A 72,089-nucleotide genomic window follows, 5' to 3' on the forward strand; every position below is an offset into this window, starting at 1 on the left:
AGGCAAAGGCTAAGTAAATAAAACATGATGAAACTACAGGCCTCAATAATCTGCAGCAGACATGTTAAACTGAAATGATGGCTTGCCTAAGACTTGAAGTCAATAAAGAATCAGTTTTGTAAGTTGCTTATCTCCTGTTTGTACATAGTGACACGCAATGCCTTTGTGTAAGATAATTTGTGTTTTTTCCCGGAAGGACCTCTCGGCTGTTGAGTTGGAATGTGCCAAATATTTATCAAAAATGTGTCTCTGAAGTCAGAGTAATGTGACACTTTAAATGTTTCACACTCTTGCCGCACATCCTGACTGGACACATTTGGAATGTTGAACCTAAGATAGGAACACAAAATAGAGAAATTGTTGAGAAATGGACATGGACACTGAGTGTCTTCATATACTGCATATAGGACATTCCTCAGTGAAAACTTCTATATGTGCAGGCTTGACAATTTACCTTTCGTGATATCGCCAACAGGTCATTTGAAGCATTGTGAAGCTTCTTTCCAATTGATAATAAGAAAGACATGTCCTTGGGGGAATTGTGACGTACCACTCTGGGTCTTACATGCTAATTATACACTTTGAATCACTAGAAGCCAAACAATATAATCACTATGCTTTCCTATTTGTCTATCATGTCAATACAAATTTATAAAAATAGTTACCATTTCTTCCTTTTCTGCCAATGCGAAAGAGGCCACTTGTTGAGTTGCTGTCTTGTGCTTTGTTACGCCAATGACAATTAAATATACGTGTATTACCACTCATGTATCTGTGACAAATTCTTGTTTTCCATTCAGTGACCTAGGAATAAGTGTTATTGTAGAGAATGATTTGCTCTGTTGACATTTTACCAAATTATTTATGGCATTATATACTCGCTGTCATATTCTGAACCACCCCTGGTCTCTGCAAGTGTTTTAGCACCAGCAATGCCTCTAAGTAGTGCATGATCTCAAATCTGATGCGATCCTCTGTCTCGACTTTTTTAGCAGCATCAAAAAGGTGTCTTTTGTTGAGTACAATAGTTTGCGGCAATCTTCTAGTTTTAGCATTGTACGGGTTATGGAAGTGTACCTGTAAATAAGCAAAGAAAAAGTTACTTGCTTCTAAAAAAGCAGAGGGCTAAAAGGAAATGTCAAGATAGCTCACCTAAGAATACTTTTTCTCAACAACTTCCTGGGCTATTCCCATATTCAGTCTTTTTTTGGATGTCACCAGTGGCATTGACAATGTGATTGCAGACAGAGTGGTGGGACAGATCAGTTGAAGCCAAGTTTGTGCTGTTTATCTGCAGTACATGCTTCAAATAAACATTGTATGCTGCGTGACAATGTCTTCCAGTCTTGTGAAAAACTCTCTGGTCCTTTGGGGGTCTTTCACAAATGCCAAGTTAACATCTTGTGGATTCATGAAATAGAGGGACCTCCCTACCACATCTTACACCTAAAAAGAACACAAGGAAATCAAATCAGATCTTTCAAAAAAGACATTTGGAGATAACATTTGGTGGGGATGTATAAAGGGCACATAATACAACATTGGGGTATTAACACCATTCTCGGACGCCTCTCCCCAGAGCTACCCCATAAAGGCAAAGGCTAAGTAAATAAAACATGATAAAACTACAGGCCTCAATAATCTGCAGCAGACATGTTAAACTGAAATAAAAATGATGGCTTGTAGATGACTTGAAATCAATAAAGAATCCATTTTGTAAGTTGCTTACCTTCTGTTTGTACCTAGTGGCTTGCAATGCCTTTGTGTAAGGTAATATGTGAAGTCTCTCAGTGGGAAGTTCAACTGATGTCGATTTTACAATCCAGCCTCCTTCATTCAGCCTTCTTCATGAGTCCCACTTGATCTTTGTAGCCCTTTATTATTTTCAAAGGAATGATTGACACATTGTAATGTATAATATATATATATATATATATATATATATATATATATATATATATATATATATATATATATATTGCCAGCTATTTAAAAAAACAAAAAAACATTAAGTTTAGATCTTTGCTTTTAGCAGTTTCAAATAAGTTACCTGAAACATGTTTCTGGTTATGGTCAGATGTGGCTGGCCTGTTACTGCCAGCAATGTTCAACCAATTATTATGGGAGTTGTATCTGAACTTAATCTGGGGATTTAGGGACTGCTGTAAGTAGAAGCCTCACCTGCCTACCAGAAAGTGGGGTAGATGGATGTTTTTGAATTCAGGGTGGGGGGGGTGGATCTATCAAAGTGCATGGCTGAACCCAGGCATGGACTTATATATAAGAACAAGTGTAAACGAGCATAAAAATACAAGTAAATACATTACCTCCCTAAGTCTTGATCTTGCTCTGTGTTGTCAACAATGTCCATATTTTCTGCTTCTCCTCTTTCCGTTTCAAAACAAATTGATGTTTCTGGTGACAATGATGCAGTTGGTACAGCATGGGAATGGTCGGTTTCTGATGGGAATCGCAGTTAAATGTAGTCTAAGGGAGGTTCATGTGGCACCAATTCTGTAGTCACCAAGCTGTAAAATAATGTTCCAGTTCAGGTATGAAAGAAGCACTTTAGCATGATAGATTCCTCCACAGGTTGTCGCATGCACCATTTTATTTGATTGTTTATTTGATTGATTGATGTGTCTGGTTATGTTTGGCACACCATATCTGACTTCACTACACTTGTGTGAAAATCAAATATTTAAAGGCACCACAAACATTTTCGTACTGCCCAACGTAGGTCTATTTTTAGATAGTTTGTGCTTATTGTCTGGTTTCCTGTTCTTGACCCTTGCCTGAGCCTGACTTCTGCTAATTTGCTGCCTGTACCAACCTTTACTTTACTAAACATTTTGTTTGGATCCTGACTTTGTACTACGTTACAGATTGATTTCGACCCCGACTTGTGTCCTCGACTACTCTTCTGGTACCTGATTCTGTACTGCATTGACCCTGGCTTGTCCCATGACTACACATACTTTTTCCTCATCCTTCCTGTCACATATTATGGTTCCCTTGTCTGCCCAGAACTTTTACCTTGGTTCTCTCACTTTAAGACCTGGTGGCATCCAAGAGGGCTCCTCCCGAAGAGAAAGGTGATGTTATAGGCAGAGGTGTGACCAGACCTTTGGAATTTGTTCTGGGTTTTGGGATACCAAAAATGACATCCACTGAATCCAACACTGAATCCCATCTGCCTCTCATTGCCAATGTATGTCTAGAATGTTTGTGTTAGAAACTTTTACAAATAAAGGTGCTAATGCTGTATGAAAGATTATAGAGAAATGTAAATCAAGTGTATTATCATTCAAATAAGTCTAAAACTGAAAAGAGATCAATTGTCTTAAACCAAATAAACAATAGGCATAATTTGATATTATTAGGACATTTTATTGGTTTAACTGACAGTTTGATAGTTTTAATACATATAAGTATTGAAACACCATAGGAATAATAATTGTGTCTGCTTGCCCAAACCAAAGAAATATATCCCTGTATGAATTTGGTAAAATCTTTTTAACCTTTAGAATCTGAAGAGATTTTAAAATCACGCTGGAAGAAATAACGTTCAGTAGGAAAGTCTCAAGTCAGTACACAAAACTCTGGAATAAGTTTGTTAGTTACGAACTCTCACATTCCGGAAAATTATCTGATAGGCAATGAAAGAAAGAAAAAGTACCTGACAGTTATATAGAATAGCTTGAAATATTATTGTGAGTTGGCAGCGCTCATTTTAGATTTGTAGGTCATTTAATAAGGAGCAGAGATTGTATGCTTGCCAAAACTTTCTTCAGGGGATTGTTAAGTGTTGTGCTCAGGCAAAATAAATTGTGCAATACTATATATCTATCACAGAGTCAGAATAAATTTATTGTTAAAATGAATCGATATGAATGAGAGAGGACAAATTGTGGTGCCATGCAATCATCATTTTTCAGTATACATGATGAAAGAGGATGTAAGAAATGCCAAATACTGCTTAAATAAAATGCATTTAGTGAAATGAAGATTATCACATATAAAAATGCTTCTGGTACCTGATATTTATTTGTTTTGCAACTGTCATGGACTGACGTTAAAATCACCATGAAACCATTATATAAATAACACTATAATCCCATGACATATTGCCTAAATGTATTTATTGCCAAACATCAATTATCTCGGAGTTCAAGTACATGTAATGTACTGTAAGCACCACAGTCTTTAAAGAGAGTGAATGATAATCACAATGAGTTCCACATTTTCACTCATGTACAATTTTATTTTAGGTAGTTAGGAGTTTAGCAATTCTTCCTTATTACATTGATAAGTAATGTTACCTATACACAATACTAGGTCTTTCTGTACAACATACCACCTATTGCTTAAGGAGCAAACAGAATAATCCATCTAGAACCCCCAGTGGGGGGAAAAAACACTGTCAGGAAATTATTCAGGCCACACTAATATCACAATTACAAAACATGAAAGCACCAGGGATGGTCTGTGGGGCCGATTTGTTAAACTGCAACAATTTTTGTGTCCAGCCTTTTGACATCAAGCTAAAACCTGTCGAAAACAAGCAAAAGTCAATGGGAGATGTCCCTTTAATAACTGGAAGATATTTCTTTGATTCGTGGTTTTAGAGGTTTTTGGGTGTTTTTGACACTGGCTTTTATGTGGCAATACAAAAAAGTTGTAGTTATTGTAAAAGTCAACGAAATTGTGGGTTTTTATAACTTTCCTGTGGCTTTTCCCACTCCTGCTTTTTCATTTTGGATTTTTAAACAAATTTCATGGCATTCCTGGTTTTACAGAAAGTTTAGAGAGTTTAGTTGTGGTTGAGACTTGATAAATAGGCCGCCCCATGTGCAAGGTGAGCAAGTCAAGTTACATGTGCCCTCTTGGAGGCATCTGAACAAGCTTGAAGGGTGCGGTCATGTTAAATGATGTTCATTTTCTCATGACTGTACTGCAATTACTGTTCCTTTTTTACCCCAGACTTATTGTTAAAGGAATAGTAACACCAAAAGATTAAAGTGTGTTAAAGTAATATAACGTACTGTGTACAAGTATAATGTGTGTTTGTTTCAGAAACTCTACTATAGTTTGTATAAACAAGCTGATGTATAGCTATAGGGGCAGTCATTCAAGCACAGGATACACAGTAGATAACCGATACGCTGGGATACAATTGGATTCTGCAGAACTTCTCTGTTATCTCCGGTCTATTCTGTGTTTGAATAGCTGCCCCCATGGCTACACAGTAGCTTGTTTATATAAACTATAGTAGAGTTTCTGAAGCAAACACAACAGTTTTACGAGTGTAGGGCTACAGTACATTATCTTGACATTTCTTTAAAACACTTTTATTTTTTGGTTTTGCTGTTCCCTGTCCCTCAGATATCACTCACAGTAAACAACACTATCTTTCATTCCACCACACAGGCACACTGCCTAGGAGTTATACTAGACTCGCATCTGTCTTTTTCACCAAACATCCAAACACTTGGATGTTGTTGTATCCAGCTGCACAACACTGCCCGAATATGACAATATCTCAGTTCATAATCAACCAAAACACTTCTTCAGTCTCCCGCCTTGATTACTGCAACCTACTCCTTGCAGGTATTCCAACAAGTCACCTCTCATAACTCCAATGTGTTCTAAATGTTCATCTTACTGTTCAATATCAGCTGCTCCCATATGCATGTCCCTTCACTGGCTCCCAATCTCCTCTAGAATCAAATTCAAATCACTAATACTCACATCCAAGGCCCTTAACAATGAAGCCCCTCCCTATTTTTCATCTCTGATCTCCAAATATTCTCCTTCATGCAACCTTCGCTCTGCTTCTGACCTTCGCCTCACTTCTCCTCTCATTACTTCTGCCCATTCTCGTCTACAAGACTTCTCTCTGGCTTCTGCTTTTCTCTGGAACTCTCTGCCTCGAGCTGTCCAAACTTTCAAGACCCACCTGTTTAAAGGGGACCCGTCACCCAAAAAAAAAATTCCAAATCGTATTTTATCACATTAGTCAAGCAAAATGAACTTAAATTACACTATATAAATTGTTTAAATATTGTTTCTTTCAGTCTGGGGATTCATAATTATAGCAAGCAGGAAGCAGCCATTTTGTGGACAGTGTTATTAAGGCAAGCCTTGCATCATCTCAGAATCTTGTTTGTGCACCAGAATGGGGGACCTGATGTCCATTCCCATGTCCTGGCTACACAATTACACTGTAAAGAGAACGGGGGAATGTGTGGAGAGCAGTGACATCTAGGAAGTGCTGAATGGAAAGTGAAAGGAATTGTCTGCCCCGCCTCTATGCCACTGGCATAGAGGAGGGGCAGACAATATTTGATTGACAGGTGAGATTTTTAAATGAGTTTACAACAGCTATGAATGCTTTAATAAAAAATAGAAATTGGATTTCATGTTTAATTTGAAAAGGACTTTTATTATACAGATTTTTGTGTCTGGATGACAGGTCCACTTTAAAGAACTTTATTCAATGTACCTTAATCATTGCTGTATCATAAATCACAAAATCGTTTCTAAAATACTAATGTCTCAATTGTACCCTAACCTTTATTTTGTAAACTCTAATTTGTAGGATCCTCTGATCCTATTGTACTCTGTAACCCTTGTTTATCCTCCATTTATTCCCTGTGGGCTGGAAGGTGTTTTGCTGAGGAGCAGTATTAAACCAAGAAGTGCTAATCACAGATGCAGGATGATTAGTAACTGAATATGATCACTTAACTAATAAGTAAATAAACTATTATTGAAAATTACCACTTTCGTTGGTGTCTGCTTGGAGGAGGTAAGTTCATAACTACCTCCTCTGAATTACCCATTGGGTTTTTAAGTGCTTTTAGCTATTTTTATCCTTTTGGCTCCTCTGTTTTGTCTTACTACTATATCGAGTCCACCCCGAGTGGAGGGGTATCATCCCCTTTTTCTTCTTCTACAGAGAGCGATGTTTTATTCCTGAGTGGGGTCAGGATAATCTCCCCACCTGCCTATACAGTGGTTGCCTATCGGCAACCCTGGTTTGTGAGTATTAACTTGTTTACTCTACCATTACTCCCTGTAAAAACATATTACACTATTGGGGCTCTTGGAGTTCCTTTTTGTCTCCATGATCACTTAACTAATCACCTTGCAGCTTTCATAAAGGAGTGGTAAATATATGCACAGGAATGAGAAAGAATACATCATTTATTGCAGCTGCAAAGTACAAGGTGAAGTACTGCAATTGCAATAAAGATACAAAATAAATAGAAGCAAAGAAGAGACTGCACACAATGGGAACATTTTGCAGGTTATGGTCAGGTGTGGGTTAGGTTTTGTGGGTTAGGGTTGTGTGCTGGTTGAGTTTTTCCTGACCCGCACATCACTAACAGACAGATATATGCTCCCCAAGTAAGACTTGTGGTTATCTAAAAAAATTTGCTCGTTTCAGAGTCACTGCTTTGCTCCTGGATAAATTGTTATTGGCAGTGTTATCGGTGCTGAAGAAAAAAAAAAGTCACTGATTTTGAATTTTAGGGATACTGCCTTAAATATTTTAAAGATGGCATTCAATTAGCTCCTTAATTTATATCTCATAATTCATAAACGTCAGAAGATTGCTCTTTGATTTAGAACAATAAGTACTGATTCTGATCAGTGTAGAAGCTCCCAGGGCAGAACAATTAGGGCTGTCATTTTAAATGGCCGGTTGAAACGATAGGTTATACTGTACTTTATAAATGTTCAGTGACCTTCTACTTGAAAATCTCCCTTAGGAATTATAATCAAAATTGTTGGCAAAGGTGAACCAGGCAAAATTACAGTGTTGGTGTGAAATGAATCTTAGAAATATGTAGGAAAATACAGATTACAAATGAACCAGATGAAATTCAAGTGAGTGAGAACACAGCTGCTTTAACTATTTTAATACCAAAGAAACATTTTTTAAATTGGAAATTAAAATGTGTGCTTTTTTTACCAAATTAAGAGCAGATTTCAACTTTAATTGAATGTCACAGTGTAGATGAAGTGCTGAAAATAATACAATGCAGAGAGAGCACTGTAAATTCAATTGTGTTATGGGGTTGTTTGCAATAAGGTTCAAAGCAGTGTAGGACCTCGCACACCCTGCAGAACGAAAGAGACGCCTGGTGCACAAGCGTAGAGGCTCGGCCATTGACAAAGGGGTTTTATTCCCCAAACGTTGCATTTGCATTCCGTTTTAAAATAAAATTTGGTAGAATTCCTTCAGTCCTGTGTGCCATCGGATTTTGTTGAGTTGTTTGCAATAACCCAGTGTCTATGAGTAGCTTTCTGGCAAAGGAATTGTCTTTGTAGGTACACATGACAGAACAACCAAAACTGATTTAGGTAACAGCTGAAATTCCACGGTGGAATTCCAATTCCACTTCCACGCCTTCTGCCTGAAATCATTGTGCATTGGTCTGCTTTTGTGCTCCCTGTTATACTGTAACTGTTTAGCCCCTTCTGCCTTTGTCCGTCACCAAAACCCTGGTAACCCTTTATTACAAGTGGTAGTTTTTCATTACCCACTTGCTTTATATGTTATCTTTAAAAGTCCACAATTTACAAATACAGGTATCCAAAACCCTGTTTTCCAGAAAGCTCAGAATAATGGGAAGGCCATCCTATAATAATTAAACAGTACCTTATATTTGATCCCAACATTTAGGGGGTTATTTATTAAAGTTCGAATTTATCTCAATATTTTCTGCTACAAACTCCGATCAAACCCGCTTGGGTTTTTTCTGCTTATTTATTATTACATTTTGCCAAAATTTGCTTTGCGGGAAGAAATCAGATTTTCACCTTTTTTTCAGATATTTTAACCGATTTGCAAAGAAATTTCAGATTTTTCATCCGATTTTCACAAATTTTTGGGATTTTTCATCGAAAACACTGAAAACTTCGGGGTATTGCACTAAACCAAGCGCACATCAAAAAATCATTGGGACTTCACTCATTGACTTATATGCAACCTCGACAGGTCTGAGATTTTCAGATTCGGATTTTTCTATCCTCAGGGTTTAATAAATTCAGAAAAATTCATGATTTTTTAGAAGTCAGATTTTTTCCCGATTTTTTCGTGATTTTTGTATTCGGAGTTTAGTAAATAACCCCCTAATCATCATTTATTGTTTAAATTACTTTTTAGTAGAAGTAAGATATGGATACCGAAATTAAGGAAAGACCCTTAATCTGTAAAACCCCAGGTCCAGAGCATTCTACAGTACCAGGTCCAATCGTCCTTTCTTTGTTGCCAAAGTTGGGGGAAGCTCCAGGGGCACTAGGTCAAGCAGCAAGCCACCTCAGGCAGCAGAGGGGCCAGGATCTCCCCTGGGAAGCCCCTTTCTTGTTTCAGAACCAAAAAAGCATAAAATGAGGTCTGCGCAGAATTGATTTACAGAGACGGAAATTGAAGAATCTAATTGTGCATATTACTTTTTGCATGCATATTACTGTAACCTCAGCCCACCTGAACACCTATAAGATGAACCAGAATGCCAACTGCTAGCGTGCCCATCCTCACTAATCATCTTGTGGCTGAAGAACATTAGATGGAAAGTTTTTCAGAAGTGTAAAGGCCACTATAGCAATAAAAGAAGGATACATTATTAATCTGCCCTGTAGCATCAGTTTCTATGACAGGTGAGCCTAATGTTCTGCTTGATGATTTACAACAACCCCAAAGTTTAGCTTCTCAACAGCTGCCCAGACTGCAGCAAGCATGTGTGGTGCCCCTCACACGTCTTATTCAAGATGGTGACCCCTGTGCACAAATTTGAAGGCCTAAATGATAACTGTTACAGAGATTTGAAACTTTATGCTGGTGCAGTAACATTGATATTTACTGCATTTTTACCCATTTTGTTTTTATTGGTTTAGTTCTTTAAGGATTGACACATCAGTCTTTTGAGAATACTGTCAAATAGTCATAAATTAAAGGGAGTGTGTTACTCTAGAATGCACCATAAACAAACTGAAATCCATTTGTATATAAAAGGAGGATACCTGATGAATCATGGGAAGGGGGAAAACCAGTGTTAGTTTGTGACTTTGAGTGTGATTTATCAAACAAAGTGACCAGTCACAGCTCAATACAATTTACAATTTTGTGCAATTTAATTAAAATGATTAAAAATTCCCACAATTGTTTCAATGACTTGGAATCTTTCATAAATATGTGGGAAAAATGTGGGAAAAGTTATAATGGAGATTAGTCACAATTGTGCTAATTTTTTAATAAACATGCTCCATACTGGCCATTTTCCTTTGCTATCTCATTTTTCAACTTTCTTACGTAACATACTCTACTCTGCTTCTATTTTTCTATTTTTCCCCAATGCACTGCTTATTTCTCTTACTTTCTTTATATAAACTCCTTCAAAGAAAGATATAACAAAAATAAAAAAGCACAATGCATATTTAAACCTGTAGAATAATTTAGACCTGCATGTTTATGTTCAGATAGGAAAATATTTCAGACCAAGATTACCATTTGGAAACCTCATCTTTTTTTTTTGCTTAAAGAATGCCTATTTTATTTTGCCAATATACTATTTGAAAAAAGTTTTTTTAATGTGAAAACTATTATTCAGGATTTTACTACTTTTGTATCCTCTGTCATTCTATTCTATTAGACCTTTTCTGTCTTCTTCCAGTGCCTCTGGGCACCTGAGACATTGTTGGCCTCACCTCTGTATGAAAGTGATAATGCAATGAAATGCAAAATGTCAAGAAATATCAGGCTGTGCTACTGGGCAGAAAACTTCCATGCTGCTCTATCTAATAAATAAAGCAATATCATAAATAATTGGATTTAAAGGTACCAGGTGTGTTATGGGGGCAAATTCAGGGCGAGAAAAAAAGATTTAAATATACATCTCAATTAATAATTCAACAGAGCATGTCATCATACCAGCAATGGATAATAATGTAGCAGTACTCATCAGAATGCTAAAATCTGGACACATGGAACAATTATTTTATATTTTGATTCACAAGGACACGTAGCATTAAATAGTTGTCAAAGTCCACTTTAGTTTTACATTTTAAGGTTGGAATAAACTACTGACTGTACTGTGGGGTTATTTAATAAAAGGTAAAAAGCTTGAAAGATATATTGTATTGTAACCCATAGGAACCAGCCATGCCAGCATTGGACAAATATCTCATTGGTTTCCAAGAGTTACTAGACCTGGGTACACTTCATAATTTTTACAACATAACCTAAACATAATCTGTAACCCAACATTTCAGGGATAATAACAAGCATATAAGGATGTTTTTGTTTTCATAAGAAGTTTTGTAACAATCAGTATACTCTGCCTGCCCTGGCCTGATCTGTTGCCGAGGGCTCCTCCCAAGGTGAAAGGCGGCTGTTAAAGGCGGAAGCAAGAGCCGAGAATAGGGTGCTTAGCATTGGTTCTGAATTTAGGGTGCCGAGCGTGACAAATTTCTAGACTACTACCCAACTTCCTATAATTTATTTATGGAATCTTAGGTGCAAACAATAGTTATAACTTCTCATGCATAAAAAGTCTAAACACTGGTGAGCAAGGCTGCAGTAAACTTGCTGCTTATATTGGCATGTTTATGATTGTGTGCCTCTGGGGCATGCAACACATAAGGTTACAGAGATGGTGTCATAAATAGATTGTGGGTTCCTTGAGTGCCCATTGACATTTTTGTCTTTTTTAAAAGCTTTATGCCATCCTACATACAGTTAGGCCCATAACTCTTTGCACAGAGACAACTGTGGTTCTGTACCACAATGAATTTTTAAATGAAACAACTCGGATGCATTTGAACTGCAGACTTTTAGATTTAATTTAGTGGATTGAACATAGATTGCACAAAAATGTGAGGAACTAAAGCCTTCTTTTAACACAATCACTTCATTTCAGGGGCTCAAAAGTACAACTAGACAAATTAAAAAACTGAAAATAAAATGTTAATTTCTAATACTTGGTTGAAAACCCTTTTGCTGACAATGACAGCCTGAAATCTTGGACACCACCAGATTCTGTTGTTTGTGGGCCTTTCTGTCCAAAGTTTAGTTTTCAACAAGTGTTCAGATCAGGTGACTGACTTGGCCATTCAAGAATATTTCACTTCTTTGCTTAAATAAACTCCTGGGTTGCTTTGGCTGTATGTTTTGGGTCATTATGAAAATCAATTTGACTGCATTTAGCTGGATTTGAGCAGACCATATCTCTGAACACGTCAAAATTCATTCAGCTGCTTCATTCCTGTGTCACATCATCGATAAACACTAGTGTCCCAGTGCCAATGGCAGTCATGCACTCCCCAAGCCATCACACTGCCTCCCAAATGTTTTACAGATTATGTTGTATGCTTTGAGTTGCTTGCACCTTGCAGTGCACCCTCTGTATTTACTTTCATGCAGTCTTCTCTTTATGGTAGACTTGGAAATCAATACACCTACGCCTCCATGGAGAGTGTTGTTCTCTTGTTTGACTGTTGTGAAGGGGTTTCTCTTCACCATGGAAATGATTCTGTGATCATCCACCAGTGTTCACCAGTGCTTTCTTTCTTTCTCAGGATGTACCAAACTGTAGATTTTGCCACTCCTAATATTGTAGCAATTTTCTCAGATGTGTTTTTTCAGTTTTTGCAGCTTAAGAATGGCTTGTTTTTTGACGCGCATCATACAATTCTATGGCCGTCATTTCCGCGGCGAAACAAGGTGAAAAAATTTGCCCATTCCTATTACTCTTGTGTTTAGCAAGTCTAACAAATACTGAATAATTATCAGTTAGAGATACTTGGCTCTTTTGCTAAATATTTCGAGATGTCAAAGCTACAGGAGTGCTTGACTCCATTAGACTTCTAGTTGCTTGAGGAATGGCTGAACTAGGTATGAGCTGGGAAGGTAATGCCAGAGCCTGATTTGGATCGCGGGTTCCCCCAGGGGCCCAACCGTGTGGCTCTATCGCCCGCACCCCCCTGCGAGCATACACTCGGGAGCAGTGAGGAGCTGCGCATCCCCAGTGCTCTTCAGCAAGTGGCTGGGCGGTATGCAGCCCCTAATAATTTGCCTCCTGTGCCCGGGCCTTTGTGGCCACGCCACAAATCCGGGCCTGCGTGTTGGGAGAATGAGATTGGGTCATTAGAGGAAAGGGTTGATAAGAATTGAAAGTAAAGAAGTGGGGAAATATTGGGAGGTGATGGGAGGATGGTATTTGGTCATTAGAGGAGAGGGTTCATAAGAAATGACAATAAAGAAGGGGGAAATATTTACTGTGTGGGTCTTAGGAAGAGAATGAACCTGACTTTCTAAACCAATGTTATTAAACAACTAAATTGATTAATTGAGTATGCTGAGGTTATCTGACCCTTAAGTGTTACCAAATTATATTCCCATATATGTGTTTTCAACAATGTCTTTAAAGTAAAATATACTTGTCATTTCCAGGTAATCTGTTCTTGATCTTCATTTAAAAAGGGCTAAAATTATAGATTTTACTATTATATTGTCAGATACAAAAGAGAATATAAGCTTTAAAAAAGAATTACCACTTTCAAATCCAAATAAGATATGGATTTTTCTCACTGGGGTATTTATTTACTTTAACCTACAAAGTAGCAAAAGTGATTCTCGAATTAAAAACTATTGCCAATTTAAGTGGGTTTTTGTGGTTTTCATTCAAAATTGAAAATCACAAAGACAAAATTACACTGCCATGCAATATAAGAATGGGTATGATTACATTTATATTTCACAATATATGATTATTTTTTAAATTATTTAATACTAGTTGATAAACTGTATTTTACTTTAACTTTACAATTTTTACAATGAACAATATTGTCTATTAGCACCTTTCAACATCTGGCCAATTTCTTAAAAAAACCTAATTTAGAAACATCGAAAATAAATAGATAAGAAACATTTAAACTCCCTTACAATACACAGAATAGAGCCACTAAAAAGGGCATGTATTTAAACTATAAAAAAATCAGGAAGGGAGGGAGACGTAATTGTAAATTGACAAATCTGGGTAACTGTGATATGTTCATAAATTAAGGATATAGAGGAGCAGCAGACAGATATACCATAGTAACATAGTTAAATCGGGCAAAAAAATGACAAAGTCCATCAAGTTCAACCCCTCCAAATGAAAACCCAGCATTCATAAACACACCCCTCCATACCCTCACATACATTATATATACCCATATCTATACTAACTATAGAGTTTAGGATCACAATAGCCTTATTATGTCTGTCCAAGAAATCATTCTTAAAGACATTACCAGAATCAGCCATCAGTGGTAGCATAGTTCTTATTGAAAGGGCCCAAGCAGAGGGAATGGTACTCTCTCTAATTTTAGGGCATCTGCATGTGATTCAGGCACAGCAGATATTGTAGTGTCTATGTTCCCCTTCTCTAAGGGAGTTCCATGTGACTTTCCAAAATAACCATGTTGTTCCACTTTTTCTCTTGATAATGTATGTAATTTGTGAATGGTATATTATTACTGATAAAATGCAGTAGCATATTGGAAGGCTTTGTAGTGAAGAATTATTTGCAGATAACATTTAAAATTCTAATTTAAATGTTCCCAGACGAGAAAGTTCCATTATGAAATGCTCTTGGTAAAAACAGTGGGTCTAGTCAACTATAGAAACCAAATAGCAGGTAGCATTTACTGGTCATCTGTAAATGCAAACATCTTATGGGTTGATATGGTAAATGCACCTGGGCAAATTTGTGCCTTTGGTTACATATAGAGTTGATTCTAATTTGCTATTCTGGCTACCTATAGAGCATTATAATACAGTGAGTGTTAAGATGATATTTTAAATAAGGAGGAGAAAGTTGGACTATAACGATTTACTGAAGCACCTCTGCTCTGTTGCATTAAAGCACATGGCAAGCTGGGATAACCCAGACTGAGATTCATAGAAGCAATGATTATCTTGACCACCACCCCTTTAGAGTGACTGTCCTCTCTCGGTATGTCCCCTAAACAATGTGACCATTTCTAAGCAATGTCTAATATAATTTTCAAATAATATATATAATATATTAATGTGCTCTTCCAAAGTGGCCAACTCCCATCAGGATTGCTTTGTAGACTGTGCTAAATCATACTGTTTACTTCATTGGTCTCTGCGATCCACCACTCTTCTTACAGCTTGCTTGTAACCAACTATAACAGAAATAAGATTGACACATATAGCATGCAAATCATTCATCTCAGAGCCGTAAGCCAAGAGACATCTTTTTTTTTAAGATACATTTTGCATTGCATACATGTCATATTTAGGGGGGAAATTATCATTTGCACTAATAAACTAAGAATATTAATGCTGGTTTCTTTAATTCCCTGTTGGAGAAGTTTTAGCAGAGTTTAATTGCAATCCTTGCTTGGCTCGGAGATGTTCAACATTTATTGAGTTAGGTTGAAAGTTGTTAAATGAAACCCCAATTATAGACCAGATTGATTGTTCTATTCGTGGCAGAATCATTAAAAATGACACACTACCTTTCAAAATATTATTTTCCCTGTTACAATATGGTCTATAGGGGCCTCATTTATTCTAAATGAAAGTAACAGTTCTGCAGTGTGGCTCAAAACATCAAGTGCACAAGAAGTTCAGCAGAGTAATCCTTGATCCATGGCTTTTTCTTATAATTGTTGCAGTTTGTCACTCACCTAAGTTTAGATGATCTTCTGGGAAGATAGGAAAAAACTCTCCCATGATAATATCTAATATTAGTGATTATACAACATATACATGGTGGAAAAAAAGATTTTTTTTGTGGTTAGTTGCATCTAATAACGTTTTTAATAGGTATCTAATAAATATAATCGGGATATTTTGAGAGTTCTATATGTCTCATATTACTGACTTTAATAAAATTACAGCATATCAATTTAATAAGATGACTGTACTGGTAAAGGACACTTGTATGTTTAACTTTATGTATAAAGGGCTACTAGGATACACAGTGGGCTACTAGGATACACAGTCATATATCCAATTTCTGCCAGTATATTGCACATTTCATGTTTACATATTTATTGTGTATTTTTAAGTGCCTTTTTGTGATATGTACTGGCTGGAGCCACGTCGTCTCGTCTCACTGTATATTCGTATACTGCTGAGATGACAATAAAGTTTACTTTGACTTTGATGTGCTGTTTTACAGTATAGACAGGAGGCACAAGTCTAGTTTGTATTTTTCCAGTGAAAATGATGACATCCAAAACATTAATAAATGCATAAATTAAAACAAGTACAAGTGTATGGCAGCGATTTATACTCCAGTAATTCACTGCCTGTGGAAACAACTGGAGAGTCTGATCTTGTCTTCACCTTGGTAATGTTAGTGTATATATTGTCATTGTGTATATTGTGTATGATCTTTTTTCTTACACTAATCAATAACACAAGCCATTATGGGTTTTTTTCTTTTCAGATTTGTTACAACATTTTAATTTAACAGTCATTTTTTGCCCATGCTTAGGTGCATTGCCTTCCTGTCTGCTACATGTCTAAAATTACTTCTAATATAAAATTTTCCTGGGTTTACAACAGAAGGATGGCAAAGAATCCAGTGAAGAGGAAACATAACCAGACCTGAAAGTGAGGTTAATCAGTGAAATAAGCAGTATCTCATTGTAATTCCAAGTCCCATGCTCTGTTTGTAATTATCATTATCCTTTATCATTGTAAATTTGCTTCAGCTCGTTATTTTATGTCAGCTCTGCCAGAGGGAGGCTTCAAGCTAAATATGGCAGCAGAAAATGACCCACAAGCACACGCATAATTACAATTTTCAGATATATGTGCCTAATACCCTTAAAATGGCAGATCAACACTGTACAGTTTAACCTATGCCATCAATTACAATAAAGATGCTTTCAACAAACTAGTTTGTTCAATTTTGTTCAATGATTCATAAATAAGACGCAGATTCATTATACAAACAGAAGTGAAGCAAGTGTACACAAGTTTTTACTGCTTATTTTTGTGTTTTCAGAGCTGCTCTGGGTAGTTGGAAATAATTCTAGCAACTAACAGACTTCCTGTGTGAGCATGAAGAGCACAAAAGAAGGACATAGGATTAGGATTGGCGTGCAGTGGGGCTTTGCTATAATAAAAATGGTTCATTTTCCTGAGATAGGTTTGATCTATTTAAATTGAGGCTAGCTGGCTTTTAATAAAGCAGATTGTTATATTAGTAGAGATTAATGAAACTGCGGAAAGGTCCACAAAATGGCAACATTTTGCGAAATGCATTGAAGTCAATGGGCATTTTTTTTCCCAAGTTTTTTCTCATGCCTTTTTTCTTACTTCACTTCCAATGCCAAAAACTCAAAAAATTCAAGCTTTTTTCACTATAAAATCTGAATTTTTGTGTGGAAAAAAAACTCAAATTTTTCATGATTTATGTTACCTGAGGCTGCTAAAATTATGAATCCAAAAATACTCCATCTCCAAGCTGTCGGGTCCTGTAATCAATGGCAAAGGTCCCATTTCAAATTTGAAGATATCATGCTCTGCACTGAGTTTCAGCCAAGAATTCAAGAAAAAAATCAGAGGTTTCAAGCAAAAAAAAAAGTATTTCGGGCAAAAACACAAATTTTTCAAGTTTTTTTTTCGAACCAATTTCATTGAGTTTTTTCAATGATAAATAAGGTCAAATCATGGATTCTAGTTTGGTCAGACTTTTTTTTGCTTAAATTTTTTTTTTACTTTCCAGAAATTTGCAGCTTCTAGGTCTAGGTATTGAGAAAAGTGGGGGTCCAAATCTTTTTCTATACAGTGTAATTTTTGTCTCTTAGTTATTGAGAAGAATATTAATAGTGTAGCTATATTCTTAGTTAGCATTTGTGTGAATACACAAAATTGTATATATACGATATGTATAATATGTATTTATTGCAAGGTTGGTAGTTCAGAGGCAGTGGTAGATTACTGGTCACTGGTAGATCAAATGTTTTTTGCTTATGGTAGAAGTTTTGGGGGACAAAGGTGGTGTATTTTTGAAATCATTCATTCTTTCTATTTTATAAGATTTTAATTTCCTGTAAGGAAGTCATGGTTATGGAGGAAGAAGTCAAAGTATTTTTTTGTACATTTTTTTGAAATGTGTTTTTTATTTTTGAATGTGTTGACTTTGCACTTATCTGTTCAGTTAGTTAAATTGTGTTTAATTTTATCTTTTTTTGGGAACCAAAGTCTGTCTGTCTGTTATTGGTTATTTCTATTCCTAAATTATGACATTATTGCTAGTATTTTTAGTATTTTAGTGGAACTCCCTAATATTTATTCCTTGACATGGTGGAGGTGCTGCCACATGTCAATGCCTCTTCAAGTAATACTGTAGTATGCACCTCGGTTTGCCTGACCACCAAAAATATTGGTGTGTGATCTTATATCACCAGGAAAGGGTTACTCTTAATTTAGTACAACATATAGACTGCATTACTAATTTAATGAGAAGCTTTCAAAGAGCAATAATATATAAAACTTGCCTTACATGGGTAACATACAAGTTTAATCAAATATATTTTTTTCAGAATTTCCTTTGAAAATATTAGCACTTTTATTAATAATGGATGTGCGAATTAAAATTTAAGACAAGTTGCAAGATCAAACATGCTTCATTACTCATAGCAAGGAAAATAATGAGTCTTTTTAATGGCCTAATGTCATGTTTTAGTCTTTTGAATAAAGATATTCTTTAGTATTTTTGAATAAATATATATATATATATATAACTAATTAAGTCCGCACACATTCCTCCTTCCTCGATGAAACACGAGTCGATATGGGTGCTGTGCTTAAATTGGAATGTATAAAAGATTTTGGGATAAAACACACACTCCAAAATGATTAAGTATTTATTAGATAAAAAACATCAACGTTTCGGTTCCTGGTCTAGAACCTTTGTCAAGGTTTTACATCTACACAAATACACACACACACACACGCGCGCGTGCACACGCGCACACACACACACGTGCTGTCATATATAGTGCAGCTAGTCGTGTTCCAAGGAATGACGCACTCCAGGACTTCATGAGATCAAGGAAAGTGAAGTTTATTTGTCAACGTTTCGGTCCAGTCTGGACCTTTCTCAAGACATGTCATGCGGGCCGAAACATTGGATGCACGGTGATAAATAAAAACACGATTATTTATTTGAACTGGAGTGCTGGTCCATCCTTCGATATGTATATGTGTATACATATATATATATATATATATATATATATATATATATATATATATATATATATATATATATACATACACACATATATATACATACACACATACAGGTATAGGATCAGTTATCAGGAAACCCATATTCCAGAAAGGTCCATATTACGGAAAGGCCATCTATCATAGACTCCATTTTATCCAAATAATCCAAATTTTTAAGAGATTTCCTTTTTCTCTGTAATAATAAAACAGTAGCTTGTATTTGATCCTAACTAAAATATAATTAATCCTTATTGAAGGCAAAACCGGCCTATTGATGACTATCATAGTAGACTTAACAAATGAAGATCAAAGTTATGGAAAGATCCATTATCCAGAAGACCCCAGGCCCCGAGCATTCTGGATAATAGGTCCCATAATAGGTCCCATACCTGTATATATATAAACATACATAAGAAGAATCGGTTCTTCCTGAGGACGGCTAAAGTTGTAGCCAAAACGTCGGAGAAATAAATCACAGCCTTTTGCGGCTTTTTTTGAAGACCTGTGAGTGCGTTTTTTTGTTACAATATAATACTATCTGTTTACCAGCACCTAGGCAGTTACGCTCAGGGAAGGTGTGCACCTCTTTGGACTCTTTATATCTATATATATATATATAAAATATAAAACAAGTTAGGGACCGCCATTCGGGGTTTACCTTGAAGTGGTACGGTGGCTTATCAATTTTATGATCATAACTTTGTAACAAAATAACCCCTATTTGGGTACATATGCAATAGCATTTATTATACTTATATATATATATATATATATATATATATATACTTTAAAGCCTTTAGAGTGCTCCCACAACCCCCCTGTTTTGATATTGTATATTTAGCCAGGAGCTGTGGCATAGCTTCAGTGGTTGTAGCACCCCATACCCGCCCTTTAAACTAGTGGTGATCCTATGCTTTTAAAATTGGGCGTTTGTTTTGGGAATATCTCTCCTTTAAAAGCCTGATTGCTGGCTGGGGAGGATTTAGCCCTCAGTGAAAAAACAGCGTTCAATGGACATTGATTACAGGTAATGCTAAAATGCACATAAAATATAAAACAAGTTAGGGACCGCCATTCAGGGTTTACCTTGACGTGGTATGGTGGCTTATCAATTTTATGATCATAACTTTGTAACAAAATAACCCCTATTTGGGTACATATGCAATAGCATTTATTATACTTATATATATATATATATATATATATATATATATATATATATATATATATAGCATTCAAAAAGTCCACCAGCACTGGGAGTTTTGGTGAAACAAGTCAAAAGTCTGTATATGCACGTTGACTGTGCATATACAGTCAACGTTACATTTTGGTCCCCTCTGGGACCTTTCTCAAGGCAACCACAATCATACTGCAACAAAGTTAAATAGCCAGTGGTGATTAATCAATTAAGGAAATTACATAACCTAATTAAAGTGACTTGTGCACCAAACATTATAACCAAGTACATACATATGTCTCGAAGTGCATGTGCATTATCACTAATAATTTAAAGATGAATTAGATACCATGTACATTTGTATTAAAATTCATCTGCTACTTACTAAGATAAAACTGAACTGTGCAATAAATATAATAAGATGAATAGATAAAACCATTGTTACATTCATATCTCGTCATTCTAGCAAAACAGTTCAAGGGCCATCCCTGAGACTGTTGTTACTAAGTATTTCAATCAAATTCAATATGACCCATGCCCAAAGCATAATAATCGTACCAACATAGTAACTGAATACATATCATACACCTCCATCTAATGCATAAAAAAGTTGCCATGGATGACTGCAGATGCTGGTTTTTACACTGGAATTTTTATGCAGAAAAAGGTTGGGCCAAAAATAAATACCTATCCTAATAAATTTAAAAAAAACTTTTTTTTAAAAAAAAAAATGTTTGCACTGCTTGGTATACAGGCCCTAAACATGAATCCTGTGTTATGGTATTAACTTGCCAAAATTGCCTTGATTGCTTACTATACTAATTAGTATCTTGAACTTTGATCTTGTCCACCCCATTTTTGCCTTGTTCTTAATTCTTGCTAGTAGGTACTTTGCCTGCCTTTCCTTTTCCAGCACCTTTAGCTGCATTGCATGTTCTAGTACCTTCTTGACTGCCTTGTTAACCTGCCTGTGTGTTTTTGTTTGTAAGTACTTCTTCTGTCTGTGCATCAGTTGCTACTTCATGCTTGAAAGATGTTGGAAGATAGTGACCTGAAGCTCTGCTGCGCTTCTCTGCATTTAAGGGTCCAATTTTTAAAAAGTTTTTATTTAACAAATGCACATCGCAGGGAGGGAGAGGGTGGCAATGCCAGAAAGTTTAGGGTGGGCTTTAGGTAGGGGGGTTAGATCTCCTTTAAGAAGGTGAAGCCTAGGATCAACCTCTTGCTAAAAACAGCCTATCCATGAACAAATAATGCTGATACTTAGCATACAGGAAATAAATTGCAAGTCTCCTCATATTAATTAATGACCAAACAAAAATAGCAGCCTATTAGACTCACCCCTTGCTCCTCTATTGAATTTCATGTGAAGGACTCCATAGATATAAGTGTTCATCTGTTTGTGTATAGCTCCTTAAATTGCAACACCATGCGACAAGGAAAAAAGAAAAAAGAACAATAGATTAAATGGGTTCAAATCAAATATTAATCAAGAAAAATGACTGGTATAATGAAACCTCAAAGAATACTGTGTTAACCGCTTTAGTATTTTATTGTACAAGGGTAAAGCACAACTGCATCTGAATAGCATCAAAATGCAAGCATGCATCAGAAATGTACTTGCATGAGTCTTGGCTCATTACCCCTAATTGTATCGGACACCACTATTATGGGGAAAACACTTCATTCTAGGTAAAAAAAGAACATGGAAAATTGCATCCTAATTTCCACAATGGACTTGTAGTTGTAAATGTTGTAACCAAAATGTTGCTAAAGTTGTGAATAGAATTTTCAACAAGTTTGCAGCGACAGGGAGGCTGAAAGATCAGAAGTTGGTACAGGAAAAAAATATGAATCAATAATTTCTTACTCTGCCACTTCTTCTCACCCACAACCTGCAGTTGTGTGTTGATTAAAGGTATGGACACACAGGCTGTTGTCAGCCTGCGTTATTGGGCTAACTTCAGCATATGTGTGACCACACACAGGTTGATCAGATTCAAATCAATGGAGAACTGAGCAGATCTGCTTCTCTCTGCCTCCAGCCTCTGACAACAACCTGTGTGCCCATAGCCTTACAGTTCAATATTTATTTCTAAAATGGAATTCCATTTATTTAATCATTGCCTTACAATCATAATTTGTTTGATATACATCTTATTGCTTAGTAGTTATTTAATCATTGCCTTACAATCATTATTTGTTTGATATACATCTTATTGCTTAGTAGTTTAAGCCTATAAATACAAGGGGACACACACACACATAGAAAACAGTGTGGTTTCTTGCAGGTTTTTAAAAAGAGAATCTTCAAGTGCATTATCTATTAAATATATCTTTCAGACTGAGCCCACTGACTGAGAATTGTAACAGATAAAGATCCAGCGAAGCCGCAATTTATTTGACAAGCCTAATTTTCATTTTATTCAAGGGCTGCATGAAAAGTGTTAAATGAGAAAGGCCTAGGGACAGCCTTGAATCAATAAGCCCTGGTAAGTTTGTGAAATCAATTTTTTTCTCTTTACAGGGATTAAAATTGATGCGACCTACGCTGTGTAACTCCTATCATTGCCCAGGGTGACAAATAAATTTATCAATTATCTATTGACTTCTTTTGAATGCTGAGAAAAGAAGCAATAACGGCTGGAGAAACTAGAGAATTATAATTCTTTTCCAACACAGCAAACTGCTCAAAAGAAATTTTGGAAAGTCGCCTTTTTCCTTGTGATCCATCTCAGCTTTTTTGCTTTTATTCTTAAATTCAAAGTAAGTTGTTTAAGATTTAGACAAAGGGTGTTTTCAGGTAAATGGAAACATATACATAGTATATAAAGACTAAATAGGAAACAGGAAGGGGAATTTAGAAGTCTTCGGTGTTGATATCTATTTTTGCAAGTTAACGGTTTTCAAAGGGAATGTAAGCCAAGAACATCAGATATGATCCCTTGAGGATAATGGTTGAGAAACTCTCAAATATTTTAAAACAAGCTTGTTACTTGGTTACTATGAGTTACTAGGCCTGGGCAAAATTTGCACCTTCTGTTACTAGACTGTTAATATTTCCATCTTCTATTCTTGCCCCATTCTACAGTGCATTCTCCCTTTGTGTGGCTGTACGCTTACTGTCGATCCACTGGCATTAAAAGATTTTGGTAATATGTGATAAATCATAGAATATATTGGTTCATTATATTTTGTCGGGATTTGCTCATATTAACAGTTAATTAACAGGTTGCAAACGAAACAGTATAACAAACACAGTCACTTTTGCAGGGGCCACAATAAAACGGAAAGCAGGACCCTCACTCCTGTAATAAGGGTCATAAGGGTCTCCTTTAACCAAAACAAGGTAAGACACAGTACCTTAGAGCTCCCAGCTCTTTTTGCCCTGCAGCAGCTCTTCAGAGAGTCTCCTCTCTATCCTTAACCAGTACCCAGACTGAGGCTACAGACTACAGACCCCAGCATGAATCAGCTGAGACTAATCATACTTAGCCTGGAGCCCCTCACCACATATAAGCTAAAAACCTAGGAGCAAGTTATAGCCTATTCAATACTTCCCAGCCTGGGCCTTGCAATTGTTACATACGTTTTTCTTGACTATGTTGTCATGTATCTTGTAGACTTTTTGTATTTTTGTCCTTGCTTCTGCCAAGTGGTAAGCAAGGGAAATCAATAAGAGGCCTGTGTTAGGGAGGAACTCCACGATGCGTTTGGTGCCGAATCAAGTCGGATAAATGTAGTTCTTACATGCGATTCTCCTTCACTTCCTGTTTCTTCACAACATCTGACACATCGCATGCGTTTCGTCGCATGGAGACATGTCGGCACAAAACGCATTGTAGAGTTCCTCACTAAGAGTCCTGCATCGGGTCAGGTACCCGCGGGTTACCCACAAAAACCTGCAGAACCCTACGCTTTGCATATAGAAGTTTCGGGAGCAGGTATAGACACGGGTCGGCGGTTCTCCGGGTTTGCAGGTCGCGGGTCTTCTCAATAGCGAGTTTTACTCCTTTTTTTCTGATCACGCAAACTTCTAGTGATGTCACTTCCAGTTTACAATGACAGCACTTCCTGTTTCTTGATGGTCAGTGGTTCACGGATCGGGTTCGGAAAAGGTACTTGCGGGTCCCAGCGGGTAAGTATGTGGGTTGTTTAACAAATTGGTTCCATGCAGGACTCTAGCCTGTGTACTCTATTTATTTCTCTTGATGGTAAGTAAGCTGCATGAATCCATATCTGTGGCAAAACAGACCTATCGGGGTATTTTAATGGTTCAATGATTTTAGTAAACCAGATTATTTTAGTAGATAGTACAGAGAGATGCAAATTAAGCCCTTATCTGGAAAACCCCAGGTTTCAAACATTCTATAAAGTAGATCCTATACACATACATCTCTTTGGTAATAAATCATAAAGAGTTACAACCCTTATACAATATACAATAGATTTTGAATTTTCCCTGAATAATACATTCAAATAGAGATCTTATGCTGAGCATAACTCATTTAAAACTTGAAAAAATACAAACTTTTCCAGAAAAATTAACCAAAATAATTGCATGGCATTTTAATCTCGCCTTCACAGATGTTCTTGATTATTTAACCTTGATACAATTACATTAAACATGAAAACTGGCATCTATCAACCACACGTCTTGTGAAAGAACAAGATTAAATGATTGGGGTCAAATTATCCTCAAACGCTTATTTCAGCAGTAATTAATAGCATGTTTTCATTTGGTAAAATATTTAATACTTTGAAAAAATACTTTGAAGAGTGTTACTTTATGGTTAATGAGATCTGTAAGTTGCAAGCAATGCTTATTTTTTAACAATTTCTTTTAACATTTTTACAAAAATATAGCCTATATTCATGTAAAAAAGGGAATGCAATACAGCTTGGCATTTTAATATGGCTTCAAAATAGTGTTGCTTTTTTACTTGAGCGTTGTACCCTATAACTATGGAAACACAAGGGGTCATTTACTACATGCAGGGCAGGGTCCAAAGTATAAAACAATGGTCACCATGCACCTAGGAAAATCGCTGCAGGTTTCTGTGAAGTGATGTTGGTTCCCCTGATGAATACCGTGCAGCCTGCTTTGGTAGCCTTCATTTCATGAATAAATAGGGAATACCAAAGCACAAAAATTCCTTAAGAAGACAGGGCTGCAGGATTCACAGGTGGATTTATGGCAAATTAAGCAATAAGTAGCATACGCAATAATTATCATTGTCTGCTATGATAGGCTATGGGCAATGCTGATTTTTCCCCTTCTTATTAAACAAATATCAATATTGTTCAAAACCACATTGATCAATAATTAGAATGATCCAATGGGATTAGGTTCATTAAGTGTTCTGATAAATCCCCAAATGCATCAATTATGATTTTATAAATAAATTGTCCATGCTGCGGAACCCTACGTGTTGCATATAGAAGTTTCGGGAGCAGGTATAGACATGGGTCGGCGGTTCTCCTAGTTTGCAGGTCGCGGGTCTTCTCAATAGCGAGTTTTACTCCTTTTTTTCTGATCACGCAAACTTCTAGTGATGTCACTTCCGGTTTACAATGACAGCACTTCCTGTTTCTTGATGGTCAGTGGTTCACGGATCGGGTTCGAAAAAGGTACTTACAGGTCGGGTAGCGGGTCCCAGCGGGTAAGTATGTGGGTTGTTTAACAAATTGGTTCCCTGCAGGTCTCTAGCCTGTGTACTCTATTTATTTCTCTTGATGGTAACTAAGCTGCATGAATCCATATTGGTGGTAAAACAGTCTTATTGGGGTTTTTTTTAATGGTTCAATGATTTTAGTAAACTAAATTATTTTAGTAGATAGTACGAAGAGATCCAAATTAAGCCCTTATTTGGAAAACCCCAGGTTCCAAACATTCTATAAAGTAGATCCTATTATTATGAATTGATAAATAAATTGTCCATGTTGCTTTTCTTGACTACTGGCGAAAAGAAGCCACATCACTGTAAATATTCAAAAAACCAATGTTTTTTGGCACATATATATAAACGCTGCCCCACGACTAGGCCAGCTGCCTGACGCATTGTGCATATGCTCTTAATCATAGGCTTAGTCATAGGCCTGTTGCTTTTACCAACTAAAATTCTAAACTTTAAACAGATAGCAGATCACATGCCCTCGCCTTCCTTTCTTGAGCAGCAATTCTTTTCTTTGACAGCAACCAGACTAAAACATTGTCAATACTTCTTTGTAGAATTCACAATAAAAACAAACCATACAGGTAACTTTCAAAGAGTTATATTATGTGCTAGATGCTCCCAATATCACTAAATCACAAATGTCACTATAATAAAACAGTCTGCATGGGTTTCAAATTGGTTTTGGTAGCTTTTCTACACAGGGATGTTACTAAATGTAGTTTGGGTGAATCAAAACAAGTGCTCAGCATAGGCACACTATGGAATTTCTAGTTTTGATAGAGAAACCATCTCTCATATTTTATACTCAACTGGTGAAGATTGCAAGCTTCTACATATATTGACTCCTATGCTAACCTGAAGAAGGTATTTTGTTCACTTTCCATTTTACTAACATTTTCGGTAGTAGGGTTTACTGGCATAGCGAGGGCATTTTGGAATCCATAAAATCCACATGCTAAATAACTAATTAGGAATTAAATTTAGTTTTGACTGATAGTAGCCAAGGGATACTGTAGCTGGCATCTAAATAACTTAAAATAATGCACAAACCCTACAGGTATTGTATCTGTGTTGAAGCAGTAGGCATTTTACGTATAAATTGCCTGTATATTGCTTCCCTGTGCTTGACACAGATAACCTATTTTACCTGAGGATTTTGTAAGTTGACAACATTTTGGGAGGCTTTGCACTGCTTCCTTTAATTATGGTCTGTTTAAAAAACAAAACAAAAAAAAAACAATGTGGTTAATGGCATCGCCCCCCTCCTGGCAGTCCCTAGAGACCCTCCTGACCTCCAGCCCCCTGCCTGCCTCCGCAAACAGCCTGTGCGCGCACAGAAGATGCACATGTGGGAAAGAAGATGCGACGCGCATGCACGTGAAGAAGACGCTATGCAGCATTAACCACCAGGTTTTTTCCCGGTGCCAAGTCTGACCATGGCTGAATTTTTCAGCTTTCTGGATAACAGGTTTTCAGATATGATATATATATATATCTCATGCTACAAATTAGACAGATATATGGAATGTTGACTGTGTTCTAAAATGTACCTGTGAGAAATATTTCACTGTGCTGGTACTTAAAGGGTTATTGCAATATGTTTTCAGTAATACATACATATTACTATTATTAATATATTAAATTATTAATATCATATAATTTTCCACTCATATAGCTGCACTCATTCCCCTTTTCATTTTAAATTGTCATACACAAAGGTCAGACCATTTCTAGGATAAAATACAGTGATTACCTTATAATTTACCCTTGGATTTTTTTTACATTCTGCAAAAACCTTTCATTAATGATCTGATTTGGAATGAATATTAATAGATCATGGGAAAGAAATAGCAAAAAAAAAACCTCAAGAGACTTCAAGTGCTCTAGAGATTCTCTTACTTTGAAGGTGTTCCAGACATATTCAGATTGTCAGTCAATATCTGCCAGGCCAGTTGGATCTGGGACAGCAGTAAATGTGTATATCTCACAAACTTACTATTTTTTTTAAATCTTTGAAAAAAAATAGCACTTAATTCCAAGACACAATACATAAAAGACAAAACAGCAAGAGTTGTGATTCCAGACAGGGTACCCATCTTAAAATTCAGTGTCACGGTCAGAGATCTTTACTGACAAAGAGAGAAGCATACAATTCTGTAGATAAAAACCTGAGCAATATGGAAAACCAGTTGCGAGACGAGGCAGAAAAAGAATTCGAATATGCATGTTTCCTATTGAATTTTTGTATTCCATGCAGGATTTCTAGATATACGGCTCATGTTTGCTATGAGACTTATGAGATATGAACTGAGAAATGCACATGGCAGACAGAAAATATTTTCAGTAAGAAGAAACTCACATCCTTCAGGAAGCCTTTAAGGCCCATGGTTCTCTAAAAATTGAGTTGTGCTTCCTAAAAAGAAATATGCATGCTGACTTCTAACTGTGGACACAGAACAGATTCTGCTTTAGGTGTTCGCAGATTGCAAAAGAAAATGTGCCCTGCATCTGAAATACATACATATATTTTTTTATGTTATACAAATGTCCAGCTTGCTGGTCTTAGAGCAAAGAAAAGGGTTATTATGAATAAAAATAAAATAGATAAAAGGCAATGTTTTAGTAGCTCTCATACCTTTTGTCAAGCGAAAAAAAATGGTGAAATCACTTCTTCAAAAGAATGGAATAATCATGCGTCCACTTGTCTATCCAATCCCAGGAGATTAATGAACAAATTACAACAAAAACGTGGAATACAGACAAGATATTATATATATGTAATACAAGAATATGTGAAATTCTTATTTCACCAAGATTTGCAATGTATACTTTAGATCCTTGTCTTAGGTTCCAAATGAAGCCACACTGTTTTTCGGTAGCCAGGCTCTGTGGCTATGACAACCAAATAATATTAGCAGCTGAATGGAACATAATAAATAAAATAAAGTACAGGTATGGCGAGGTGTGGCAAAGCCATTGCTGTCGAATTTCCGCAGGTTAGTGAATTTGCCCCATAGAGATCAAAGGACAAGGAAAGGCAAAAAAATAAAATCCCATTTTTACTTTCTTTAATGTAAAAGAAACCTATCTCCAATATACTTTAATTAAAAAATGTGTACCGTTTTTATAAGAAACCTGACTGTATGCAGTGAAATTCTCCCTTCATTTACTGCTGTGGATAGGAATTGTCAGACGGTCCCTAACTGCCGAGCAGGGAAACAATCATACTTATGAACAGCAGGGGGAGCCCCCGCCTTACTTCCCAGCCATGCAGAACTCAAGCAGCTTTGTTTATGATGATCCCTAAGCAGCCCAGACCACACTGAGCATGTGCAGGGTCAGGGTCAGGCAATGATGTTTAACAAAGTTACAAGGTGGTGACCCACTGTGGCCAACTTTGAAAGCATAAATCATTTGTTTGATTAGGCTTGTGGTGCAGTAAGTTCATTCTTTTGTTTAGTATACAAAAATAAAGCATTTCTAGCCTTATTTTATTTTAGACTTTCCTTGTCCTTTAAATGTTTTTGACATAAGAAGTTTCACTTGAAATATAGGAGCATCTGTACTGCGAGTTCTCTTGCTGCTAATACATAAAATACTCTGGGCATGGGAATGTAAATGTGTGAGTCATTTTCATAGAAAAGCTGTTCTTAGAATATTTAATAAACACCTAACAGTACATATTAACACTACATTCATACAACTTGAAAGACACAGCTGTCAGTTGTGTTGACAAGCACATGTTTCCTGGACAAAGTCTTGAGTGATTCATTTGGTTCAAGCTCTTGACCATAATTGTGGGCCATTTCAATGATTTTGCTTATTTCTTCTCTTTTTTTTTTTTAGAATAATTGAAAAGTGATTATTTGAAAAGAATGCAACTTCATATTTTTTATTCAAATGAGCGCATATGAAACAGGGCATAATCACATATTTGCATTTCTATAAATGTAAATGGACTGCTGAGTGAAATACCAGGCATAAATTTTACTGAACTGTTTTTCAGCAACCCAGTCTTAAAAATATGACACTGTCTTCTCCTAAAACTGAAAAGAATAAGTCAAAAGAAAAAATACAAAGAAAAGGAAGAATTCCATCTTCGAAACACATTAAAGGAGAAGTAAAGGTTAAAACTAAGTAAGCATTATCAGAAAGGCATATATATATATATATATATATATATATATATATATATATATATATATATATATATATATATATATATATATACAGATGAAGCCACTTGGATTTGTGAGTTAAATGCGTCATGACTCAGGGTTAATTGAAGAAACTGGGTTATCTTAAGTCATCTTAACTCATTTAATGCATTTAACCTTTTCATTAGCATACCAAAGCTCCATTGTTCACAATGGTGAATGCTTTAATTAGATGGGTTGTTGTGACACAGTTTTCTGTGTTAAATGAGATAAATGGGATATCTGTGTTTAGTTATTCTGTGTCAAACAGACAAACCAAAGTGGCTGCATCTGTATATCCCTTTCTTGGCAGGAATATCCAGGGCCACACTGTGGCGCTAACAGTATAGATTCCAAGCCTCCGCTAAACGGGAGATTTGCGGGGTTTGGATAAGTTAAGTGCCTCCACCCAGGGCTAAAACCAGATATTGGTGGATATATAACTCCCTGGGAACTGCAATAGCAATGATTTTGGTACAAATTGTAGCAGACAATAAACCACACAATAGGCAGATATGCAGTTATATGTAATATTAGCAATGCAATATATGCAATGCAATAAGAACAATGAAATAACAATAATACAATGAATATAAGACAATATAATAAGTATCACCCTTGGTATGAAAATGTCCACTATCACTTTAAGAATGGTGAGTGTGCGCACTAGGGGGCCCATTCACTAAATTCGAGTGAAGGAATAGAGGAAAAATAGTTCGATTTTCGAATGTTTTTTTTTGGCTACTTCGACCTTCGACTACGACTTCGAATCGAACGATTCGAACTAAAAATCATTCGATAGTCGAAGTACTGTCTCTTTAAGAAAAAAATTTGACCCCCTAGTTCGCCACCTAAAAGCTACTGAAGTCAATGTTAGCCTATGTCGAAGGTCCCCATAGGCTTTCAAAGTTTTTCCTGATCGAAGGATAATCCGTTGATCGATGGATTAAAATCCTTCGATTTGAAGGATTTAATCGTTCGATCAAACGATTATTCCTTCGATCGTTCGAAAGAACGAATTGCGCAAAATCCTTCGACTTCGATATTCGAATATGGATTTTAATTCGGCAGTCGAATATCGAGGGTTAATTAATACATCTGCCCCTAGGGGTCTGAGGGTATATGCCAAAGTAGTAATAGAAGAGGTATGTGTTGCCACACTAGATTGATGCACCCCAGAGTGTGTAAAGTGAAGGTCTCACCAACTCGCAGTGATAGTGAAAGAGATCCTGTGAGGCAGAGCAGATACAGGGAAGCAGTCTGGCAGCTTTAATCCACACTGAGCTTGAAATGCTTCCTAAATTCCTGAGGAGATCCACTCCAACGGAGGCTGGTGGGAAATCCACAGTCCAGATCCGGTATAGACGCTGGCAACTCACTACAGGGCTGAAGTCCTATCTATCCTACAGGGATTACTTACCTAGCAATAGCTCAGGCAGCTGCACTAGTTCCACTCACTATGATGGCTGACTGGAAAGGGTTAACTAACTCCCTGTGCTCTGACTATGGGATTCCCTATATGGGTAAATGTTCTATAGGTGAAATCCCTGGCTTCCTACTCAGATAAATCAGCAGGAACACTCACAGCAGAGAGGAGAAATCTCAGGCTGGCGCTCAGTAGTTCTGTGCAGAGACCATGCTTTCTTCTTCTCTTCTTCCTGGTTAACCTAAGCCTCACTTTCATTTTGGCTCCAAACTTCTTTCAGAGAGGTCACAAGGTCAGAAGCAAATCCTTCTTGCTGATTGGCCAGGCTGTGGCTGAAAACTGTCTCACCGCAGTGCAAGCAGCAGCCATGCTTTTGGTGGATCCAGATTTAAAGTCACAGGGTTATGCAGTTAGGGAAAGGGCAAATAACACTTCCCTACACACACACATATATATACACACACACACACCAGTAAACCCTCAAAGTAATGCAGCTTTGAGTCTCTGTCAAAAGAAACACTGTATTTCTGTCCTTCTATTGTGTACACATGGGCTTCTGTATCAGACTTCCTGTTTTCATCTTAAACCACCAGGGTTTGGGCACACTCAGTTTGCTCTTCTCTCCTTCCCCCCCCCCCTGCTGTAATCTGATCCTAAAGCTATAAGGCAGGACATGATTTCACACCAAGCTAATATGGCAGCTGCAATCCTAAACAAGCAGAGGGCTGTTTACCCAGGTATGGTTAAGCATTCTACAGAATAAATATAGTGTTATAGCTTGCACTGTTGTGGTTAATCCCTTGGTAATAAACTGCCTTGGTAGCTTTACTTCTCCTTTAACTTGGTAGTTATTTTTTTAATTTATATCCAATCCTGTCCAGTAATTTAAAACTAGTGCCCTGGATTAATTGCTATCCAGGCAATTCAGTCATCTTATTCCTCTTATGACACATAATATGATATAAACTATCTGTTGCTTAAATATTCATTTTGGCGTATAGTTTTCCTTTAAATATACCCAAAAGCCCTAAGCCCACCCTGACCAATTTTTCTGTGGTGGTAAAAACTATTAAAACTTCTTTTATTTTTATATGGTCCCACCTACTGTATGTCCTGCCACTCTCACAATCACATAGGAATTGGGGTTTATTTCTAAATCCACCCACTGGAATGTAGGTTCTGGGGACTTTGGAAGACACTTCTATTTCTTCTATTTTGGGCCCTTATGCTGAGGCTAGGTTATCTAGACTGAACAGCACCTAGGGTTAGTAGGCTTCATTAAAGTAAGCCTTTGTAATTACTAACCTCTATAACTGCCATAAAAAAAACAATCCTCAATATAGCTTTCATGTGGTGCAGGGGTTTTGCTATACTCAGTGTGGGTGATCGCATTATCAGAAATGAACTGTATCTTGGCCTCATTTATTTCAGCATCTATAGTGAACTGTACAGATAAATAATGGGGTAAATCATACTCCTTCCATTTAAATAAGTAAAATGTTGTCTTGTTTCTCAGCCGTTCTATTAATGTATTGTTTTAGTGGACAGTGCTGTACAACCAGAGCTACATGAATACAAATATACATTTCTGTGAGGGTTTGGTTATAGGCCTTCACGTCTTACAGCAACCAAAACGAATTGCCTGTGTAGTAATAAAGGATCCCTTTTCCTACCATATGATTTATTATAAAATGCTTTGCTTTCCATTTTGATTGGCTCATTTGCAAAAAGCTGCACTGACTCTTGGTGATATCTCGCTTCCAGCAGTCGTACATCGGGCAACATTCAATGTATCGTATTCTTTCACTCCTGTTACTTTGCTGTAATGGATGAGGATGGAAATGAATATTTCTTACTGACCTCTTCTTTATCGGGGAAGTGAAGGCATGGCTTATACTACAGAAAATGTACTTTGTCCCAATTGCATGTCTGAATTCATCCAAGCCTTAGATAAGCACTAGCGTGTTCCAGAATAAATATGTAATTGTATTAGCCACTACTTGTTGGCATGAGGGAAATAAAATAAAGAGTGCTGTACAACTAGAAAGAAAATAGAGAATATCAAGCTGTTACAAACAATATGACCAACAGCAGACAGGAAAAAGGGATAGAGACATGCTTAGATGAGTCCTTTAAAAACAGGGAGCACCACATGCAAAGTTGTTTCAAGGAAGGTTTTAAAAAGAATGTTAAATATTTAGGGGGTTATTTATTAAAGTCCGTATGCAAAAAAACTCCAAAAATCTAAATTTTTAGTGGGAAACTCAAATTTTTCAAGATTTGTTATACCCCAAGGCTGCAAAAAGTCTGAATCCAAAAAGACTCCATCTTCAACCTGTCAAGGTCCTTTAGAAGTCAATCACAGAGGTCCTATTTGCAATTTGAAGATATTGTTTAGCTTGGGGAAGATTGCATCCATAACTCAAGACGGCAGTATCACAAGTAGACAACTAGATGGTAATGCCAAGCAAGTTTATTTAGTAAAGAGCCCTGAAGGTGCTTGACTTCTTTACAACCAATAAAGGTTTTAAATTCTTGGTACCACTTCTGTCCACTGTGACTTTCAGTCATATTTATTTCATGTAGTCTTTTAATTGTTCTATTGAGATCAATAGTTTCCCCCCATTCCCCATGAGGATTGATACAATTAATAAAGGTAACCCCCATTTATTTAGCATGTCCACTACTTTTGATCCTCCCACTATCCTTCCTCTACACAAAGGCTGAACCCTTGTGGCTTCCATCTCAAGCCATAAAACCACATCCTTACTACCTCAAAGTAAAACTTTACACCCAAAATGAATACTTAAGCAACAGATAGTGTACATCAAATTAAGTGCCATATTAATTAATCTTACTAAACTAGAATATATATTTAAGCAAATATTGCCTTTTTACATATTCTACCTTGAGCCACCATTTTGCCCATGGTCTATGTGCTGCCTCAGAGATCCCCTGACCAGAAATACTACAGCTCTAACTGTAACAGGATGAAGTGTAGCAGCAAAAGACAAAACAGAATTTTATTGTTCCCAAAAATGAATGTCCTTTTATTAGCCACCAGTGTGATCCCACTGGTGGCTAATAAAAAGGGCATCCAGGTTTGGGAGTTTTACTTTGAAAGCAGCAAGTAATTTGCAGGTAAAACGTAGTCCCTTTGTAAAATGCATAATGAAGCAATAGAATTCTTAATGAATCAGATGAAAATTGAGCATAGGACTGGCCAGATATGGGATGACTTTGACGTAGTTGGCCAGCTTAAATATATTATAATATATGGACAAACAATCCCTGTTTTGTTTAAAGGGTAAGGCATTTTTTAGTAGCAGTATGCACAAAATGTCTCTGTCTTAAATATATTGATAATGGGTTGAGCGCAGAGGACCTCTTGTATTTGTCTATATGGTTTGTTTGCTCTGTGTGCACTGTGAATCCTAGGATTGGCCTAGGATCCTAAGGTGGCCCTTATTTTTTTTAAAAAATGACAATCGGACTAGTCCCTGGATCAACTTGTACTATGAGATATCTTCCTTAACCCTGTATTCCCTCACTTGCTAAAAAGCCATCCAACCCCTTCTTAAACCTATGTAATGTATCAGCCTCTATAACTGATTCAGGGAGAGAATTCCACTGTAAAAAAAAACCCCTTCCAAATATTTAGGCAGCACTTCCTTTCTTCTAATCGGAATGTGTGACCTTGTGTCAGCTGGAAAGACCTACTAGTAAATAAAGCATTAGAGAGATTATTATATGATCCCCTTATATATTTATACATAATCATCATATCACCCCTTAAGCGCCTCTTCTCCAGCGTGACATCCCCAATTTGCCCAGTCTTTCCTCATAGCTAAGATTTTCCATACCTTTTACCAGCTTAGTTGCCCTTCTCTGTACCCTCTCTAATTCTCTGACACATAACTGCATCTCTATTTCAGGTAAAGCATTGAGAGCAAAAAAATGTTTTTTTAATATCTACAATAATTTTGTGTAGGGAATTAGTGTAAAACCATTGCATTTATCCCTGTAAGAGATCAGACAGTCTGTGTGCTGTAAGTTGTTACCTTACACAGCAGCTAGTGATTGCCTGGCAGGAAGAGGAAGTCACAGATGCTGGCAAAAAAGAAAAGTCTGACAGAGAGAACCACATGGTGGACAGAAAGAGAGACCGGAGAGCTGCTGGTGGGCCCAGAAAGCTGAGAGGCTTCACCAAAAGCAGACATTTGGATCAGGATGGCACAGGGAAGCCAGATACTGTGCCTGGAGGGCCAGAGACTTTGAAAGCAATCCAGACTGGAGGAACAACCAGCAGGTGATTCCTATCTGAGCATCCAAAGGGGTGGGTAGTCGCACTGTATGTCTGAATGTGCTGGACTTGACTGAAGAGAACTCTGTTAAGCATCTGAAAAGGATTTGGAGTGAGTATCTTGTTTAAAGGGACAGTACCCTAAAGAGGCGCTTGAAGATACAGAGAATGTTTTGTGAAAGGACATTAGAGGACTTTGCCTTCTTTAGTTAGCTAGATAGTTAGCGCAAGCAAGTTAGATAGTAAGGGACTACTCCCACCTGGTTAGGAGTGCTATTTGTACTAGTTGGCAATTTAATTTTAGATAAACAGTTATCCAGTTTAACAAATACTGTGTGTTTTTACTGTATTCCTAGTGGGGCCACCTGTAGGTGCATTCCATCAGGTAGGAGCTATCTGTAAAGTTTAACACTGACAAATGGGGTGTACAAGGGTTACATATGTGGCAAGCCACATATTCATGTAGTTGTAGCAACCCCAAATCTTGCCCTGATCTTATGATGGTCTTATGCCTTTAAAAATGCATGTAGGCTGTATTAATACGATTATATATGATATTAGCCTATTAACCTTACTCATCTCCTTTCCGATCTATTCTATCTTTTTCTTCTTAGATCACTTATCTTTATTATATTTTGCCTTACTTTATATTTTCTTTGATATGTTATCATATGTTCTGATTACAATGACTATGACTGATTGACAATGCTTAGAACACTGTGAAATTCATGCCAGCCTGTCAACTATCAATTTTGTTTCTTTATTTGGAAACACAATAAAATAGTTAAAAAAAAATGCATGTACTGTAAGTTTTATCCATTTTATAAAGCACAATAGGAAAGAATCAGTCTATCATGGTCAGGAGATACTTTTGCCAAGAATGCAACAACAGGTTGGTGTCTATGAAAATATGAGGTGAATAATAAAAACCACTATATGGGGTTTACCTTGATGGCTTAACAACTTTAGAACCAAAAACTTTAAGCAAAAGCCCTTGTTTTTTTTAAATGTACTTGCAAACAATGAATTACGGATAAGCCAAGGGATGTGCATTCGGGAATTCCTTATGGCTGTATATTTGTGTACTTAGAATTTACTTTAAGATCTCACAAAACCCCCTTTGTGTGTATATACAAATATAAGTGTGAGACTAATGTGATAATTCCCAGCCGCACAATCAATTAAATAATTTATTTTACATTTGCGGTATATTTTGTTTTTTTAGTTGGACCAGTGTCTTCCATATTTAAATAAGACTTTCAATGGAAACAATAAAATTATTGGCAATGATAAGGAAGCCCTGAGCATGATTTCTGATTAGATGTACTGCTATATTTTGTCTATGTCACTCATAGTTGTGATTATTGCTATGAGAAAATGTCCCTGCCCATAAGCATAGCACACAGCTTCACTTAATATGTTTCTTTTTTTTTACCCCGTGTTCTTATGGCTTGGAGCCCAGTTAAACACAACAAATCCACAAGAATGATTTGGGCATCCTGGGTCTTACATAGTCTTCAAACCTCTTTGTTATTTCTGACAATACATAAAAGCAGGCAGAAAAATAACTGCCTTTTTGTCTCTGATGTAAATATTTTATAACTACTATATAAATACAAAAGAAGTTTCCCGGCATGGTAGAATTTAATTAAGGTATATTTCTGCCAGAGAACTTAGGGGTCTTTGTTGTGGTATATCAAAAACACGGCACCATTCCTTTTTTGATAAGACCAGGTAAGTGGTCTGTGCCAATGCAGGATTCTGCAGGTGTCAAATATCTCATAACTGAAACAAGTGTTGCAATTGTCTCGGAGTAAAGAACACAAATTCTGGATATGATCCTGTAATGTTTTATGAGTATTTTTAAAACGATTGAGTTTTCAGTGACTCAATATGAATTTCAGTATTAGAGAGCTCATATAAGGGAGGAGGGAAAGATGCAAAGTACAATGCACCATTTTTTGTCTACCCACAATGCACCCTGGTCCCCCCAATAGGTATAGGCCTTTATGCCTCTAGAATTGGGCTCAAAGATGTATACTGCCATGTAAAAGTTAGTACTTGAATAGCCTAAGGGTAGCCACATTCAAGCCCCATACTTGTGCACCTATTTAGTATTAGAAGAGGATATTTCAAAGCACTTGCACCTGGCATTAATAAATGACTTGTTTTCAAAATGTTTTAGAATATACATTATAACTGGACATTTAGGGGGGTATTTAATAAAAATCTATTTTTTCTCATTAGTTTAGAAATAAAACTTCAACCTAACTCCCAAAAATATTTGCCTTAATCTACTAAAAAATATGAATGAAAATTGTGCGGGGGAAAAAGTTTACAAAATTGTGCTACAATTCAATTCGTTTTGACTTTTTCGAATTGCGAACTGTTGGCTGAAAAACTGGAATTTTTCAAGGTTTCGAACGAAAACCAGCATCAAACAGCTCAAAACCATTGAAAATCATAAAGGTAGAAAACATATTCCAATTGTAAAAGGGACATCTGCCATTGACTTTTATATGACTTCAACAGGTTTTAGCTGGAGTATTTTCAGATTCGGATTTTTAGCAGCTTTACAGCTTAATAAATCTTGAAAAATTAGATTTTTCCCTTTTAATAATTTTGATTTCTTCCCTCAGAAACTAGACCAGAAAATTTGAGGCTTACTAAATAGACCCCTTACACTGTCAGCTTCTTACACAGCTCAAATACAAACTACCTTTCATTCATGCCTCATGCCTTTGTCTAACATCCTTTTCATCATTCAAGTACTTTGCCAAACTAGTTACATCATTAAATATATAATTTCCTTGCATTTTTCTTCCCTATACACCCACTACTTGTTTGACTGGTCATAAAAGCCCAGGTGCTTTAATATATTGACTATTTTCCAATCATTGAAAGTGACGTTTGATACAATGTTTGGCCATCTACCAAAAAGCTGTTGTTTGCCATTATACATAATTTAATTATACATAATTTAATATTTTACAGTACTGCTATGCAATATACAACATACTGTATCCTTTATGTACAGAATCAGAACAGTTTTCTTAACATAGGCTATGAGCAGGTTACTTCTGTTCCTGACATCTGCTGGTCATTTATTGGTTCTACACAATTTCCTTCTCTTGCATCTGGAACTGATCCATGCATATCAGAAATACAATCACTGTATATATACAGTAGCCCATGATAAATGTTCTGTACAGGTATGGGACCTGTTATCCAGAATGCTTGGGACCAGATAATGGATTTTTCTGTCCCCAATAGACTATTTTGCTTCCAATAAGGATTAATTATATCTTGGTTTGGATAAAGTGCAATGTACTGATTTATTATTACAAAGAAAAGGAAATCATTTTTAAAAATTTGGATTATTTGGATACAATGCAGTCTATTGGAGATGGCCTTTCTATAATTCTGAGCTTTTTGGATGGCAGGTTTCCAAATAACGAATCACAAAGCTGTATTGTAAAAACTTAACTATAAATAAAATTAAGGGGGTTATTTACTAAACCCCTAATACAAAAATCACAAAAAAATTGTGAATTTTTTTTCATAAAATCAGGCTTTTAAAAAATCACAAATTTTTCAGACTTTATTAAACCCCGAGGCTGGAAAACTCAGAATCTGAAAACCCGGCATCTCAGACCTGTCGAGGTTGCATATTAGTCAATTGGAGAAGTCCCAATGATTTTTGATGTTCGCTGGGTCCCGTGCCAAACTCCGAATTTTTCGGAGGTTTCGGGTGAAAATCTGAGGAAAATCGGGTGAAAATCAATTTTTATCACAAAGCAAATTTTTGGGAAAATGTATAAATAAGCATTAAAAACCAGAGCGGGTTAGATCGTAGTTTGTAGCAGACAACATTGAGATAAATTCAGACCTTGATAAATAACCCCCTAAAAGTACTGAACTTGGTACAGCTACACAGGTTTTGCATTTAATATTGAAACTGCCAAGTCATTTCTGCTGCTGAAGAAATTGACGAGGAAAGGAAAGAGGAAACATTTGAGGAGGGGAAAAATCTGAAACGGCCAGCAAACCAACATTTTCATTATTAGTATAACATTTCGATGGTTTGTTGTTTGCAGAACAATTTCTGAGAATGCTTCTAATAAATGTAGTAATAGCTGCTTAGGGTTAATGTTTTTTTCATCAGGCAACATTTTATTGTTGGTTTTATGTCCAACAAGAATGATGCTAATGATCTATATCTGTGCTGTCCAACTTCTATGGTACTGAGGGCCGGAATTTTTCTAATCTACATGGTGGAGGGCCGATAACGGAAGCCAATGTTAGCCACTCCCTGTTTTTAGACCACACCCACTTTAAAACACACCCATGTTACCGCAAGACCATGTCCACAGTAACAGCACACCAAAAAATCAAATGGTTGGTGCTCACTGCAGGGATCAGGGCCGGAACTAGGGGTAGGCAGAGTAGGCGGCTGTCTTGGGGCCATCATTGAGGGGCACACTTTTAAGGGGATTTATTTTAGTTTTTTAATTTTTTCGTTTTTTTCAAGTGTTTATTTAATAATTTGTTTCAGTAATCATGGTCACCCAGTTGGGTGGAATGCATCTCCTTCACCTTCTCCCTCTTGCCGGCAAGTAATAGCTCCTTCTGTGCGGTGCAGCGCGATGTGCGTATACGCGCTAATGACGTCACTGATATGTTGGGTGACAGAGAGAGGGGGCTGCTTGGTGTGGCTCTCGCTGCTCTCAGCCTTGCACAGTTGCACTGAACTGAAGACTTTCTTTCTATTACTGTAAAGTGTGAAGCTTCCTGCTGGCACAGCCACGTACAGATTTGGGGGCCATATGTTTACTGTTGCTGCTGGGCGCTGGCACAGTGACATAAATACTTGGGGGCAATATGATGTGATCAGATTTATTTTTGGCTGCTGCTGGCACAGGTAAAGATTGGGGGCAATATGATGGCTGCAGGTGGGCTGCATGATGAATGGCTGCTGAGCTTGCTTGCACAGGTATGGGCAGGGTGTATTATGGATGGCTGCTGGGCTTGCTGGTACAGGTCAAATACAAGAGTCCTCTGCACTCAACCCATTATCAATATATTTAAGACAGCGACATTTTGTGCATACTGTTACTAAAAAATGCCTTAACCTTTAAACAAAACAGGGATTGTTTGTCCATATATTGCAATATATTTAAGCTGGCCAACTACGTCAAAGTCATCCCATATCTGGCCAGTCCTATGCTCAATTTTCATCTGATTCATTAAGAATTCAATTCAATTATACATTTTACAAAGGGACTAAGTTTTACCTGCAACTTACTAGCTGCTTTCAAAGTAAAACTCCCAAACTTGGCTGCCCTTTTATTAGACACCAGTGGGATCACCTGACTATAGCTGGGAAGGGTGGGAGCTACAACATGGAGCTGGTCACTGCTCCTGTAACTTTCCCTTGCTTGCTGGTACAGGGGGCAGTAATATAAATGAAAAAGTGTTGTACATTTTCTTGCTCTCTTTATTTAAAAACCATCATGGTAAGGAGGGAAATGGTAATGCAGGACAGGGGGGCACTGATTGAAGCTCTTGCCTAGGGAGCCGAACTACCTTGTGCCTGCCCTGGCAAGGATGTCACTCATATGTCATATAAGACATACCCATAAATACATATGCCTCCTCCTCCCCTGTGTATAATACAGTACCCCAGCATATGATTAAACACCTTAGGGGCCACTAATAATAATTTTCAATTGCTAACAAACCCCCAGAACAAATACCAAAGTATGACACACACAGGGAGCATAGAGAAGACAGAACAGAGCAGGAGACAGGAATCAGGACCAGTCTAATATGTACTACATACAGTGACACAGTGCTGGTGCATTTGAATAAGGTGTGAACAATGTGGGCAGTTTCAGTCTGGGTCTCAGGTGTGAACAGTACAGAGCTTTAGGGGTGAGAACAATAGAGGTGTCACAAGTGTGAACAATGCAGCGGGATCACAGGTGTGAACAATACAGGGAATTACAGTGTGAATTTGAGGTTTAAACAATGCAGGGGCCAGTCAATCTCTGTAGTAATACCTTTTAAAATTTACATATGGTAAGCAGACAACAGGCAGACTTTGATGTGGAGGGGGAGTCGAGGGCCGCAGTTGGACAGCCCTGATCTATATGACCATCTTCCACAATGATTGCAGGACCTGTAACAGTTACTGGGCCCTATAACATTGAGCTGTAAAAATCTTTTTTTTAATTAATTGACTGCAGATGATAATTTCTAAATACAGGTATAGGATCTTTTATCCTGAAATCCATTATCCAGAAAGCTCAGAATTATGGGAAGTCTGTCTCCCATAGACCCAATTTTATCCAAAAAAATCCAAATTTTTGATACAAATTACTTGATAAGCAACAATGAGAAAGTAACAGCTTCCTGGTAGATTTAAGAACAGCATTCAATAATAAAAATCTATGTCCCACTGTGACTCCTTCAGTTACATTGAGTTGGAGAAACAATAGCCTGTCAAAAGCAGTTCCAGAGTGCAACACAAGCTCTTTCTGAAAGCACATGAACAGGCAAAGTGACCTGAGATGGCTGCCTACACACCAATATTACAACTACAACTAAAAATTAATACACTTGTTGGCTTAGGAATTAAATTTTACTTGGTAGAGTACATTTGCAGTGTAAACAGTGTAATTTAGAAATAAAAACAAAACCATAAAATCCCTTTAAGGTATAGCGATCCAAACTATTATTCAGAAAACTCAAGGTCCCGAACATTCTGGTTAACAGTCCCATACTTGAATTATTGCTTGTGAGTATTTAGAAAAAATATGTTTTAAAGGACAACATACAGCTCATTTGTGATTTGTATTCTTGATTTTAAAGAAGTAATAAAGAAAAAGTCTAGATTTTATCATCATTGTTTATCTTCTGTAATGTTACAGACATATTGAATCCATCATTTTACTCTGTTATTTCAATGAAGAGTATCATAAAAAGAATTCATAACTTGGAACAGGATGTTCTACAAGGAAAAGGTAAAGCTATATACTTTAAAGTGGACCATATCATCTTGGTCTTTATGTAAATATTTTATTTTTTTATATTTATAAAAAAAAGTTTGTATAGGAGATACCAATATGTGAGCATATACCTAGTATGCAGTACAATCAGGAATATGTAAAGTCTATGAAATAAGCTTTGGATGCTTCTGCTACATTATTGTGTTAGTATCTGATGGCATCACAGAAGGGTTGGATGCAGTTATATAAATCAGGGTGACACTGAGGGCCAGGTCAGACACTGGTTTGGGCACTGCGAGTTAGGGTTGGGTGCGGGTCTAAAAATTTTCCACCTACAAGCCACTAGAAGAAACCCTGTGCCTGTGACTGTAGAGAGCACAATAGGCTACTATTTAATGAAATTAAATTAAAAAGTCAATTTGTAGAAGCTTTGGAGGGCCCTAGAATTTATTTATTGTGGGGACCAGTAACGTATTTACCATCTGCCTGGAGAAATTCATAACATTATGTTTAGGGCTTTAGATTTACGGTGAGGGTTGTACATTAACCAGGGAAACAGGTTTAAGCAGATTGTATGGGCCTTTTCCCTATAGCTCTGATATAGCATCTTCTAAAAGGGTAATATACTCCTCTATGATCAATGTCAGCTAATTTCCAGTGCATTCCTTGTTCTCATATATAATGTGACCTCTAATGATCCCTATCCCAAAGCTCCGAGTAAGGGTAGGAAATAGGGAAGATATTAAAGGACCAGTAACATAAAAAAAAATGTTTAAAAATTCGTTAGACCACAACAAAAAATTAACACCAAGACAAATGAAACTTTTAAATAGCAAAGACTTTATTAAGAAATAACTTACAGAAAGTCCACTTCCTGTCCTCTTCAGAAAAGGCGACCATCCACACTGCAGCGATTGATTTATCCTCCCTGGCCATTCACTGACATCTTCCTACCGGCATCCAGCAGCAGCAGTGTCTGTCACAGGCTCTTCTCTCCTTCACCGTAGATCGGCTTCTCTCCTCACCTCCCTCTTACAAAAGACGTCTGAAGAACCAACAGAAGTGGCGCCTGCTGAGGGATCCTGATCAGTTAGCAGCGATAGGGTTAATCCCAGGCCAGTTCCCACGTGGGAGTGGAGGGCACAGACAAGGAGCGCTCACTGCTCTCGTGGGCTGCTTGCTCACATTTGGAATATTCCTGCGTATGAAAGGCCTTTGCTGAAGAGTCTACCCGAGTTATAAAACTTGCCCATGTCACGGAGGAGGGAAGCTGATGCACGGTAAAGGAGAGCCTCTGACAATGCTGCTGCTGGATGCCTGTAAGTAACCTGCGGCTTTCTGTTCTGCCTATAACTGGAATGTAACCAGGCGCCGCATGTCTCTCTCTGAGAGTAGGAGAGCAGGAGGGAGGTGAGGAGAGCGGAGGAGGGAAGCCGATCTACGGTGAAGGAGAGAAGAGCCCGTGACAGACACTGCTTCTGCTGGACGCCGGGAGGAAGACGTCAGTGAATAGCCAGGGAGGAAAAATCGATCACTGCAGTGTGGATGGTCGCCTTTTCGCCGTTTCTGAAGAGGACAGGAAGTGGACTTTCTGTAAGTTATTTCTTAATAAAGTCTTTGCTATTTAAAAGTTTCATTTGTCTCTGTGTTCATTTTTTGTTGTGCTCTAACGAATTTTTAAACATTTTTTTTTTATGTTACTGGTCCTTTAAACCCTACTGTTGCTTCCTAATAGTGATGTGCGGGCCGGCCCGATACCCACGGGATCCGAGGGTTTACCCACGGGTCGGGCAGGTTCGGGCCGACATCAAACCCCTCAGCTCTTCTTCCTGCCCGCCACCTTGCACTGCCAGCTTCCGACTTCCTTTTTTATAGACGCTCACCTGATCAACCCGCCCCTTTTGTGACATCATCGGCAGGGCGGTGCAGGTCTATAAATAGAAGCCGGAAGTCGGGGTTGGGCGGGTGCTATCTTCAGTACTTCCTATATAAATAACAAACCATAATTAATGTATTTCCACTTTCTACAGACAGTTGCTCCACTATAGTTTGAGTGAATTAGTAACAACAACTACAGACATTGTGAATGATTCAAATGTTATACACAGATTACACCAGATACATTATACATTTAGACAAATGTCTAATATTTATAGTTGTGTTGGTCTAAAAACTTGAATTGAACTGAATTTTAAAACATACCGCATTCACATGAAATAATCTGACACTTGGGCGGCATAGGTGGACGGTGGCAGCCTAGCTCCCACTTTGTCCCTACGTAGACAGGCAGGTTCTTGCTGACTAACTTGGGGCACAAATGGAAGGGTGGGAGTGGGTAGTGCTTGCACTGTAACCAATGGTTTATACTACTACCGTCAAAGTATTCTTGTTGGCTGATTAAGATACCACCGTTTCCACCATTTGCTGGTTTTTAAATGAATGTTTTTTAAGGACATTGTTCCTGCACTGCGGCCTTATGGGCTATTAGCAGTTGGTTTGTCTTTTGTGGGCGCTCCTCTCTTTTTAGCCTAATTTATTAAAAGTTAAGTTTTACTTAAGGCAGTTTTGCCAATCATACTACATAGGCGCCACACTGAACTAGTTTGCTTTGAAGTGAGTGTTTATGGACTAATAGTGTTTTGATTTCACTTCTTCTTTTTATTCTTCTGTATTTAGACAAATGTCTAATATTTATAGTTGTGTTGGTCTAAAAACTTGAATTGAACTGAATTTTAAAACATACCGCATTCACATGAAATAATCTGACACTGGATGTCACTGTTCCCCTATTTAAATGCAAAAGCCTGTTTAGCTAGGAAATAATTCTGGATAGGTACAGTTATATTGTATTATGCTGTATTCATAAGGGATAACCGTGACTCTCTGCAATTGGTGCCCTATTTATACTTATATGTCGCCGTCTAGTGTTTTATAGCCCAAAGCAGAAATTCTTCTTTTTCCTGGTTAATTTAATAAGGAAATAAGCTGCCTAATTAGGCTCTGTTCTTGGAGGATAAGTGCCACTGTTATAATACTAACATATTCAAAATAAAAAAAACACGTCTTGGTGCAAAATGTTGCTGGAGATGCACATGAAAGAATATAATAAGACAATTTGGTTTTAAACTATTGAACTTTCTTGTCAGTTTGAGAATACAGTATGTGTAAACGGTAAAATGGAAGAGTATGGAGCCCACACTTAACTGCTCTGGGGAATTGCTTGCTAAAGCTGCTCTCTGTTGTATCTTAGCTGTAAAAGAGAAAGCAATTTGTATCTATATATTTTAATCGCATCTCGCTGCTCGCAGTGTGTGAGGAAAGACTGATGCAGGTTCCTACGTTTGTGCTGAATCTAAAAGAATACACACAGCTGCGTTTAATGAGATCATTTCATTAAATATACAGTCCGGTAAAAAAAAAGGAGAGGTAGGAAATTGTTTCTACTTTCTTGTGTAAGAATTTAATTAAATGCTCCGGCAATTAGATTTTTTAGTAAAGGTTATGATGAATCACAAACGCTGGTTGCCATATCTGCTGAGAATTGTACATGATAACAAGGAAGTCTCGGCAGGACCCCAAACCAGAAGCCGTAGGATATATAAAGGTTGTTTTGGCCCAGCATGGGGGGAGAATGAGTCACTATTGGATTTAGAAAGTTTCTTATTACAGTATAATTAAAATGGTATTAAATTTTCATTTTCACGATCGTTCCCCTTTAAGTTTCCAAATTTAATTTGACAGTACATAAACTGGCAATTTAGAATACACTTACATTTATAACTTTAAAATAGACCTATAAATAGCCTCCTGTAAATTGTATCCTTATAAGCAGTGCTTAGTGATGCAATTTGCATCACATAATTAACCAAATCTTATGTATTATATAAAAAAAAAAAAAGGTATCTCCGTTGTAACACACAAGGATACTGAAGATCACCTTGGCATTCCATGACCTATATAACCCTGCCTTTGACCTCATGCTTCTATATAGTCATGGAACTCCTTAGTGGCTTCTAATATCCTTTAATGTTTCAATAGAGAAGTACATTATTCCCTATATTAATTGAATCGAGAAATAATTTATATAAACTATTAATTTGTTGTGTATTATGAAAAAGTTATACATTGGTGCTAAAAAATCTGCAAGCCTTGTGTGTGTTTATATAGCAGAAAATGAGATGACCAAAAAGTTGTACCATGTAACTTCCAAAAATCTTGTTAACTTTTACTTTTCAATTTGCTTAATTTTTGGCCTTCTTCTTCTGACTCTTTCCAGCTTTCAAATGGGAGTCACTGACCACATCTTAAAAAAGCAAATTCTCTGCAAGGCTAGACATTTAGAGGCACATTTTTTAAGGGTTGAATTTCGAATTAATGTGAGTTTCTTTAAACACCCTTAAATTTTCAACTCAACCCTTAATAAATCTGCCCCTTATTGTTATTGCTACTTTGTTATTACTGTTACTCATCTTTCTATTTAGGCCTCTTCTATTCTTTGTACAAATCAATGCATGGTTGGTAATGGGTAATGTGGACTCTAGCAACCAGATGTGCTATTGTGCTGGAATTGGTGCTGGGGTTTATTGAGAGACTCTGTTAAAAAAAAAATGTAAAAAAAAAATGTTTAAGTTTATCATAGTAAAAAACTCTATAATGAATAATTCTGGTAACGTATCATTAAAAAAACGCTAAATACAGATAAAGCCACTTGGATTTGTGTGTTAAATATGGCATGACTCGAGATTGTCACATATGGCTCCCTAAAATTCAGAACAAGGGCTAGGCTTCCTGGTCACAGCTCAATCTTCTGCCTGTAGCACCCTTTTTTGGCCTCGGGAGGAGCCCTTAGCTACTCAGATGCTGCCAGGTCTTGAGAGGAGCAAAGCAAAGGGGCACGTTTGTTACCAAGGTTTAGGACGGAAGGCAACAACAGCTTAAGGAGTAGACGATAAATCGTGGTCAGGCAAGCCAGGGTTGGTGCAGTCAGAATTCAAGGAATAGTCAGCAAGGCTGGGGTCAGAGCAGGCAGAGTTCAGAATAGTCAGACATGCTGGGTCGGTATAGGCAGAGTTCAGAATAGTCAGGCAGGCAAAAGGTTGGGATTTGGCAGAGTATAGCAGAGTCAGACAGGCAGGGATCAAAACCAGAGAATTCAGACAGAAACGTACTCAGGAACTAATCAAATTAGACCTAACAACGGGCAATGAGTTTGGGCTCATAGCCCATTTAAATATTTGAATTTTGCACCACCCGACGCGATGACGTCACACGCACGGCACTTAAAACCCAGAAGTGAGCGCCGCACGTGCCATAGGAGAGCAAGCACTAAGTAGAAGATGACTGCGGCAGGCGTCCCTGGCAAGAGTGCGGTGGGCGTCCCAGCTGGCCCACTAGGCAACCAGGGTAAGTCTTTACAGAGATAAACTAAAAAAACTTATCTAAAGTCTTCAAAACTAATTTAATTAGTTTTTTCATTAGCATACCAAAGCAGCGTCGGGCAGTGGGCCCCGCTCTCATGGGCCCCCGGCCGGCTCAGCCCTCCTCCACCGATATCCAGGCACCCAAATAAAATTAATTGCGGCAACAGTTGTACACACGGGTCGCGCATGAGCACCAGTGTGCACGCCGACGTTCGCTTATACACGCAGGGGGAGGGGGGCTCCAGTGGTTAGTAACCGACCCTGTACTAAAGCACCATTGTTTACAAATGGTTAACTCCTTCATTAGATGGGATGCTGTGACGCAATTTTCTGTGTTAAATGGGTTAAATGTTTAGACATTCCGTGTTAAACACACAAACTAAAGTGACTTCATGTGTACAGCATTGCCATTCCCCATGTTTTTCAATAAATTTTACCTCTGCAATAATTAGAAAGTACTTGGTAACTAAGCTGCATAAATCCACACTGATGGCAAAAAAAATCATATTTTTTCAAATATTAAAATGCATTTAGTAGCCTTGAGACACAGTGTTGTAATTAGAAAAGGGACCGGTATTCAGACAACCCTAGGTTCTAAACATTCTAAATAACAGATTCCATTTTGTCGTTACATTTGTCCTCGCTTTTATAAAGTTGTATTGTGGTAGCGATTTCTGTGGTTGTTATTGCTAAACTATAATAACAATGATCCTTGCACCTCAATCAATTCACTACAGTGCTGGAAAGGCTAAGGCAGCTTTTCCCCATTCCGCAGAGGACGCAGGCAGCATTATACACACACTATTACATACGCAGGATGTGTTTAGGGCCCACAATAATAATTATCCTCTCACTTACACCCATTTGACACTGTTCTAAAGCTAAAGAAGATTAATCAGTTTTTCATTGATTTTCTGAAAATGTAGCTGTTAAGCACTATCCTAAATTTGCATTGCGTGCAGCCTTCCATCGTAATTACGGTAAAATGTTCCGCCGTCTTTCTAAAGCCAGCTTTCCTATTGTACCTTTATTGTAATTGACAATAACTACCGTCACAAGAGAATTAAAGCATTAAATAGCAGGTAAAACAAAAAAAAGTTGGTGCTTATATACAACAAATGGAATAAACATCAGAGTATATATGAATAAAGCATTATTAGGCATATGCAATAGGTTTGGGTATATTTAATTTCCTCTTCAGTTACTAAATCATCATGGGCACAGGTGCAAGTGCTGGAGTACTAAAGGGCTTACAATTTTTGTCCAGTAGGACCAATTCCTATGACAGGTACAAGCTGCACATTCTACCTTGCACTGGATTTTGAAGATACAGGTACAAAGGAGGCCTGTAATTAACAATTGTCTTTGAGCAGCACTAAATGCAGGGCTCCATTACACTTGGTATCTCCTGCCTTAAAAGATCTGAATAACCTACAAGGAAGGAGAGTGACAGGGGATGATAACATCTTTCTCATGTGCAGTCCATATAGAATTAATAAATGGCGACTTTTTGTACTCCTTCTTGAAAGCACAAATAATTGCGCTTATTGGTGGTGGGTGCAAATAGCCAAGCACAAGGAGCCAAGCATAAAAGACATTCCCCCATATGTAATAAAAGGCACTAAATTTACCCAGGAGCAGTACTTGCCATCTGTTCAAAAGCAGGCATCTTATTGGTTACTGTAGGTTACTGCACTAGGCCAAACTTAGTGCCTTTTATTACATATAGGGAATTGAGCTTAGCACCAATTTTTTTTGCTCTTTGTGCATCACTGAAATTTACATAAGAAGTTATAGTGGCCATACACGAGCAGATAAAAATGTCGATATCGGTCCTTTAGACCAATTCTGCAATTTATCTGCCTGGGGACTTCTGACGGGTCTTCCCAATCAATATCTGGCCACGATATTGATCGGGAAGGTTTCATTTTTCCGCCGATCGACCTGTCGGGCCCATTGCTCCTTGTTGTAATCCGATGGTTCGGCCCTAGGGTCGAATGTTCGGATTACCCTGATATAGCCCTGCTGTTGGTGGACATATTGGTGAAAGATCTGCCAGTTTGGCGATGACACCAGGCGAGCGGATCTCTTCACGTATGGCCATCTTAAGGTTTGCTACAGTTCTTATCACATATAGCAACCACTCAGCAGGTAGCATTTACTGACTGCCTGTTTAAAAGCAAACTCATTTGTTGCTATGGGTTACTGTGCCTAGGCAAATGGTTTATTTGTAGGACACTGTACCTTTAAACAACCGTGATCCAAATAGTTTGGTTTTTGTAAAGCCTGTTCTGGTCTCAACATTCTGTTCAGTTTTCAGCCTTATGAAACACGAACATGATCTGGCCAATAAATGAACTCACCTCAACATGGCTTAGTTAAGGTGCAGATAATTTTGTATTATTATAGATACAGTACAAAAAAAGCAAATCAATCAAAAATAAGATTTTGTTGTATTTCAGAGCTTTCTGGATAACTAATTCCTGTATAATTGACCTCAAACCTGTAATTAAATGATTGGGCTTACTCATCAAGCAATATATAAATAGAGAATGGCCTGCAACTTGTGTGGTTTTGAACTGGACATCAAAACGTTCTGTCAATTCAAAGCTTTCTATAATTAAAACATTGAGAAAACTGAATAGAAATCCATCTAGTTGGGTCTAAGTGATGCAATAACCTCACCCCGGTGTCATAACTCCATCATTGTGCTCCCCTCTGATGTCATCATGCCCACCCCAAAATCACTGTCCCAGCCCCAATACAATCTGCCCAGCCCCCTGTGTTAGGGTTTAGCCACCAGCAATGGTGGCAACCCTACTGGGACAAGGCTCCAGCCCCTCCCAAAACTCAAGGTAGACCCTGTAGCTGGAGAAGCAGGGGATTTCAACCATGTGGTTTCAGACCTTAGGGGAATTAACCCTACATGTATATTACCCTATCTTGTTGACACTTTTAAAGAGTGATTAACCCTTTGCAATCCAGGGCCCTGAGTTCTCTTTGCATATGAAAGATACTGGGAACTGGGATTCACAGCGCAGTGCCTCGTAGTGAGCACTGAGGAGCACACCTCACCTAACTTTTTATAAAGAATAAAGGAAGAATAGGTTAAACAGTGCAATGCAGTAATCTTCCTACACTGGGGAAATGTGGTTTTTCTAGTTACTAGCACAGTCTCTCGCCATTCTGTAGGCTGTAACTCCTACATGGCAGGCTCACAGGAAACACCTGTCCTCACACTAGGAACACACAAGGGTTGCAACTGGCATCCAACCGCTGAATGAAAACCAGGCCACCCTTTCCTTCTAGGCTGAACTCAAATCTATCCAGCTAAGCAAAAAACATAGTTTCACTTAGTACTGCAGCTCTTTTACATTACATGCTGCACTCTCCCTGCTGTCTCTCAGCCTTTCTCTGGTTCTGACTGGCTGCTGCAGTAGGGGCTCCCTTGATCAACTCTGTCTGTCTGTCTGTGCATTTGGCTTCATAGTCAGGCACTCCCCTCTCCCAACTGGATGTCTTTCCAGCCGTAACCTGGCTGGATGATGTCACAGACAGAAAAACATGGGAAGAACTTGTCTGATCCCCTACATGTATATTTGAACTTTATGTATATGGATATTTGAACTTTAGGGCAAGTGTGTAAGTGTGTGTTCTTAGCGGTGAAACATAGCGGAACTACAGGAGCAATGTTGTGAGACCACTCTGTGTTTTGGGAATATCTGTGTATATCAAACATTATTGGTTAATCATTGTTCTGGCAAAACCCCGAAAATATTTAGATGTCTTTGACCTCTTATCAGAGAAACCTAATGGATTAAAATTGTTTAGTTGTGTGCACAACTTTCCCTCTTTGTTATCTAAGAAACAGATGTCCACAAAGGTCATATAATAGAAAGACCTTTTTAAGCCAATAATTATTTTTATATGTCATTAGTAAACTTAAGGCATGGTGATCCAAATGACGGGGAAAAAAAACCCTTAACTAGAAGCATTCCTGAAAAGAGATCACTTCAACTAAAATAGTATTACAAATGCTGCTTTTAAAGGGGTAGTTTGCCTTTAAATTGTTTTTTATTATGATAAAGACAATGATATTCTGAGGCAATTTCAATTGGTCTTTTATTATTTTTTATGGTTTTTCGATTATTTTGCTTTTTGTTCAGAAGCTCTTCAGCTTGGCAGCCATAAGGTTGCTAGGGACTTATCTACCGTAGCAACCAGGCATTGTTTTGAACAAGAGAAAGGAATATGTAGAAGGATTGAACAGAATGATAAGAAATAAAAAGTAACAATAACAATGAAATTGTAGCCTCATGGAGGAATCGTTTTTGACTGCAGGGTTTGGCGTTTATCCCGTTGAATGCTAGAAAGAGGCAGAAGAGGAAGGCAAATATAAAAATCAATTGCAAAGTTGGTAGGAATAGGACATCCTGTAAGGCACTAAAAGTTAATTTAAAGGAGAAGGAAAGGCAATTTATACTTTGGGGTGCCAAGTGGTTGTATTCACTTACCTGACACCCCCGGCTGGTGCTCCTATCAGCAGAAACCTGTACTGGCATGGGGTTCTGCCAGTGAGCACCATGAAGAGATAGTTTTCTTCTCTTTTTTGCTTTTCAAATTTCGAAGGGCAGATGCAGTAGAACAAAATAGACACCTTTTTCACGGAAGTTATTTTTTTCTCACTACTGCGCATCTGTAGCCGCAAGCTGAAAGAAGAAGCCGGAAGCGGATCGATCCGTGGTGCTCGCTGAAGAACCCCCGGGCTGGTGCAGTTTTCTGCTGATAGGAGCACTGGCCCAGGGTGTAAGGTATGTAAATCCACAAAATATTGCAGCACTCCCAGATAATAAAACCGCCTTTATTAGCACTTTACATTGGCACAGCAACGTTTCGGTATGTAAATAAAATCACTTGGGGATGCTTAATTTTTGGCACCCCCTGAGTATAAATTGCCTTTCCTTCTTTAACAGTTAACCACACATTTAAGTAAACTAACTTCCCAAGCCCAGTAATCCTTTCAATTAAAGGATCTTGTAAATGTTACTATGAATCTTTATCCTGGCAGTATATTTTGTGCTGGAATCTCTTGGTGTGTGACCTGGCGTGGTTACATTATACCTCTGTGATCACTGCACTTGGTACTTTTTTCTTTACTTTGTAGAACTTATCTGCACCACTACTTTGTGCCAGCTGTGTTCTTCAGCGTTGCTCCTTCAGGTGGAAAAGTCTTGGAGGCCATCTAGTGGAATCTTCCATTGCCTACAATGCTCTAGTAGTCAGAAGGGGGCGGGTAGCAAACCAAATCTTTTCACCGTCATTAATTTACAATACATTATAAATGGAAGGCTAGAATACAACTATAAAATAGAATAGGTATTACTAGACTACAAGCAAGAATTGAAGGCAGAGGAAATGGCAATTAAGATCTTAAGGCATTGAAATAGGACATCAAATTCCACACCTCTGCGTGTAAATCAGAAAACAAAGCAGAGGCTATTACATTTTAAAACCCTTAATAAATAAAGAAATAAAGATACTATACAGATCTCTTCATCTCTGGCTTGCATTTAGACACATTTCCCTGCTAAAACACACAGCTTCACCAGAGATCTATTAGGCAGACAAAATAGTCTCGGATTTATTTAAGAGAAAACCATCAATTACAGAGAACTGTGGATGTGTTTTACGATGCATCTGCAGGAAGGTCATAGTGATAAATAGCTCTAGAGATCTCATATAATAAAAATGTCCTTGCACAGCAGAAACCCAAAGCAGACCATGGTCAAAACTGAATTTGATTTTCACTCCCATTGGTAATTTGGGTTTGACAAGAATGAACTCAAAGGGTACTTCGAAAATAGTATCTTCTGCTGTGCCTTTCTAGTAAAATTAGAAGTCATTTAGTTGTTTTTTTTTTATTGTTTTGTTACTTAATGAGTAAGTGCATCAGCTGCTGGTTATGCTCTTGGCTGAGTCAAGAACTATGTGGAACATTTTTTTCCAGCGCGGTCTATGTCTAACTAAACCAGATATGAGGAACTAATGAAACAGCAGGACCCTTTGTTCCTTCTGTCGTGTCAAGTAAAATAATAATAATAATAGAACAGAAACAAAACTTCCACTGGTTAGAATTAGCACTGTGATAAATGGCACAGCAGGCCCAAGACAATCAAAGAAAGAGATGTGTTGCTTTGAATTATGATCTCTTGGCCTTTGCTAAGGTGATTAGTGTTGTTTCTAAAGCCAGCCATTTTTCTGTTCTCATTTAGTTTTAAAACAAAAATAAATAAATAAATGTGTTTTGAACAAGTGTTAGAAAGCCACATTTGATATGTTAGAGAAGATAAATTAGGGTTATTCTGTATGTGACAAACATCTTAAGGATATTCCATTAATGTAGTATCAAACAAAAAAAAATTAATTTTTTAGAACAGGGGTCCCCAATAGGGATGGGCGAATTTGAACCGTTTCGTTTCCCCAAAATTTGCCACCGGCTAAATGTCGCCGACACCCATTAAAGTCTATGGGAGTCAAAAAAATTTTGTCGCACGTCTTTCGTTTTTTGACGCACTACGCCATACTAGTCTATGGGTGTAATTTCCGCTGTGAAACATCCCTAGTCCCCAACCGCCGGGCCGTGGTCCAGTGCCGGGCTGTGGACATTCTCCACCTTATCTGCCGAGCCTAGGGGACAATTAACGCAGTGCGCCCGAATTGACGCCGGCGCTCCAGAATTGGAATCCGACCCCCTCCCCCAGACGCCTGTCCCGGGCCAAAAAAGGTTGAGGAGCCCTGTTTTAGAACAATTATGAATTATAAAGAATATAAGAATATTGGTGCATTGTTTGATCTTGTTTCCTTAGCATCAGATTTCATCATTGCATCTCAATTAAATTGAATCTATAGCATATGAAACAGACTGCGCTTCTGTGTAACTTCAAGTTTACTAAAATCATAAAGGCACAAGATGGGTAAACGCTGAAAGTCAGCATTCTTTTATTCAGAAAATGAACAACAAATACATTATTGCTTTTAATTGCTTGTGCACAGAAGGGGCAGGCAGACATTACTGAGGTTCTTGGAACCTTCTTCTGGCTTCTTCTTTCTTCAAATTTCTTGGGGTAGACGCTTTAAGGGGCCCGAAGGTTCAGTTAGGATTAGTGGACCAAGGAGGAAACACCAGTCCAACACAGTTCATGGTAACCGATAAGAATGAGGCAGAAAGGTCAATGCAAATCCAAATGCAAATCGTTGTGACGATGCGTCCATTCTGACACTGGCGTCCTGATGCTGCGTCCATTCTGACGCGCTGGTGATGGAACGGACCACATGGGATCCCTGGGCGCCGCCATCTTGGGAAGGCAGAACGGAGCAGCGGTGAGTTAGCACAGAGCGGCGGTGAGTCTTCCTTACAGATGCATGCGCAGTAGAACGAAATAGAAGACTTAAAGCATATGATTTTACATTGCAATCAGCTCTAAACATTCACAAAAACACCATTTTAAACATTGATTGTGATTTTTAATTGCATTGCCCCTTTATCAATCATAATGAACTATGATAAACTATAATGAAATATAATAAATGATTATAAGTAAATAATTCAAATTTATTAAAGTGATTTCCTTTTTCCTTGTAATAATAAAAGAGTACCTTGTACTTGATGGCCGCATACAGTCATTTGAAAAAGTTTGGGAACCCCTCTCAGCCTGCATAATAATTTACTCCACTTTCAACAAAAAAGATAGCAGTGGTATGTATGTCTTTTATTTCCCAGGAACATCTGAGTACTGGGGTGTTTTCTGAACAAAGATTTTTAGTGAAGCAGTATTCAGTTGTATGAAATTAAATCAAATGTGTAAAACTGGCTGTGCAAAAATGTGGGTACCCTTGTAATTTTGCTAATTTGAATGCATGTAATTGTTCAATACTGATTACTGGCAACACCATTTTTTTTGGATTAGCTTGTTAAGCCTTGAACTTCATAGGCAAGCATGTCCAATCATGAGAAAGGTGGCCAATTGCAAGTTGTGCTTCTGTTTGGCTCTCCTCTGAATGGCTGTCACAGTCCCCCGACTTGAATATCATCGGAAATCTATGGAACAGCCTGTCCATGCTCGACAGCCATCAAATTTAACTGAACTGGAGAGATATTGTATGGACAAATGGTCAAAAATACTGCCATCCAGAATCCAGACACTCATCGAAGGCTGTAGGAGGCGTCTAGAGGCTGTTACATTTGCAAACGGTGGCTCAACTAAATATTGATGTAATATCTCTGTTGGGGTGCCCAAATTTATGCACCTGTCTAATTTTGTCATGATGCATATTACATATTTTCTGTTAATCCAATAAACTTTATATCACTGCTGAAATACTACTGTTTCCATAAGGCATGTTATATATTAAAAGGAAGTTGCCAATTTGAAAGCTCAGCCAATGATAAACAAAACTGCAAAGAATTAAGAGGGGTTCCCAAACTTTTTCATATTACTGTACCTATATATTGGTGGCAAAACAGTCCTATTTGGTTTATTTCATGCTTAAATTATTTTTAGTAGATTTAAAGTAAAGTTATCCACATGACCTGTAACTCCATGAAATAATTTCAAGTCTTCTTCTATACACCTGTGGCGGAAGTATGAAAGAGCTGTTATGGATTGGCGTAGGATGTGGCCTACTAGAGCTTGGGTCTACTGGTGTGCTAGGTGCACCTAGGTGGCACATAGATGCAAGAATTTTACACCCTCTCTTCACTCTGTTAAAGGAAAACTATACCCCCAAAATGAATCAATTGTTAGTCGGGTGGTCCCTCACTCCAGAAACATCAGGGCTCTATCAAACAGAGTCAGTGGCACCGTCCCAGCCACACAACATCCAAGGTATAGGCAAAATTCACTCTGGAGAGCCAAATTAAATACACTGAATTTAATTTGGCTCTCCAGAGTGAATTTTGCCTATACCCCCAAAATGAACACTTAAGCAACAGCAAAATAGCAGCAAAATAACAGCAACAGCAAAATACCTGCCAACCTGGTAACCGCGACCAGAGCACTTTTTCTTCCTTTCCCAGAAGTCAATTTTTCCAAGAATACACTTGACAAGTTACACATAAACATTACCATACTCAACAGAAAAGCAATTACATGTGACAGCAACAGCTTAACATAAACCTAAACATATGTCTCCCATTCCCTCCACATGACATTTCTTATTTGACATCTTTTATAACCTGTTAAAGCACCAATACCTATATGTGACATTACAATAAAGAAGGGTATGAAAAAAAAGCTACTGAAAATAGGCATGAAACTATTATATATGTAGAAATTTAGTTGCATAAGTATAGAGGAAGCAGTCACCGGGGGGTTCGGAGAACCTGGACTGTGGGGTCTGCTTCCTCTATGGCTGGAAAGAATACCCCCCTCCCTAGTCGCTTCCTTACCTGGGTGCTTGGAGGGAGAAGAAGGTGGCCTGGAGCTCCGGCCACGAGGCGGGGAGCTAAGTAAGCCCTTAAAAGATCTTCTTGTGGGTGGAGCCCGACCCACACTAGTTACATCACTGTATACATTACATATGTAACCTTCTTTTCTGTCACAACGATTCACGTGACCCTCTGGTCCACACTCAACCAGTGTAGGGATAGTCAGTGCTGCAGGCATAGGGAAGTGAATACTTCAGACGGAGACACCATAACTTCATAACATTTTATTGATGTGCACCTGTCTGGGGACCTGTAAACACTAAAGAGAGCACTGGTACATTTCCAAAAATTCACTGGCACTCAAGGCTGATTCAATAGGGATAAACTCTTGCGTGTTTATTTGCAGTTTGTGCAACGTGTCAGGGTTGTACCCCTTTTTGTAAAGCTGCCTGGGTCAATACTTCCTGCTCGGTTTTCCAAATAAGGGAAACCGTCAGGATTCCCCATGATTGAGACGGTGATTGGCCAATCACCGTCTCAATCATGGTGAATCCTGCCAAGAATTTCCCACGGATTGAGACGGTGATAGGCCGATCACCGCAACATAGCCCCGCCCCTCTACACTACAGTCCTGTCCATCTGCATCACAATCCCATCCAGTCCCTTCCTTGCTCAGTCTCCACTGGGGGAAAAGGTGGCGACCCTAGGTACATCACAGGCCACCAGCATTACAACTGGCAGTTAATTCAACATATCCCCATTACCATATTACAGGATTTATACAACTGGGAGAAAAAGCAACATAGCTGATATACATGACAACATTACCATATAACAACCTCAGCACTTTACAATAGGCAGATTACCACAATCAGGTCATAGGGGCAAATTCACTAAGGCGCGAAGTGCCGAACGCTAGCGTTATTTCGCTAGCGTTTGGCATTTTCGCTACTGCGCAAATTCACTAACGAACGCTGGCGTAGTTTCGCTAGTGTTACTTCGCAACCTTACGCCAGGCGAATTTTCGCTAGCGACGAAACTACGCAAATTCACTAACTTGCGCAGTGTACTGAACGCTACCTTTTACGCTAGACTTCCTTCGCCACCTCAGACCTGGCGAAGCGCAATATAGTAGATAGGGATTGTTTAAAAAAAAGTCAATTTTTTTCTAAGTCCCAAAAAACGCTGGCGTGTTTTCTACATGATGGCTGATAGGCTGAAAAAGAACGAACATTTTTTGGGGCTCCCCTTCCTCCCCCCTACATTTCCTGACTCATGGCAACTTACCTAGACAGTGGGCACATGTGTAGGGCAAAATAAAATTTTTATTTGCAGATTTGAAGGTTTTCTAGGCATTTGTAGTGCAGATACGTGTTCCTCCATTGAAATTTGAATTTCGCGCCGTATGCAAATTAGCCTTCGCTAGCGTAACTTCGCTTTATATAGCGAATCAACGCTAGCGCAACTTCGCAAACTTACACTACCCCTGTGCGCAACTTTGGATTTTAGTGAATTTGCGGAGCGCTGGCGAAAATTCGCCTGGCGAAGTGTGGCGAAGTTGCGCCTGGCGCAACTTCGATTCTTAGTGAATTTGCCCCATAGTGTGAGGATTAAATCATAGTTTTTTTCCATGGCAGACATTTTTGATACCATGTGCTCTGCCTGTCGCCATTACAATCTTTTGGTCATATGCTGCACACTACTAAAACTTCTAAAAGCATGAAGTTGCTACAGCTGGAGATAAACAAGTCACTTCAGCAAAGAAATAACCTTTAAAATCAACTGTGTGTAACTTGTGAGGTGATTAGAGCACTCGCAGACATCTTACCTCTTCTGTGGCACTAAAGCACTGAGGCGGGACCAGACCAATTGACAGGACATACAAGGGGGTTTAGGGAAAGTCCATTAAGGATTATAGTCTGGCAAAGGTTCTGCTCAGTGTGTGGCTATGGTTTTCACACAGAAGTTTGTCAGGAACTATTTATTACTTGAGTAGAACAGAATAAACAGAACAGCAAAACACACAAACGTATATGTTGCACTCCTGGTCAGTATATTGGTACAATCCAAATGAATCTTCCTGTCAGGAGTTTAACTAGTGTTGCCTCCTGTTTGATTTTGAACAGTTCGGTTTTTCTAAGGCCGAGTCTCAACTTTCTGTTCTGTTTTCAGCCTTGTGAAACCCAGAAATTAATCTGGCAAAATGAAAACCAATTAAATAGCGAGATACTCGCCTTGACGTGGCTTAGTTATTAATTTGTTATTATTGATTTCTGGTTATTAAAGAAACAGAAATAAGCAAATCAATCAAACAAAAGAAATAGTTTTTCTAAATGTGCGTTGCTGTATTTCAGAGCTTTCTGGATAACTGATTTCGGTATAATAGATCCCATACCTGTAGTTAAAGGATTGGTCTTACTCATCGGGCAGAATAGATGGAGGCAGGGTTTCCAGCCATGTGGGTTTCAACTGGACATCTCAGTTTGTCAAAGGGCTGTCCGTTCAAAACTTTCTGTCCCATTTAAAACATTGTGAAAACTGGATAGAAATCCATCCATTTGCATATAAGTGATGTAATAACCCGACCCCGCATCCTAGCTCTACGACATCATTGTGCCTGCCTCTGATGTCATCATGCCCACCCCAAGATCACTGCTCCACCCCCAACGATATCTGCCCCCCCCCCCATTGTTCAGGTTTAGCCACCGGCAAAGGTGGCAACCCTAAGTTTAACCTTTTACAGATCAGAGATATTTGGCGAATATTCATATATTTAAAGGGCACCTGTTGGGTAAAAATGTAATCCCCAACCAAAGGTGCGGGCTAATAGAGCCCGCATTCCAGTTGGGGATAACAGTCATTTTTTTTAAAAAATGCCCCCCGCCATCACTACGCTACCTGTACCAGGAGGGGGCTCCCAGTGCGAGCAGCCATGTCCGGTTACTTGCATGCACATAATGCGCATGTGACGTCACATGCATAATAAGCAATTCGGGGCAGCTTTTGATTATGTGCATACAAATGACAGAAAATGGCTGCTCGCACCAGGAGCTCCCTCCCGGTGCAGATAGTGTATTGCTGTCAGGGGGCTTTTTTTTTTAAAAACTACTGTTATCTCCAACCGGAATGCAGGCTCTATTAGCCCGCACCCGTGTGTGTGTGTTGTATAAACAGTTACTGTTTATTCATTTTTGTAGACTGCTGTGACTCCTGAGCCAGTGAAACAGAAGTGGGAACCAGGAGTGCAGACAATGTAAACAGCCTTCAGATACTGCTTTCAGTAGCAATTACATTTACAGATAAACAATGGAAAATTGTAATGAATACCCACAGGAATGTTGCTTAGAAATAGATTTTCTGTCATTAAAAACATATATATATTTTTTTTCAAATGTAAATTAGACAACAAAGGGGTTTTGGTGTGTTTTTGTGTAGCTAGCAATAGTGTAACTGGAATAAAATCCTGCAAATCTCTAAGATACTTATTCATTTTTTTTTAGACAGGAAGCCAAATAATAACGAAGGGTAGTTGCATGGGTTCCTGAACAGCAGCAACCGAACTGGGACCAGGCAGCTCGTTTTGCATTGGCTTTACAACAGCGATCAGATGAATTTAAACCACTATGCTTACAGCAAGGGCTCAAATCAATGACCTTACAGGGATATCCTGCTGTCAGTCCTCTGAACCATTTGTCTCCCCAATGTTTAATTAAGCTTCCTCTTTATTTTAGCATGGGAATTTCTGACAAATCATTATACACTTCATGCAATTTTGCACAATAAAAAGGCAACATTATACAAAGATTCAGTTCACATCAGGGTCTATGGGTGGCAGCAACATCTCACAAATGAATTTATTTTTTACAAAAAAAAAAATGTTGCCTGCAAACAAAGCAGTTCATCAGGTGCTTGAGAGATACTCACACATATCAACATTTAATGATTGTGACTCAGGATAACTGATTTTAACTATAGAAAAATAGTTTATGTATAATATTTGTTTTAATTGATTGGCTTCTATAAAATATGTGTGGTCTGTGATTTCAGGGACCTTGAATTATACTTTGTTTATTGTAATAAATACTGTCAAAATGCAAACCCCCCCCCCCACACACACACACACATATGAATCTAGATGGGATTATGTAGAATGGAGACATTTTGGGGAAAAAAATATATATACAGATATGGGATCTGTTATCCAGAAACCCGTTATCTACTTGTCATTTGGTTTTCTGTTTTGCACCTCTGTTTACCAATAAGTGGTCAGTATTTTGGTTATTGTGCATATACCTATCTTTCGTATTTTACATGGCCTGTTTAATAGACGCCAATGGAAAGAACTCTAAGGCATATTTATTATACTGTGTATAATGAAATGCGTCGAAAAAGCTGCATAAAAAGCGGAGTAAAATAAATGGCAAATTTATCAAGGTGTGTGTGTAATTTTACACCATGCTAACGGCAGATTTGCCCCCCACTACTTTACATTGCTTTCAACGGAAGTCACACTAAGAAACTTGTAAAATTGTTGTGACTTTTTTTACACAGTATAATAAATATGTTCCTTTGTACATAGCAAGAATATGATAGTTGTCTAATTGTACAGACTACTGGTAGATCATAACTGAGGTATACATGATTTATTTGATGATTTAGTGGAGTCTGTGGGGCAAATTTACTAAAGGGCAAAGTAACGTCATTTCGGTATTTCATCGATTTACTAACGGGCGCATTCGTAACTTCGCTAGCGAAGGAGATAGACACTAGCTCAACTTCGCACTCTAACGCCAGACAAATTTTTGCTCAGACATAACTGCGCAAATTCACTAAGATGCTGATTTTACTGAACGTTAGCTGTTCCGCCAGACTTGCCTTCACCAGCTCAGACCAGGCAAAGTGCAATAGAGTGTTTAGGACACCTCTGGTGGATAAACTCTGGGCACCTTCTTGGTGACAGGCCAAGGCCATATGGTAGTGTTAACTTCTGCATTGCTAAACATTCACCACTGTCTTGCAGGAAAGTACATGGAAAAGAGTACATGTAAATTGCAAGATAGGTGTTGCAGAGGAATACTCGGCTCAAGTAGGGTTAATATTCCCTCTCAGCCAGGTAATTAAGTGGCAGTTGAGAGAGGATCTAACAGAGCTTGGAGCCTATGGGCAGGACTACATGGCCGATTCTGCCACAATCCGCAGCCCTGCGCAAAATTGCAGGCGTCACGTCGGATGCGACGGAAACAAGGTAAGTAATGGCAGTGTCGGATTGTGTTGCATTGTTGATGTGACGCGACACGACTGTCGGATGCAGACGCAGCATGCAGCGTCTGCATCTGACAGTCGTGTCGCGTCGCATCAATGCTGTGACACGATGCGACAAATTAATTTCATACCTTATTTCCGTCGCATCCGACGTGACGCCTGCGATTTTGCGCATCGCATCTGAACGCCGCAGAATCGGTCATGTAGTCCTGCCCTAAATCCCTTGTGGGGAAAGAAAAAGAAAAGGACTGGCAGAGGCTAGTGAGTCTGAGTCCCAGGAGGGTAAACCAGCAGGGCTGAGTGTGAAGCCCAAATACTTCAAAGTTCAAGAGGGTGAGAGTTTCCCTTGATGGTGAGCGACCAGAGGGGGGAAAACCCTGAATGTTTTGCAGTGTATTTGCTGAACTGTACCCTGCATGTTCTACAGTGAAGTTGTTGAACTGTAACCTAAACATATTTATGTTGCCTTTTTGTTGGGGATGCCCAGTGCTTAATAAAGCTGTGTTTTGCCCTAAACCTTGGTGTCCCTGTCTCTAAGGTCCAAAATCCTAAGCTACCTGTCTACCAAACGCTAATTCCCCAAAAAAGTGTACATGCAGGCCAGTATAGACAGGAGCAGAAGAGCATTTTGATTTGTGTGGTTCTTCCTGAGAGCACCATGGTGATAAAATAAAAAAAAAATTAAGCAACACTTAAACCTGCAAGGGAGGTAAGCAGGTAAACTCGTTTATATCAGAAAATATGCAAACTTTAACATGACTTTAATTTGCACAAATGAAATAAAATCTGTATTTTTCAGCATAACTCATTTATTGTACTATACACACTGTTTTCATTGCAATAATAAACAAGTGTTGTGTGTTTATTTTTACCATTACCACTGTTGCTACTACAGGGAGTCCTCGAGTTACATACCCCCTTTACATACAACTTACACTAACAAACAGAGACTATTACAATAACATACTGTGTGTTACTTGACTTTTATTAGCATTTAGCTTTATTGGGATCCTGTCATGGGAAAACATGTTTTTTTCAAAATGAATCAGTTAATAGTGCTACTCCAGCAGAATTCTGCACTGAAATCCATTTCTTAAAAGAGCAAACAGATGTTTTTATATTCAATTTTGAAATCTGACATGGGGCTAGACATTTTGTCAATTTCCCAGCTGCCCCTGGTCATGTGACTTGTGCCTGCACTTTAGGACAGAAATGCTTTCTGGCAGGCTGCTGTTTTTCCTTCTCAATGTAACTGAATGTGTCTCAGTGAGACATGGGTTTTTACTATTGAGTGTTCTTCTTAGATCTACCAGGCAGCTGTTATCTTGTGTTAGGGAGCGGCTATCTGGTTACCTTCCCATTGTTCTTTTGTTTGGATTTTAATCCATCAATCGAGCGATTTTCCTTCAATCAGAAATTGCTAGGAAAGGTTTTAGGTGGCAAAGTAAGTAGTCAAAGTTTTTTTTAAAGAGACAGTACTTCGACTATCGAATAGTCGAACGATTTTTAGTTCGAATCGTTCGATTTTAAGTCGAAGGTCGAAGTAGCCAATTCGATGGTCGAAGTAGCTAAAAAATACTTCGAAATTCAAAGTATTTTTCATTCTAATCCTTCACTCTAGCTAAGTAAATGTGCCCCTATGAATAAACATCATTATGTCAGTATATTTATGTAGAACGTCATTTCAGTCCATTTGATAACACCACCATTTGCTTGTCACCTGAATTATAAAACAAATATAATCTAATCTAGATTCACCAAAACAACAACATTAGCAAAGCACTTGATGTGAACATTGCATTTTTTAGATCATTAATTATTATGTGATCTAAGAAACTATATAAGAATCTGGAAACTAAATTGCCTCACCATCCCATTTCTCTGAATATCTGCATTTTCTCAGAATGTGGGTATCGCTCGCTGATTTTTACCATTCCACACAATATTCCTGTTTGTCCTTAGAGCTGCTAAAAATGATTTATGCACATTATTTATTAAGGTCAAATTCGTCCGCCCCACATAAACCTACTAAAAATATTGAAATTCCCAAAGCAGAATAAAGAAAACAACTTATACAGTTTCTGTTCTTTTTACTGCTATGACATAACCTTTTGGCATTAGAGAACTCTATCAGTTTATGGTCCCTTGAGGTATGACCTTTCTCAATCCTCTCAGTGGTGGATAAAAGGAATCATTTTCCTCCCTGGATGAGTTTTAAACTATATTTATATGAACAAGCTGGTGACCTCATCATTACTGGAAAAAAGGTTCACAGAGGCCACAAAACAGAAAGGGTTTTGTTTTGCCTATCTGCCGCGATTACGATTTTTCAGCAAATTCTTTATTTTCTACATATTATTGTTCACCGGTAGCAGCAGCAACTTTAAGGCTTCTCCAATCGGGAAGTTCCTTAGAGTGTTCTGTTTATTTTATAAAAAAGAAAAAAAATGTCCAGAGTTGCTTGATAACAAGACTTTTGCCCAAAACCTTTAACCTTTAACACTATAGAGCGGAGATCCCCGACCTTTAGAACCCGTGAGCAACATTCAGAATTAAAAGGAGTTGGGGAGCAACACTAGCATAAAAATGTTCCTGGGGTGCCAAATAAAGACTGTGATTGGCCATTTAGTAGCCCCTATGTGGATTGTCAACCTATATTGAGGGTCTGTTTGGCAGTGCACCTGGTTTTTATACAACCAAAACTTGCCTTCAAGCCTGGAATTCAAAAATAAGCTCCTGCTTTGTGGCCACTGGGAGCAACATCCAAGAGGTTGGTGAGCAACATGTTGATTACACGCTACTGCTTGGGGATCACTGCTATAGAGTCATGTTTATATGTATTTTAAATTAGTTCTAAAAAAAGCTAGTATTGTTCACAGTTCACTTATAAGACGGCTGAAAATATTATCCTTTATTTATACAATATAACGTATAAACTGACATATATCAAGTGCTATATTTTGGCCCAGTGCCACCTTAGGCACCAGACCTATGGACACCACCCCAGTCCACCAACTGCACATGCGTCAGTGACATCACTTACTTGAGCAACGACGATCAGGACACCCATAGCTCACCAATTTTGCTGCTGGATTAAGACAGCAAGGTTAAGCAGCAGCTTGGGGGTAATTAATTTTTCTTTAAAATATACAGTATTACATTTTTATACAGGTCCCTGAGGGTGCCCCTTTAAAGCGGGTGCCTATATATAAATATGGCCTTGCATAAACCACTATTCCTTACAAAGATTACACATCATTCACTTCTGTCTCTGCCCAAATGGAGCTTACATTCTAGGGGCTCTTACAGACAAGTGGTTTTCCCTGTGCTTCACTCAGTTTTAATGCATTCAACCACAGGGGAGTGCAGAACAAAACACAGTCAATTATTTGAAACCAGGCTTTACTCAGAGCATGTTACATTCCACCTGTGCTCAGAGCTTACATGCACCTTTGTGAGTACAGGCCCCTTTAAATGAACAAGTTGCATTCGTTCCTGCGCTCCCCTGCAGCCAAACGCAGTGGAGCACAGGGAAAACCGGTCATCTGTATGAGCCCAAAGTAATTAAGTCCCACCTGCTTCTACCTGACAGTCAGTCCCTTTTGTGAGTTGGAGGGAGTAAAGGGGAGGTGCTATACAGCATATACTGTAGGTTTTTAATGATCTGTGGTCTTCTAGCAATGCCGGGAACTGTTGTGAACAGCTAAGCTGCCAGCTCTGTGATTGATGTGATTCATTCTGCTTAATTATCCATGCATTAGTGATATTGGTAGTCATATTGAGATATATCTGTGTATTTTGGCAGAGTGTTTCCTTTCTTGGAGGACAATATCTTTTGAGTCCCAAACTCTGTTTTACACATTTTAAGTGGCATGTAAACAGATCCTGCTTCCTCAAAGCACTGATGGCAAGTTCTGTGGCTTTTCTTGTATATGTATTTGTATGCAGTGCTGTTTATTTTATATTACCTTCTAGGTGGAATTTTCTTGCTTGGTGAATTACACCCATAGAGCTAAGACTCTGTGTGCTGGTGCCATAAAGACATGGGCAGCATCGAGATGGCTATATACAACATAGATTTTGAAAAGAAGCAGTCAGCACAACACTTATCAATTCTTCTTACGGTGGTGCACGTTCTCCAATAGCCACTTTCCACTGAAACATCATAAGCAGAAACGTTGCAACAGCACCACAGATTATTTTCACTTAAAAAGCATTTATTAGTGCTTTGGGCATTACAGGAACATTTCAGGCCATGCAGACTTTTATCAAGCTTATAATTATGTTGGCTTTGAAAAAGCCAACATCTTGATCTACTAGTTCAGCTCGTTCTTATTCTTCTTCTTATTATTAGCGCCCCCCGGTATTCTAAACGCTACTCCTCCTTCAGTTTTAGGGGTACAAGCGCCAAACTTTCCACACCTATTCGCCTTATAGCAAAGTACGTTGCTTGTGCTTTAGTAAGCGATCCCACCCACTGCGCCCGTGCGGCGGACCACCGAAGACGCCTTTTTTCGTATTGACTTTGACAGGGAAAATTTTCAAATCGCTGCCGCTCGTACAGTTTTGGAGCGACACTCCCCAAACTCGGACCGCATATTGTTGGTGCCACCCCGAATAAAAATATGTATTTTGGGGGGGCACCCCAAAGTGGGCGGAGCTACCAACAGCCAATGAAATTTTAGCAATTTTCTAAACGCTACTCCTCCCAGAGTTTTAGGAGTACAATTATGAAACTTTGCACATTTGTTGGGCTCATACCCGAATAGGTTGCTTGTGCTCTGTTAAGCAATCCCACCCTCCGTGCCCCTGTGGCGACCCCCCGACGACCCCATTTTTCCCCATAGACTTTCATTGGAAAACTTGAAACTTTTGCCCCTTGTACAGCTTTGAAGTTACACTCACCAAACTTGGGTCATTTAGTCATGGGGTAAAGCTGAAAAATTCTGTCCTATTTTGGGGACCCACCCCGCCCCTGTGGCGACCCCCCGACGACCCCTTTTTTCCCATTGAGATTGACAGGGAAAAATTTCAAATCGCTGCCACTTGTACAGTTTTGTAGATACAGTCCCCAAACTCGGACCACATATAGTTGATATCACCCCGAATAAAAATAAGTGGGCGGAGCTACCAACGCCCAATGAAAATTGAGCAATTTTCTAAACGCTACTCCTCCCAGAGTTTTAGGAGTACAATTATGAAACTTTGCACACTTGTTCGACTCATACTCGAATAGGTTGCTTGTGCTTTGTTAAGCGATCCCAACCTCCGTGCCCCTGTGGCGACCCCCCGACGACCCCTTTTTTCCCCATAGACTTTCATTGGAAAACTTGAAACTTTTGCCACTTGTACAGCTTTGAAGTTACACTCACCAAACTTGGCTCATTTAGTCATGGGGTGAAACTGAAAAATTCTATCCTATTTTGGGGACCCAAAAAAGTGGGCGGAGCCGCAAACAACCAATCAGATTTTCCCTATTGACTTCAATGAGAAAATGTAAACAGCTGTAATTCTCACAGTATTAAAGCTAGAGCTCTCCCAAACTTGGCACCGTGGGTCACTGGGTGACTCGGCTAAAATTTACCTAAAGTGGGCGGAGTCTACAACAGCCAATCAAATTTCAGCCATTCAAATAAATAGGAAAATGTTAAACTGCTGCCGCTCTTAGACGGTTAATGGCAGGGTCCTCAAACTTGGCACAGTTGGTCACTGGGGGACTGGGATTAAAATTAAGAAAAGTGGGTGGAGCCAAAACCAACCAATCAGATTTCTTTGATTGATTTCAATGGGAACAATTAAGAAGGCTGCCATTCTCTCAGTATTGATGTCAGGGACCTTGAATATCACAAATGTGGTCGCTGGGGGTTTCCACTTCAAGTTTAGAAAAAGTGGGCGGAGCCACCAACAACCAATCGAATTTCATTCATTGATTTTCAATAGAAAAAAATAAAAATGCTGCCATTTTTACACAATAAATGACAGCATTCCCAAACTTTGGAATGTTAGTCACTGAGTGACTGTGGTTCACAATTAGGGAAAAAAAGGGGCGGGGCAACAACAGCCAATCAGATTTCAGCCATTGACCTTAATTAAAAATGATAAACTGCTGCTATTATCACGGTTTAAATGCTAGGTGTACCAAACTTGGCTCAATTACTCACTGGGTGACTGCGGTCAAAATTTAGGAAAAGTGGGTGGAGCCAAAAACGGCCAATCAGTTTTCACCTATTGACTTCAATGTAAAATTTTTGATTACTGCCGTTCTCACAGTTTTAAAACCAGAGGTCCCAAACTTAGCACTGACCATGACTAGGTAACTGGGGTTAAAATTCAGAAAACTGGGCGGAGCTTAAGACAGCCAATCACATTTTACCAAACGCTATTCAATGGGAATATTTAAATTCCTGTCAATCTTACACTGTTAATGTAAGAGTGCTCAAACTTGGTCCATTTGGTGAAGGGGTGACTGGGATGCAAATTTTTAAAAGTGGGCGGAGCCAAAAATAGCCAGTTTGTTTGAATGGATTTCAATGGTAAAATTGGATTGGCTTTAAATTTCACCGTTTTAATCCGGATTCTACCGACTTTGTGTACTCTCTAGGCACCGGGGGCGACTGGGCAAGACACCTATAGCGTTTCATAGCCAACATCCCGTGGTTTCTTCAGAAACGACACCCTCTAGTTATTATTAGCGCCCCCCGGTTTTCTAAACGCTACTCCTCCTACAGTTTTAGGGGTACAAGCGCCAAACTTTCCACACCTATTCGCCTTATAGCAAAGTACGTTGCTTGTGCTTTTGTAAGCGATCCCACCCACTGCGCCTGTGCGGCGGACCACCGAAGACGCCGTTTTTCGCATTGACTTTGACAGGGAAAATCTTCAAATCGATGCCGCTCGTACAGTTTTGAAGCGACACTCCCCAAACTCGGACCGCATCTTGTTGGTGCCACCCCGAATAAAAATATGTATTTTGGGGGGGCACCCCAAAGTGGGCGGAGCTACCAACAGCCAATGAAATTTTAGCAATTTTCTAAACGCTACTCCTCCCAGAGTTTTAGGAGTACAATTATGAAACTTTGCACACTTGTTCGGCTCATACCTGAATAGGTTGCTTGTGCTCTGTTAAGCAATCCCACCCTCCGTGGCCCTGTGGCGGCCCCCCAAAGACCCCATTTTTTCCCATAGACTTTCATTGGGAAATTTGAAACTTTTGCCACTCGTACAGCATTAAAGTTACACTCACCAAACTTGGGTCACTTAGTCATGGGGTCAACCTGAAAAGTTCTGTCACATTTTGGGGACTCCAAAAAGTGGGCGGAGCAATAAACAGCCAATCAGATTTTCCCTATTGACTTCAATGAGAAAATGTCAAACACTGTCATTCCCACAGTGTTAAAGCCAGAGACCCCAAACTTGTCACCATGGGTCACTGAGGTTAGAATTTGGAAAAGTGGGCGGAGTCTACCACAGCCAATCAAATATTAGCCATTTGTTTCAATGGGAAAAGTTAAAACTGTCGCCGCTCTTAGATTGTTCATGGGAAGGTCCTCAAACTTGGCACAGTTGGTCACTGGAGGACCGGGATCAAAATCTGGAAAAGTGGGTGGAGCCAAAAACAACCAATCAGATTTCTTTGATGATTTCAATGGGAAAAATTTAAATTGCTGCCATTTGCACGTTATTGATGTCATGGACCTCGAATATCACAAATGTGGTCACTGGGTGTTTGCACTTCAAAGTTAGGAAAAGTGGGTGGAGCCACCAACAACCAATCAAATGTCATTCATTGATTTTCAATAGAAAAACATAAAATTGCTGCCATTTTTACAGGTTAAATGTCATGATTCCGAAACCTTAAAGTGTTAGTCACTTGGTGACTCTGGTTCAGAATTAGGAAAAAAAGGGGGCGGGGCAACAACAGCCAATCGGACTTCAGCCATTGACCTTAATGAAAAACGCCAAATTGCTGCTATTATTATGGCGTCCATGCCAAGTGTCCCAAACTCAGCACAATTACTCACTGGGTGACTGTGGTCAAAATTTAGGAAAAGTGGGCGGAGCCAATAACAGCCAATCAGATTTTACCTATTGACTTCAATGTAAAAGTTTCAAATACTACCATTCTCACAGTTTTAAAGCCAGAGGCCCCAAACTTGGTACAGACCATGACTGGGTGACTGGGGTTAAAATTCGGAAAACTGGGTGGAGCTTAAAACAGCCAATCAAATGTTACCTATTGCTAATCAATGTCAATATATAAGTTGCTGCCATTCTTTCACAGTTAATGGCAGGGACATCAAACTTGGCACAGTCACTCACAGGGGGACTGGGGTTCAAATTTTAAAAGTGGGTGGAGCCAAAAACAGCCAATCAGGTTTTTTGGATTGATTTTAATGGTACAATTTGATCTGCTTCAATTTTCACAGTTTTAAACCAGATTCTACCAACTTTGTGTACTCTCTATGCACCAGGGGCGACTGGCCCCAACACCTCTTGCGTTTCAAAGCCAACATCTTGTGGTTTCTTCAGAAACGACACCATCTAGTTATTATTATGTTGGCTTTGAAGAAGCCAACATACTGTTCTACTAGTTCAGCTCGTTCTTCTTCTTCTTATTATTAGCGCCCCCCGGTTTTCTAAACGCTACTCCTCCTACAGTTTTAGGGGTACAAGCGCCAAACTTTCCACACCTATTCGCCTTATAGCAAAGTACGTTGCTTGTGCTTTTGTAAGCGATCCCACCCACTGCGCCCGTGCGGCGGACCACCGAAGACGCCGTTTTTCGCATTGACTTTGACAGGGAAAATCTTCAAATCGATGCCGCTCGTACAGTTTTGAAGCGACACTCCCCAAACTCGGACCGCATCTTGTTGGTGCCACCCCGAATAAAAATATGTATTTTGGGGGGGCACCC

This window comes from Xenopus laevis, chromosome 3S (assembly GCF_017654675.1).
Source record: "Xenopus laevis strain J_2021 chromosome 3S, Xenopus_laevis_v10.1, whole genome shotgun sequence".
Classification (NCBI taxonomy): domain Eukaryota; kingdom Metazoa; phylum Chordata; class Amphibia; order Anura; family Pipidae; genus Xenopus; species Xenopus laevis.